Source organism: Cenococcum geophilum (assembly GCF_001692895.1).
Source record: "Cenococcum geophilum 1.58 unplaced genomic scaffold K441scaffold_7, whole genome shotgun sequence".
Classification (NCBI taxonomy): domain Eukaryota; kingdom Fungi; phylum Ascomycota; class Dothideomycetes; order Gloniales; family Gloniaceae; genus Cenococcum; species Cenococcum geophilum.
This window is the reverse complement of record NW_027137565.1, coordinates 424899-496987: the sequence shown is the minus strand read 5'-3', so window position 1 is coordinate 496987 and position 72089 is coordinate 424899. Positions and strand designations below refer to the sequence as shown.

Genomic DNA, 72089 nt, shown 5'->3' with positions numbered 1-72089 from the left:
TACAGCAGCAGGAGCTATAGGATTACTGTAAGTCCTACGTTAACCGGCATCGCGATTAAGCGCCAGATGCTAGATTATTTTTTCTTTTCTTTCTTTTTCTTTTCTACAAGGGGGCAAAGCCTAAGGGCAGGCTTTCTTAAAGGAGGGGGTGATATCACGGCACCGTTACAGACCCTAGTTAGGGGCTCGCTTAGAGACTTGGCGCCTATATATAAACGTGTCCTTTCCTTAACCTTCTCTGCTCCTTAGCTTAGTATCTTCGTAATATAGCATTCTACAAGCTTCGGTTCAGAGGCATTTGTACGAGCCGTAACAATTAGTAAGCGCGTATAGATTAGTAATTACTTAATACCTCCCCCTAAGCGATATACACGACAGCGACCACTTATTTAGACTCCTAGTACGACCTACTAGAAGGTCGGAAGTTAGGGATTACGGACTTATCTCTAACTCTATATACTTATTTAAGTCTTAGTACGGTTTACTAAAAGTTATAGACGCGAATATAGACCTATATGGAACCCCTATCCTTAACCCCCTTAAACCTTAAACCTCTTTAGACCTTTTGCAGAAACCTTTTACCCTCCTATAAACTATTACGGACCTATTAATTGATTTTACGGACCGTTATAAGACCTCCCCCACCCGTTATAAGCTGCTACTACCCGCTACGCACCATACTATACTATAATATGGCAGATATTAGCAAGCAAGTTAGTAAAGGTTAAAAGAAGTAGAGATAAGGAGTTAATATTACGTCTATAAACGATGTTAACAACTATATTAGTTTTAAAATCCTTAAATATAAATACTTTAAGCTTATAAATAACGACCTATAGGAGTAATACTAGGAAGACTTTGCGAACTTTATGGAAGCTATTCTTAAGGCCTGTAACCCTATTACTATTTGTAAACTATAAACCCTTTTATATAACTAAGGTGTATAGGTTAAAAGGAATAAATAAGTTACTGTTGTATAGTCCTTATATAATATAATACACGAAAAGGACTAAATAGAATAGACTAAAATAGACTAAAGAGGAAATCCTAGACTAGTTCTAAGAAACTAAGGAACTCTTTACTTCTTCTAAACTTAATATAATTGCTAGCCTTATACCTAACCTACTTAACTAAATTCGTCCTATAAACTTAAGCGGCTTTAGACTTAACCTTATTGGCTAAAATATACCCTACTCTTAAGTTATAGATTATAATACCCCTATAAACCAAAATATGGACTAAATTACCCCCGCTATTTAAGTCACAGACCTATAAGCTATATATCCGCAAGCTATAGATCTATAAGTTATAGATCTATAATCTACCTAAGTAAAGACCTATAGTAAGGAGCTAGCTAACCTAGCTAAGCTCTATACTAACAAATCTAAGTATAGCGGTGAAAATAATAATTTTAACTTTAAACTAACTATCTTTACGGACCTTTGCTAGAAGGCCGATATTTTTAAATAAGAGTTTAGCTAAGCCTACTCTACTATACTGCGCGGTATTACGGCACTGGCAGAACTTGGCAGAACTACGCACCGGCAAGTTGCCACAGATTGCCGTATATTGCGGTCACGTGACGCGAAGATCGTATATAGCTTCGAGCGGCGCTCCCCTTCTTCTCCTTTCCTTTCTTTAGCTTTAGATTCTCGTTTATAGACAATCCAATTATATAGGCTTGCACGTCCCTCATACCGTGCTCATGCCTCAATTAACTAAGTTACTAACATTATCTAAAGCTCACTCTACTCTTTCTTCCTAAGAAGGAACTTAAATATATCTATAAGAACACAGAATAGGACCCTAAGGACATTACTAGGACCACAAGGANAGGACCTAAAAGAAAAGAATAGAACCCTAAGGAAAGGACCTATAAGACACGCACAGACTAGAACCCCTAAAGAAATTACCCGGAATTACCTAACACCCCTACTACCATGCTATAAACCACAGCAGCAGGTAAAGCAGCTATAGGACCCTTAAATACTTTAGATAAAGAAACAATTAACGTTTTAACCCCCTAGGCGGAGCTTGCGGCTGCCAATACTAAAATTAAATAATTGCGAAAGCTGCTTAAAGCCAGAGATACCCCTATATCTAATAATAAGTCATTATTAAACAACTAAAGACTTACTATAGTCCTTTAGGCCCTATCCTAGCGCCTTAGTAGATCTACTAAGGCCTATATAGCACCGAAGCGGTCAGTAAAGGTCGCGGACCCCCTACTACTTATAAACAGAACCGACCCTATATTTAATAATTAGAAGCTCTAATTATAAGATAAGCTTAAAGTTAATATAGACCACTTCCCTAACGCCTAAGCCAGAATGGCCTATATTTTCGGCCGTACTGGCGGAAACGCCTAGACGCATTTACGCCTACAATACACTAAAGACTTAGCAGACCCCTTTATCTCTAAAGAAGAAATAATTAAATACTTATCTTCTATTTATAAGGACCCTTTTAAAGTATGAAACGCCTACCTTAGCTATAAAAGCCTAAATATAAAAACAACGGAGACCTTTTTAGCCTTCTAAACCTGCTTTTTACACCTAGCCGGACAGGCCTAGATCCCCTAGGAAGACCTACTACCAGACCTCTTTAATAAGCTTACCCTAGACCTATAGCGGGCCGTATTACTAGCTTATACTACGGTATAGACGTTAAAGGAACTTACGGACTATTGCCTAGCTATTAACTAAGGCCTCTATTAAATTAAGGCACGTGCTAATTGGCTAAAAACTAGAAACCTTACAAACTAGGCCATGAGTACTATAAGTACGGCCTATAGTGCCCCGGTATAATCGGCAACTCCTATAGCTAACCCGGCAGCTAGCCGCGCAGCTACCCCTACTATAAGCCTAGTGTACACCCGGCCTATATATAGCGACCCCTATATATAGGCCCTTAGCAATTAAGGAGCTTACTTTTTATACGGTTAAATAGGCCACCTTATAAGGAACTGCCTAATAAAGGCAAGGACAAACGAGGTCCTATTAATTTAGGAGGACAGTACGGAGCTAGAAAAAGAGGAACCTTAGAGGAAGACTCCTCTCTAGGGTTAAAAGGGATTAATATGTCATATATTAATCTGGGTCAGCTAGTTAGTAGAAAAAGCTGCACTATCCCTTATACTTTATTTCGCAATAGATATTAAGTTTTAACCTCTACTTTAGCTAACTTAGGAGTAAATGCCTTTACCTTAATTAATATAAAGTGCGCTGCAAAACTAGCTAACTTTTTAAATGTACCCCTTAAAGAACTACCTAAACTAATCCCTATTTGCGGTTATAACGGACGGATAGGGCCACCTATTATAACTATCTTGCGGATTTACCTCCGCGTTAACGGACAAAGGTAGTATAACATCCCCTTTCTTATTACGGACTTAGGAAGCCACGATATAATCTTAGGAAGAAAATAGCTAGCCTATTTAGGCTTATAGCTTAAAGTACAGAGTAGACGGCTTATCTGGCCCAAAACTCTACCCCCAACCCCTTCCTTTATAAAAGAAATCAGCATTATAATAGAAAACCTCATACGGCCCTAGATTAATACCATTTACTAGGCCGATGCTATGCGCAGAGACTAGGCCTTTAAGAAGGACGTATAGCTTAACCCGTAACAGATCTATATACTACGCCGCCCCCAAACTACCTATATTACGCCACCCACACTAAAGACCTAGGAAGTCGGTAATAACCTAGCTAAATTCCCTATAGAGAACCCTATAAAGCTATAAAGGAAAGCTAGGGATATCGGACGCTACACTAAACTAATAGATAGGAAGGATAACTTACGGAAAATGGAATGTAAGCTAAGGAAGACTATAAACCCTATACCGCAAACTACGGCCTAACGGACGCCAAAGAAACCTACAGACCTCCCACTAGTTAATATCTACTATATTAGCGCTATAGGATTCTACTAGAACCTAGTTTAGCCTAATATAATTACCTTTATAACTAGCCTATATAAAATTAACTGAATAATTAAGAAAAAGGAAAGTAAGCTTAGTGGATAGGAAAGCGGGCTTATGGATAAAGAACTAGTAGAGTAAAAACTGCCCAATCGACACCAGAAATTTAAGGACGTATTCTTTAAGGCAGCGTCTAACATGCTTCCACCCCACTAATTATATAACTATAAGATTAAGATCAAGCAAGACAAGGGAAGCACCCTTAGCTTTAGCCCTCTCTACCTATAGTCTATTGCCGAATTATAGGCCATAAAGCAGTACCTTATTAATAACTTAAATAAGGGCTTTATCAAGCCTAGCCAAGCCCCTTTTAACTTACCTATTCTCTTTATTAAAAAGCTAAATAGAGGACTACGCTTCTGTATTAACTACTATAAGCTAAATAATATAACCTACAAGAACCGCTACCCGCTGCCCTTACTTAATAAGACTCTTACCCAAATAAGTAAAGCTAAGGTTTTTATAAAGCTCGATATCCGCCAGGCCTTTTACCAAATTAGGATAGACCCCGGGTTTAAGGATCTTACTACATTCTAGACCTATTACAGGACGTATAAATATAAGGTACTTCCTTTTAGACTAACTAACGGACTAGCTATATACCAGCGGTATATAAATAATGTACTCTTTAACTACCTTAACGACTTCTATACGGCCTATCTAGATAATATTATAATCTATTCGGAGAATAAACTGGAATATAAGGAGCACGTTTATAAAGTCCTATAACGGCTCTGCGAAGCTGGCCTCTAGGCCAATATTAAGAAGTTGGAATTTAGTGTTAAGTGTACAAAGTACCTAGGTTTTATTATTAGCATGGACGGAATTAAGGCTAACCTAGAGAAAACGACCGTAATTAACTAGTGGACGCCCCCTTGGACTATAAAGGGGGTGCAATTATTTTTAGGTTTCTGTAACTTCTACTAATATTTTATTAAAAACTACAGTAGGATCACCCGGCCTTTTAACCGCCTTACTAGGAAAGACCAGCCCTTTTACTTTAACGCCATATATATACAGGCCTTTAATAAGCTTAAAAAACGGCTAGTGTTGGCCCCCCTACTTGCCTACTTTAACCTAGAACAGCCCTTAATGCTAGAAACTAATGCCTTAGACGGCGTAATAGCCGGTGTTTTTTCCTAGAAGCAACCGGACGGAGAATGGCACCCTATCGTATACTATTTAAAGACTATAATAGATGCTGAACTAAACTACCACATCTATAATAAAGAAATGCTGGCTATTATCTCTAGCTTTTAGCACTGGCGTATATAGCTAGAGGGAACCCCTAAACCTATTAAAGTAGTATTAGATCATAAGGCCCTAGAATACTTTATAATAACTAAGGCCCTTACGGCCCAGTAGGCACGCTAGGCAGACGTCCTATCTTAGTTTAACTTCTTAATTATATATAGACCAGGCGCTATAAACCGTGCGGATACTCTTACTAGGCGCGAATAAGACCTAGGTAACTATATAGCTGCGAAGATCTTATTATAGACCTAGACGCTACTATAACCAGAGCACCTTAACCCCCGGATATAGGCAAAACTAAGTATAGACCCCTTAGGCGCTAAGATGTATCCTATTAACCCTTTAGGACTTGACTTAATCGACAAATTGCTATAGATAAACTATATGGCCCCTTCTCTATAGGAGTACCGTAAAAAGGCAAAGAACGTTACTAGCCTATAGTCCCTCGAAAATGGATTACTTAAGTATTAGGAATAGCTAGTAGTGGTAAAGAAACAGAACTTATGGACTCGGCTTATTGCTAAAGCACATACCTAGGTCTCTACGGCCTACCCTAGAAAGAATAAGACCCGTAGGATTATTGGCGACCGCTACTACTGGCCTAGAATAGTTATAAATATTAACCGCTATATATGGAACTGCAATAACTACTATAGGTCTATAATCCCACAAGATAAGACCCTAGGACTATTAAAACCCCTCCTAATACCCAACCGCCCCTAGCAATATATCTCTATAGACTTTTATAAGCTACCTCCAGACCGTGACGGATATAATATAGTTATAATCCTAGTTAACCGCTTTAGCAAGCGCCCGTTCTTAATTCCCTATTACAAAAATATTAATGCTAAAGAGGCAGCCTAACTATATATTTACTACGTCTACCAAATTTACGGACTACTAGATACTATTATATCTAACCACGGGCCACAGTTTATATTAGCCTTTTGGAATAAGTTTACCCAAATCCTAGGCATTAAGCTAAAGCTTTCTACGGCATATCACCCCTAGATAGACGGTTAAATAGAGATTATAAATTAATACTTGGACCAGAGACTCCGGCCTTTCGTTAACTACTTCTAGGATAACTAGGCCGAACTGTTACCCTTAATAGACTACGCCCAAGCGACCCTACCCCATAACTTTACCAGATTTGCCCCTATTTAACTAGAAATAGGTTACCTACCCCACATAAGCTTTAACTGGGAAAGACTAAAAGGGCCCCAGACTATACGCGAAAAACTATCTTATAAGGAAGCCTAGCAGTACGCTAAGCGCTTAGAAGAAGCCTAGAAAGTAGCCCATATAAACCTAGAAAAGGCTTAGAAATTAATGGAATAGTAGGCAAATAAGTATAGGCGCGAGCCTAACTTTACTATAGGCGATATAGTCTAGGTTACAATAAAGAACTAGAAGACAGAACGGCCTAGCCATAAGCTGAACTATAAGGTGGTAGGACCGTATAAGATTCTTAATAAAGTAGGCAACTCGTACAAGGTTAAGCTCCTAAACTTAATTAAAGTCCACCCTATCTTCTTACCGGATAAGCTATAGAAAGCTATAAATAACCTACTACCCGAATAAAAGAATAAACCTCCCCTACTAATTTAAGTTAATAACAATAATAAATAGGAAATTAAAGAAATACTGGCCTGTAAACTTATAAAGGGAACGTTAAAGTATCGTATTAGTTAGAAAGGATATAACCCGGACCCTACTTAGTACCCTATATAGAACTTTATAGGTAGCCCCTATAAGCTTTAGGAGTTCTATAGCCGTTACCCTAATAAACCCGGACCGCTAAAGTACCTAGATAAGTAGATAGAATGCTAGCATAATAAAAATAATAAGCTACTAGAAGAACATAAGGACAAAAACACCCTAGAAATTTCTTAGTTATATAAGGTGTTAAGATATCTAGGAACTTCAACCGGCGGTTAAAGTTGTCTAATTGGTTAGATTCTCTTGCTAAGACTTTTAGCGGCAAAGCCTAAGGGCAGGCTTTTTTAGAGGGGGGGATAATGTTACGGCACTAGCAGAACTTGGCAGAACTACGCACCGGCAAGTTGCTACAGATTGCCGCATATTGCGGTCACGTAACGCGAAGATCGTATATAGCTTCAAGCGGCGCTCCCCTTCTTCTCCTTTCCTTTCTTTAGCTTTAGATTCTTGTTTATAGACAATCCAATTGTACAGGCTTGCACGTCCCTCATACTATGCTCATGCCTCGATTAACTAAGTCGCTAACACGCGGCCTAGTACTTAACTACTACTACACTAACCTTAAGAGCAACCCCCTTAGTGTCCCCTTTAATAAGCTATATAAAGCTACCTATAACTACTTTAAAGGACTAGAATATAGGCGTAATATCCTTACCTAATGGAATGCGACTAAGCTACGGACCGTAATTAATAAAAACACTAAAAAATCGACTATAGAGTGCCTGCAAATTCTTATTAAAGACCTCTGGCACCTATAGTACGGCCTTAACGCTAAGCTTTAAACAGACGACTTCCTATATAATAAACTTATTACGGCCTACTAGGAAGTAGAGCCCTATAAATACACCTACTATAAGCCTATAGATACCTTAGCTGGCCTTATTAATAATCTATACTCCTCTATTATAACCTATAAAGTCTTAAACCTACTAAGTAGCACTTAAGCCTTTATTATAGATATTTAATATCTATAAATAAACTTAGACGTCTACTTTACAGACCGCCGCTACTGCTAGTAGCACCTATACTAACCAAGTCCTACCTATAACCCCTGCAGCAACCCCTACATCAGGAAATTTTTTTTGGGGCTCGTTGTTGCGGTTTGCGGCAAATTGCCACAAACCGTACGGTTGCGGCAGGTGGATATGGTTAATAGCAATTTGCGTAAAACGCACGTTTTGCAACAAGTTTGCAGCACCCTAATAGTAATTTGCGCGTTTTATAACAAATTTACAGCACCTAATAGCAAATTACGGCAAAATGCTACCCTATAAATAAATAGTGCGCAAACTGTACGAATTGTACGAATTGTAAAAACTATACGAATTGTACGAATTGTACGAATTGTACGAATTGTACGAATTGTACGAATTATACGAATTGTACGAATTGTACGAATTGTACGAATTGTAAAAACTGTATAAATTGTAACTATATAAATTATAATTATATTATATAATAACCAAATTATCACATATTTCCATAGATTTCTGTAGTATACTTTTAAATATATTTATATTATAACTATATAAAATGTAGAGCTATCTACTTTAGGCGTTAAGGGGAAGCCTCTCGCGGAGGCTCTAAATTATCTGCCTACTTACCTGCCTGCCTACCTGCCTGCCTACCTGCCTGCCTGCCTGCCTGCCTGCCTGCCTGCCTGCCTGCCTGCCTACCTACCTGCCTACCTGCCTGCCTGCCTGCCTGCCTGCCTGCCTGCCTACCTACCTGTCTGTCTGTCTATACCTACCCGCCTATACCTACCTATCTGTGCCTACCTGTCTGTGCTACCTGTCTATGTCACCTTGATTTGATCGATCAATCGAATCGTTTATCGTATTCGCTGGCTGGTCGTCGAACGGTTGTCGTGTGGCTCTGGCGACGGTCGTGTGGCGATAACGACGGTCGTCTGGCTCTAACGTCGTCTAGCTCTGGCGACGGTTATCTGGCTCCGGCGACGGTCGTCTAGCTCTAACGACGGTCGTCTGGCTGACGGTTGTCTAGCTCTGGCGACGGTCATCTAGCTCCGGCGACGGCCGTCTAGCTCTGACGACGGTCGTCTAGCTCTGACGACGGGGTCGTCTAGCTCTAGCGGACGGTTATCTGGCTCCGGGCGACGGTCGTCTCCAGCTTCTGGGCGCGACGGTTTATATCTGGCTCCGGCGACAGTCGTCTGGCTCTGACGACGGTCGTCTGGCTCTGACGGTCGTCTAGCTCTGGCGACGGTCGTCTGGCTCCGGCAACGGTTTGTCTGCTGGCTGTCGTTCTGGTGTCTTCCTAGGTAGGGAGGATGTAAGGAAGGGTAAAAAATGAGGGTGGCTACCTAGGTGTATATAGGGGGGTATACTTGGCAGAGGCACGTGTAGAGGCTATCGGGAATATAGCGGGGACCCGATAGTAGTGTGTCGCGCGCCCACACACAAAGGCTTTGTGTAGAGCTTCGTGTAAAGCCTCCGTATGCAGAGCTTCGCGCAGAGCCTCGTGTAGAGCTTCGCGTAGAGCCTCGTGTAGAGCTTCGCGCAGAGGGCCTCGTGTAGAGCTTCGCGCAGAGCCTCGTGCAGAGCCTCTATATGTAGAGCTTTGTGTAGAGCTTCCGTAGAGCTTTATGCAGAGCTTCGTGTAGAGCTTTTATATAGAGCTTTGTGCAGAGCTTTTGTGTAGAGCTTCGTGCAGAGCCTCTGTACGTAAGAGCTTCGTGTAGAGCTTCGTGTAGAGCTTCGTGTAGAGCTTCGTGTAGAGCTTCGTGTAGAGCTTCGTGTAGAGCTTCGTGTAGAGCTTTGTGTAGAGCTTCGTGCAGAGCTTCGTATAGAGCTTCGTGTAGAGCCTCGTGCAGAGCCTCTGTACCCAGAGCTTTGTGTAGAGCCTCGTGTAGAGCCTCGTGTAAAGCTTCGTGTAAAGCTTCGTGCAGAGCTTCCGTGTAGAGCTTTGTGTAGAGCCTCTGTACGTAGAGCTTCGTGTAGAGCATCGTGCAAAGCTTCGTGTAGAGCATCGTGCAAAGCTTCGTGTAGAGCTTCGTGTAGAGGCTTCGTATAGAGCCTCGTGCAAAGCTTCGTGTAGAGCTTCGTGTAGAGCTTCGTGTAGAGCTTCGTGTAGAGCTTCGTGTAGAGCTTCGTGTAGAGCTTCGTTAGAGCTTCGTGCAGAGCTTCGTGCCACGAATTCGTGTAGAACTTTGTGTAGAGCCTCGTGGCAGAGCCTCTGTACGCACAGAGTTTTGTGAAGAGCCCTCGTGTAAAGCCTCGTGCAAAGCTTCGTGTAGAGCTTCGTGTAGAGCTTCCGTGTAGAGCTTCGTGCATGCAGAGCTTTGTATAGAGCCTCATGCAGAGCCTCTGCATTAGGAAATTTTTTTTTAGGCATATTGTTGCAAGCGAAAATTGGGGTCTGCAAAACCTGCGTAAGTCGCAATTTTGGTAATTTATAGCGATTTGCAGCAATTTGCTACAAACACATAGATAAGGCAGGCGCGTGCATAGGTAGCCTATGTATTTGTAGCAAATTGCTACAAATCGCCGCAAATTGCCAAATTTGCGACTTACGCAGGTTTTGCAGACCCCGATTTTCGTTTGCAACAACGTGCCCAAAAAAAAATTTCCTGATGTATATAAAAGTATACCCCTATAGATAAACAAGCCAGAAATACTTTATATGTAGTAAGGAAGGATATTAGTCTATAAGGTATACCTAGGAAAAACGTAATAGGTCTAAGAAGAGATTTAATAAATAGATTAGCTAGTTTATCTTAGAATATAAAAGAGAGAAAGAAGAGAAGCCCCCTAATAAGTTAATAGAAGCCCTTATAATTAACTTTAACCTAAATAACTAGGAATAGGAGACCCTAGAGATATTTCTAACTACTTTTAGACCTTTTACGGATAGCTAAGCCTTTAATATTACAATTATATTAGCCGACCGTTCCTTTATATACTTAGTTATACCCAAAAACTATTCCGTAAGTACCCCTATTATAGATATTATAGATTATAAGCAGGACCTATTTGTATATATTACTACAGAACGCTATACCCCTAAGGAATTTTATGGTGTTATAATTAACATAGGCGCCTCTAAGAAGTCTACTATAGGCTATGGACAATACCTTATATATAGGACCACCGCAAATAATAATACGGACATTAATATTATATAAACTGGGGCTATAAACGTCCAATTCGGCATTAGCTTAACTATATTAATTAAATTAGTTATAGTTAAGACCCTAATTAGCCTAGTTAACTTCTATATAGTAAAAGCAGACACCTCTTTTTTACTTTGCCTTGCGGATATAGATAGGTTATAGGTTTACTATAATAATATTACGGATACCTTAATCGGCCCCGCAACTGCCCTAGGAAGTAAGTATATTACCCTACTAATTATATAACGATTTAGACACCCGTTTCTTATATAGGGAGAGACTTTATAGACCTATATTTAGGAATCTTTTAACTATAACCCGTGCTACCTTACTAGTATAGAGATCCACTATCTATACTACCGTTTTGGCTACCTATTAGCCAAAAAGCTATATAGAGTCCTTAAACACTCTAGACACAACAATATTAATAAGAAGGCAGTTAATTACCTAACTAAATACTACTCCTTTTACCAGAAATACGGACGTTCCCTAGGCTAATTTAAGTTCACCCTTTATAAGGACCTTAACTTTAACCACTTAGTATATGTAGACATTATATATATTAACGGCAGCCTAGTATTATATATAATTAACGAGGTAACCCGCTACTAAGCCGCCTGTTGGTTACAAAATATATCTATAAAGTATACTTAGGATATTTTACGGACCTGCTGGATTAATACGTATATTAGACCTCCTAAGTATATTACCTACAACACTAATAGGAACTTTATTAGCAAGAAATTCTAGCAGTATGCTATAGCCATAGCTATATTAACAAAAGCTGTTCTAGTTAAGGCGTATTAGTCTATTAGGCTTATTAAGTAAGCTTACCTAGCTCTATAAAAAGCTTATTAGATTATTACGGACGAGTATAAGGATATCTAAAAGGAACTAGCTTTATAGATGGCCGTAAAAGCCGTTAATAACACCGCTAGCCCTAACGGACTAGTACCTACCCTCTTGGTTTATAGAGCCTACCTAAGGATAAGCAACCTAGGCCCCTCTACCCTATCTATTACGGAACGAGCAGCTACAATATAGAAGGCAATGGCCGAAATAGTCAAATTATAGGCCAAATAAACTATTAATAACGCCCTATACTACCGCAACGGACCTAATACAACCTTAGTATATAACCTCCTACTTAACTCTAAAGTCCTTATATAGTGTAAAAGTGGCAGCTAGAATGGACCCTATTACCTACTAGCCGTAGAAAATAAGACGTGCTGCGTATAGCTTCCTAGCGGGCTAACTAGCTTCAGAAGTACGTCCGTAAAACCCTACTTTCGATTAAAAAATACCTATAACGTTAAACTAGATAAACTGGAAGTACCCCCACCTACCTTAGAAGTCCCCTAGGAACTTACTAAACCCGCTAAACCTACTATAAAGCGTAGCCAAAGACGCCCCTAAAAGTATCCCGTAACTAAGAACCCTATAATAAAGAATTACCTAACCTCCATAGGTATATCCGTAAAATAATCTCTACCTACGGATATATCAGTCCTAGTATAGGAAACCCCTTTTACGGACTTATAGCGTAAAGAGATTAACGGACTACTTAAAAAGGGCGTCTTTATGGTTATAACAAAAAAAGATATTCCGCAAGGCGTCCGTATATTCAACTTACGCTTTATTAATAAGATTAAGCACCCTAGTACTAATAAAGCTTTTAAGAAATTAAGGCTTATTATATAAGCTTATAACAACTAGGGAAAGGACCTAATTCTTACGCAATCGCCTATAATTTAATAAGTTAGTTAATAGATTATACTTATACTTATGCCTAGACTATAGTAAACTAAACCCGTAGCCCTTTACTTACGGGACATCTCACAAGCCTACGTGCAGTTAAATACCTACCTAAGTAGGGACATCTTTATATAACCACCCTATAAGCTTAACCTATAACTAAAAACAATTTTATAGGTTATAAAACCTCTTTATAGGGTACTAGAAGCTAGAAACCATTAATTTAAGATATACTACTAGTACCACGTTAGTAAACTTAAAATAAAACAGTTAACCTATAACCCCTGCCTCCTATACAGCCCATTAAACAGCTTAGTATTATTAAACTCTAAATAGACAATACCCTATTCCTAGTAGACTAGACCTTTACGGACACTAAAGAAACTAAACTATAAAAGGCTAAGTTCTTAGTAAAGCCGCAAGAGTAGTCAACTAAGTAGAATCCGATTAAGTTTAATAGAGGCCTAATTATATAAAAGGGCAACCTAATTAAGCTAACTTAGAAACGCTAAGCTTAAAACCTAAAGCCCGTTATAGCAAAGCCTATAGACCTTACTAGCTCCTACGGAGAGACCTATAAGACTATAAATATAAAGAACTAATACGTTGCATAGCGTGCAAGAGGCGCCTATATTGCTATAGTCTATTAACCCAAATCTACCTACAATTTATCCTTTGCGGCCCAGGCAGTAAATCTATAAAAAGAAAATATTAAGTAGCTTAATAAGTGCATTTAGTAGCAAATTGACAATATAGTAAGGAAACTTACTTTTATACCACTAGACCTAAGTTCCCTTAGCTTACTAGCATTTATAAACGCCTCCTTTACTAATAATAGGGACCTATTATCGTAAATCGGCTTTGTAATCGTACTTATAGACTATAATTAGGACGTAAATATACTGCACTAGTCTTTAATTAAGTGTAAATAAGTAACCCGCAGTATACTAGCCTCTAAACTATATATACTAGCTTATAGCTTTAATATAGCAGCTGCAATTAAATTAACGGTCTAGAAGATTCTACAACTAGAGTAGTTACCCCTGGTTTTATACACCAATTTAAAGTCCCTCTATGACTACCTAGTTAAACTAGGTACAATATAAGAGAAGAGGCTTATAGTCAACCTAATGTGCTTATATTAGGCCTACAAACAATATAAAATTGCGGAGGTTAAATAAATTAGTGGCGGAAATAACCTAGCAGACGCTATAACTAAGGCAAAGCCGTATTAAGCCCTTAAAACCCTAATTAACACAAATAAGCTTAACCTAAAAGTTATAAAATAGGTAGAATGGGACTAACGGAGTACCTATAGTACGCCTATGGCCCGTTAAAAGGCCGTACGGCTTATTATACGGCCTATTCTACGGACTATAAGTTATTAGGTAGAAAACGGTAGAAAGCTATAATAGAACTTAGTGGACTTACGTAACCTGCCAAATTCTACTATATTCTGCCACAGAAGTTAAATCCACTAATTATAATTTTCCATGCCAGGCACGGAAAATCGCTATTAGCTCGCTTAGCACTAGCGTCTTAGCGGCCCTTAAGATCTAACTTATGGCTCGTCTACTGCCCGTTAAAAGGCTGTATGGTTTATTTTACGGACCATAAGTAGGACTTACGGCTAGCTTAGGGCACCGTTTGGAAGGCAGCCTAGAAGGCACCTTGGGAGGAGTTTCCTATATATTTTCTTATATATTTTATAGTTCTATTAAGGCAATTACGGAGGCTATATATAAGTGGTTTTATTTTCTAAGTACCGCTAGTGTATAATTATAGCACCTAGTATATAAACGCGTAAATACGCGTTCGTGCACTAACCACCTACGTGCTAACTAATTAGGGGGGAGGCGCGTTAGTATATAGACCACGTAGTCTACCTTAATAGAATTAACAGTCACCATCCAAACAAGCATACAATACTACACGTATTTCGTGCCCGTGGATACGACTTACTTGTGCTATTAAGTTAGTACGAACATTAATATAACAGATTCTTTAAGTATTTATATCCTTAGCTATTATTAGTATACTTTAACAACGTGCAGAATATATATATCACAATAATATATACTATGCGGTGTTGTAGGTAGATCTTGTCTTTCAATACGAAGAAGGGTGAGGAACTTAAGGTTCCTTACCACGCTAGTGCCGCGGCGACACGTGATGGCAACTTGCCTTATGTAACGGCAACTTGCCATACGTAACGGCAATTTGCCTCCTATTGCAATGCAATATATTCTAGCTACAGCTATATATATTACAGCCCTATATCTATAATATTAAGGGGGGAGATACGGCGTCGTAAAAGATAAGTTAGGGGCCATTCGGTTATACCTCTATATCCAATATGGAGGCTCCATATTTAACCAAAACGGAGCTTAAATCTAAATATAAGGTGGTCGTTCGGTAAATATAACGACTTTTAAATATGGAGCTCCTCCATATCGGTAAGTGCGTCAAATTTGCAAGCTATACTATATACGGTAGTTAAAATAAGGTTCTTGGCACCGTTTCAATATGTTGCCTTCGAGCCTCCGTTCCATATTCCATACCAATAGGGGGGTTTCGATAAACCGTTAAAAGGTATCTGTTAGAAGGTAATTCAACTTAAACCGAGCAATCAGTCAGCGATTTGCACGTACTAGTATTATATAGTTAGTAAGGTCTTTTAACAGAGTTAATTCTTAGTAAACTATAGAAGTTCTAATGAAAATATTTAACGGAACTTTAAGCCTATATAACACTTTATTTACTACATCAATTACCCTTATATTTACTACAGTTTATTATTACCGCTATACCTTCTAATCCTATCTATAAGGAAGGCCGAATAGCTAATTTAGTAGAGCAAATGCGACGTAAAGCTAGTGCTATTTATACCCCGCCTAACCGATATAACGGAACCTTATAGCAGGAACTACAATAGGTTCTGTTAATGGGCTAGGTGTATAGGAAATGCAAAGACAGTAGTTAACAACGTAATAATAACTAGTGGAGTAGTTGCCTAATAGATTAACTCTAATTATATTCTAAGAATTACTATAAGGAAGGAACTATCTAGGTAGGGACTAAGGGTCCTTAAATACACAACCATACTCCTATAAAATTCTCCTTATACGTAATATACGTGTTATATATATTATACGTATTATACACCGCGTATACTGCGTATACTACGTATAACATTATATAACTCGCTTACTACTCTTCGTTATATAGTTCTACGGGTTCTATCCTAGACTATGCCTATATTAACTAACTAGCTTTTTTTAACTCTTCTCTAAGTAGTTATAATATTGTACTTAAAGCGTTCGTAACACTATCTCCCTCCTCTCTATCTTCGTCCTTAAAGATACCTAATATCTCTAAGTTATTTACTAAAGGTGTAATATCCGTCTAATTAATTTAGTTAATATTGTTACTTATAATACCTAAAGCCTCTTTTTCTTTATAAGCGCAACGCCGTGCCCGCACTATTGCTGTAATATTATCGCTTAGTGAAATAATACTATCTTCATGTTCTTGTTATTTAAAAGAGGGGTTAGTTTATATTACGTTAGCAAATCCTTTATCTTAATAACCTTCTTCTTATTTAGAGTGCACTAAAATAAATATTTAATTGTCTTACGATGTTTATTCTACTTCTAACGCTAAATATACGCGTCTTATAACTCTTAATAGTTTCTAAGTTCCCTAAGTAATTTGTTATAGGGTCTTATATTTAATTTGCTGCTATAAAGCTTAATAGTAAACTGTCCGTCGCCCTAGCGGAACTTTATTATTTACGCGACGCTAAGAAGGAGGCCGCTAATACTTAATAACAGGCTCTTAATTCTCGTCTTGCTGCGTCTACTTGGTTAATTTATCTTAAGAAAGTTTATAAAAAGGTTTATTCTAAGGAGTGGAAACTTATAGAATAAGGTTTATAGGAACTTGGCGATAAAAGAACGGATTCTCTTCTAATAAAGAAGGAAACAACTCTGTATAATTTGGCAGTCGCTCTTCTTAGGTCCCCCTTAGGTAACTTATTCTTTAGCGATTCCCCTTTATTAATGTTACCTAACCTTTTCTTTTCTAATACTCCTATACCTTTCCTATAGCATTCTTTAGGTTTTCTAGTAGCTCCTAGGTAGTCTCGTTATAGCCTATCTACTTTACTTTATACTATGTTTTATCGTCTACGTCCTTATAACTAACGATCTTTAAAATTTGCTATTTATCTTCTTCCTATCCTTTATACGTGTCTGCCTCGTAGACTGGTAGCTTAATATTTCTATATGCTGGCTCTAGTATTATAATATACTGTATAGGGTAGATCTTTATCCTGGCTAGTAGATTTAACTTAAATATAACCAATGAAATTCTCTATATAATTTTAAAAGGTCCTAGTCTAATATAGTCCAACTTCTTACTTAGTTGTTAACTCTTGAAATTTTTATATAGTAGCCACACTTTATCTCCCTCCTTAAGATCTGGTCCCTTAGATCTTTTAGCATTATAGCACCTCTCCATTCTTTGCTGTACCACTTTAGCTATACTACTTGTCTTCTTTACTTAACGTGGCGATAATAATGTCCTTAGCTTATATCCGTAATTTGCTTTAAATAGTAATATACCCATTCCTTCCTATAGTGTTGCATTATATATAAACTATATAACTAGTAATAGTAATACCTAATTGTTCTATATATGATTAACATAATGCCTTAGATACTATTCTAGTATTTAATTTAATCTTTCCATTTAACCGTCTGTCTGTAGATAATATGCGGTAAAAGTTACTATTTAAACTCCTTACTCTGCTAAGAATACTTTCTAAAATACTTCTATAAATCTTGGATCTCTGTCTAATATAATCTTACTTAGTACTCTATATCTTATAAACACTTCTTTAATATAGATTTTAGCGACATCTTCTGCTAATATTTCTTCTAAATATGCTATAAAGTATCCCCACTTTATAAGCTTGTCTACTATTACTAAGATTACGTTATAATCTTATCCGGTAATAGGATCTCTTAACTTTAGTAACTTTATAATAAAATCCCATAATATGACCTCCTATGGTCTCTCTAGTATTTTAACTAGTTATAGCCCTCTATATAGCTTATGCCTTATTAGTTTATTTCTTTAGCAATTTAGATATTCTTTTATAACTTACCTAGTTAATCCCCAGATTCCATTAATAATATACTTCTCTTAAAGTCTTAACACTAAGCCTATAGCTCCGTTGTGTCCTTAAGTTAGTCCTTTATAAAATAACTTAATAAACTCTTTTATAATAGCCCTTAGCATATATATCGCTTCTTAATTTTCGTACTGCTCTAAGTCTAAATTCTCTGTTTGTGCGTCTAGGATCTTTTATATCTAATTACTCTCTAGTAATTTATAGATCTTCTCTTCTTATGTTACTATAATCTTTAGATAATTATATTTAATTAATCTATCTATATCCTTTCGCAGTAAAGCCCCTAATAGCTTTTTGTCGCTTTATAGTTTAGCCTTTTTACTTAAAGCATTTGCTTATACGTTCTCTAAACCCTTAATATACTAAATCTTAAAATGGTATTCTATAAGCATCTCAGCCCATCTAACCTATCTGTAATTAAGTTCTTTTGTTATTAGGAACCCCGTTAGGTTCTTATAATCTGTTTTAACTATAAATAGTTTCTCTATACCTTATAAGAATAATCTCTATTCCCTTAATGCTATAACTATACCTAATAACTCCTTATTATAGATGTTATAGTTTAGTTCTAGTAGTATTATCTTTCAACTATAATATGCCACTAGGTGCCATCTATCTTAATATTTTTTATAGAAAGTACGCTCCTAATGCATCTGTCTTAACTACTATCTCTAACTATGGCTAATAGATCTTAAGAACTGGCTCCTAGGTAAACAACTATTTAATCCTCTTAAATAGTTCTCTTTATTCCTCTCCCTATGCCTATAGTTCTTCTTTCTTTATTAATCTTATAAATGGCTTAATATTCTTTAACTATTAAGCTATAAACCTTCTATAGTAATTACAGAACCCTAGAAATAACCTTAGCTGTATTATATTTTCTAGTTCTTACCAATTTACTATGGCCTCGATCTTTTTTAAATCTATACTAAGTTAGCCTAGTTTAATAATAAATCTAATAAAATTAGTTTTCCTAGTAAAGAACTTATATTCTTAATTACTACTAGTATCTATTCCTCTTATAGTCTCTTTAAAACCTATTTAACGTATTCTCTATATTCTTCCTTACTTATTAAGTAGATAATAATATTATTAAGGTATACCATAACAAATTCATCCAAGTGTTCTCTTAATATATTATTAATACGCTTCTAAAACGTTGCTAGTGTATTTATAAGCCTAAATTATATAACTAGTGGTTTATATAGTCCTTTCTTTAACCTAAAGGCTGCCTTTTATTTGTTGCCTTTCTTAATCCTAATCTAATGATACGCCTATCTTAGATCTATCTTTGTAAAGATTTACGTATTACTAATCCTATCTTAGATTTTGCTAATTAAGGGTAAAGGATACCTATTGTCACAGTGCTGCAATAAAGTAGACTGAATAACTACGTTGTGGTATAAAGAGGGGAAGAAGGTGGAAAGGGGGTATTGTATATAAATAGTAGGGCCGGCCGCTAAGTCGCTAGTAGTAGGCCAGCCAATAGTAGGGAACAGTATAAGACAGTATAAAACAGTATGCGTCAGGTTAGTGCCATAACAGTACTCCTCTCCCCCAAATGGTTTGGTCCCTAAACCGAATAGATAACTTAAAAATAGGTAGTGTACGGGGTTGTCTATTTTCTACCGCAAAGATATTAGTTCCGCTTACCGCCCTTAACCGAGCTAATGGCGATTTTCTATACCAGGCATAGAAAATCCTAATTAGTTAGTTTAGTAAATAAGGTTAGCAGAACTCTATACCGCCACCTAAATCGGTCCGTATAGCATTTCTTAGCAAGAATTTGGCTAATTAGATAACTTTAACCGCTAGTTAAAGTTCTATAACATCTTAACCACCATAAATTTTAATACGGTGGTCGGCCGCGACCTTAGCGTGACTTTTCCTTATCTTATACCTAGTCTGAGGGTCTTAGCTTCTTAGGGTATTACTTATAAAAGCGCTATATAGCTTATTTATAACCCTTTAGGTTTTCCTCTAGCTGCTAGGTTATATCCTTATAATATTTCTATTTAATCTTATAAGTTAGGCCCTAGGGGTCTTTGTTGTGTACATTAAGGATTTTCTTAAACTCCTATTTATCTTCTATATTGCCGTTATTATTTCTCTCTATTACTCGTCCTTGTATATTACGGCGCTCTATAGTATTAATATTTGCTTAGCTAGGGATCTCTTTAGCAGCCTAGAGGCGGACCTTAGATATATAAAAGGATTTGTTTACTCGGATGTGGTCTAGGAGGTTTACTATAACTACCCCTTAGTATACTGCGAGTACGGGGTACAGGCCGTCCCATTTATTGTCCCATTTCTTCTTAGGTCTGTTTGTCTTTATATTTTTTAAGCTAACCATAACTATATTACCTTTATAGAATAACACGCTCTTATCCCTACGGGTATTAGCATTATCTTTATAGCGTTACTGTAAAATCCGGGCTAGGGCCTTAAGCTATATTAATATCCGCTTAAAGCAGTTAGCTATAAAGTCTACGCGGAAGAACTCCTTCTTTACTTATACTAATAGTGTCGGTAGGCGGGGGCCAGTAGGCTCAATTTTAAGGTAAGGGTTAAAGCCATAGTTTGCAAAAAATGGGGAGATGCCTATGCTCTTGTTAACTTGGTTATTTATAGCAAACTTAGTAAGCAGTAGGTAGTTAACCTAGTCGTCCTATATAAAGCTAATAAAAGCATAAAGGTATTTATTTACGGCGGCGTTAATAATTTTAGTTTAGCCGTCCGTTTCTAGGTGCTAGGCTAAGCTTAGTCGCAAGGTTGTCTTAAGGCGTTTACTTAGTTATTACTAGAAGTTGTTAATAAATTATATACCGTAATTAGAGATAATCGTGCTTAGTGCACCGTAGAGCTTATATACGTTGTTAATAAAGCTATTAACTAACTCCTCTGTTAAGAGTCCTATTACTAGAATAAGATATCGCATTTTAGTTAGGCGGTCTATAATAATAAGGATATGTTTATATGCCTTACCGTAGCGTTAGTATACTGGCAGCGTTATAATATAGTTAATTAAGATATTGGTCTATAGGCGGGTAGGTAATTCTAGTAGCTTTAGGAAATTAGGTAGGGCAGAATAGGGGGTCTTAGTATAAAAGCATAGGGCACAGTTTTTAATAAAGGTAGCCGTAAACTAGGAGATTCCTAGCTACTAGTATATTTAGTTTAAGAGGTTAAGAGTCTTAACCCGGCTAGGGTAACTAGTAGGGCCGCTGCTATAAGAGTAATAGGTAACTTTTAGGCGGAGGTCTAGGGCGTTAGGGACGAAGAGATGTTAGCGGAAGTAGATCTGTCTATTAATAATACTATATTCTAACTTATCGCAATAGAGTAATTTCCTAATTTTCTTTAGCTAACGGCGAGCTTTCCGATTACGTAAGGCTGCCACTATATCTCTTATAAGTTTGTTCTCCTAGTATCCTAGCTAAATTAACTTATCTAGTAACTTTTTAGCTATTTTGGGGTCTAGAGCGGCTATAAACTCTGCGTTATTAGAGTTACGGGACCTATATAGTAATTCTTCTAAGATTATAGGGTTAACTTTCTAGGGCAGTATAATAACTTAGGCTCGGTAGCGGAGGCGTTTATTATTAGCGTCCTTAGGCCTTATTCCTAGTAGCTAGCTTAGGGCGTTAGGGAGCGTGGCTTTGCTGCTAGGTTTATATATAATTATAAAGTTAAACTATAAAAGGAACTCTACCTACTAGACTTGGCACTAGTTTAGCTGCTTAGTAGTTATAAACGTCTATAGGTTTTTATAGTTAGTAATAATTTTAAACAGCTCCTTAGTCCCTTGCAGCTTAGGACGCTATTCCTCTAAAGCCTTAATAATAGCTAGGAGTTCTTTATTATAGATCTTATAGTTATATTTTAGCGCGGAGTGCTTTATAGAGAAGAATACGACTAGTCTTAATTTTCTGTTATTATTATATTAGGAAAGGACTCCGCTAAAAGCCTAATTTAATGCGTTTGTCTCTACCACTGTTTTCTTTATATAGTTATAGTATGCTAGTACTAGTGCTAAAGTAAAGGCTCCCTTAAGGGCCTTAAATGATTTAGCTTATTCTAGTCCCTATAGCCATCCGATATCCTTCTTTAGAAGTTTTATTATAGGTGTAGCGATAGTAGAGTAGCCTTAGATAAATCGTTAGTAGAAATTCGCGAAGCCGAGAAATTGTTGTAGTTCTTTAATTAATGTTAGGTCCTTCTATTCCTATAAGGCCTATATCTTCTTAGGGTCTATAGTTATACTATTAGTTAAAATAATTAAGCCGAGGTATTTTATTTTAGTAGAGTAGAACTTAAACTTATTAATATTAATCTAAAGTCCAGCATTGCCGAGTTTTTAGATAACTTTATTTATATACTTAGTATACTTAGCGCGTGTTTTAGAAAAGATAAGGACGTTATTAAGGTAGGTAGTATAGTAGTTATTAAGGGTATTATATAGAATATAGTTAATATAGTTTTGGAACGTAGCGGGTGCGTTATAGAGGCTAAATAGTGTAATTAGTATCTTATAGAGTCTAAACCGGGTAATAAATACTATAAGCCACTTATAGCCCTCCGCAATCTAGATCCGGTTAAATATAGCAATTATATTAAGTTTAGTAAAGTACTTAGCGCTATAAAGTACGTCAAGTGTCTCGTGGATTAGTGGCAGTAGGTATCAATTCTTAATAGTGACTATGTTTAGGCCTTGGTAGTTGTAATAAATTTATACACCGCCGCCAGGCTTAGCAGCGAGGAGGAGTGGTATAGTAGCTAGTGAGGTTAATTCGCGGATAAAACCCTTATCTAGCATCTTATTAATCCACTTCTTTACATACCTAAGTTTAGCAGGTAAGAGTGGTTTATTTTTATAGTATGGGGCCTAGTTTCCAGGGGTGATCTCAATTTTATGGTCCTATAGTTAGTAAGGGGGCAGCTTATCTACGTTCTTAGGGAGGAAGTGCTTAATATATTTACTAAACTCCTTTAGTAGGCGTTATAGAATNTCTTTACNGGTTAATCCTGGTTTNCCTTTTAGGAATTTTTTAANATTAGTNTNNACTATCTTCCAANATAAAAGCTTGGGTTTAGTTTTTAGATTTATCTTAAGAAAGTTATAGAAATAGGGGGGGAGCGCTTTACGGGCTTCCTTTATTATATAGTTGCCTTCCACTAGCCAGCGGAAAGACCTTTCTAATAAGTTTAGTACTTCTATTAGGCCTATAGGCAGCTTTTTAAGCAGCTGTCGGTGCTTATCTTGTTTAACTAGTTCTACTAGCTCCGCTATATAAATCCTTATTACCTTTACGTCTTTTTATTTATAGAACTAGGTAAAATTAATAGTATAGGTGCATTTAATATCGTCTAGGTTGGGGCGTATCTAGCTCTCCGGTGCTACGGCTAGGCTAGCATAGCTTAGTTAGCCTAGGGGGGCGAAAACGAGGCGGCGGCCCTATACAGTACGCGCGGGAGATAGGTGTAAGGTTAGGCATTATAGTGGCGCGGTTTCTATTATCTAGGTCTTAGTAGTTCTATAACCAGTCCTTACTATAACGCAAGCTGTAGTGTGTATATATAGCATATAGCTTAGTTTTAGGTGTTAGGCTAGGCGGCTGGGGTTTAAATAGTGCCTAGGTTAGGGTTGGTTTTTTAGTAGTAACGGCGCAAAGCGGACCTTCTTCCTTGGTCTCGGCAGGGCTGGCTAGCCCGTTATTTTAGTCTTAAGTGCTAGGTTAGTCCAGTCTTCTACTATCTCATTTCTTTATAGCTATACGGGCTCCCCTTTATTAGGAACGTCTTCTACTATTAGGGCTTTGTATATAGTCCTAGGCACTAGGCTTAGTAGTACTAAGTGTCTATATAGGGCGTCCCTGCTAATGTTGGCTATCCCCTATGGGAGGTAGTGCCTAGAGTAGTAGTCTAAGTTAAAGCGGATCTTAAGTTTCCTAAAGCTAGGACAGGGCTTATGCTTCTGAAGCTAGGGTATGCCTAGAATAATTAGGGTAGCGGGCGAGAGTTTAGTAATAAAAAAGAGTATAGCTTTAGTATAGAGGCCAATTAATATTTGGGCGGTGAAGTAGTCCGTAATAAGTGAAGTTTGGATACTATCTGCAAGGCGCAGTGGCCTAAGTGCTAGTAGCTTCTTGGTTATAACGTTATACTTTCTTATAATAGACTCTACGTTAGCAAATGCTATTATGGTACTACTAGAGTCTACTAGGCTTACTATATTAATATAAACTTAGGGGTATAGGTTACGTAATAAGGAGAGTTAGGTTTAAATAAGGATTAATTTCTTATTACTATTTACTAATTTAAGATTAAGTAGCAGTTTACTAATAGAAAGGACTAATTAATCTAGTAATAGGGACCTAATCTTCTCGTCTTTCTCCTTATATAGTTTAAACCCTTAGGCGCAACTTAGTCTAAAGGTTTGCCTTTTAATGACTGGGGTACGGGGCTATCTTAGTGGGGCAGTCTAGTGTCCGTCTAGCTGGCGGTGTTTATCTCTGTTTTAGTCGGGGTATAGGAAGATAATACCTCACTAATAACGTAGCCGTGTTCGTATTCGCTAGCGCGAAGTCACTAATGCTAGGCGTTATTAATGGGTTAGGCTCCTATATAGGGTATAGTTTGGAGTAACTAAGCCGTAGGGTTAAAGGGGGGGGGTCGTCTGCCGCGGCTATAATAGGCTCCGTGGTCGCCGTGTCTATAATAGACTCTACAGTCGCCGCGTCCGCGGTTATTTATTTATGTCGTTTAACGGGGTAGCATTAGGACTAGGTTTGCTATCTTAGCGGGGTTATAGGTATCCTTTTAGTGGCTAGGTAGGCTATAGGCAAGGCGTAATCTATTATTAACGCGGCGCTTATGCTCCGTGTCTAAGATTCTATTAAGGTCTATAGGTTCTCTAGTTACTACTAGGGTTAGGGTTAATATAGGGGTAGGGGCTTAGGCAGGTAGGTGGTGGTTAGCGTTCTTCTTAAGGTTGGCTTGGTGTATATAGTTCGCGAGGTTCTTAGCGAATATATCTATCTACTTGCTTTAACCTATATAGTTACTATTATTAATTTTATGGGCCAGTTTAAGTACCAGCTCTTCTATTTTCGGAGAGATAAACTTTTAGAGTAGGTCCACCTTCTATTCGTCTGTCTTCTTAGCGTAGACTATTAGCTTGTTAAGCTCTTCCTTTTAGGACTAGTAATTACGCTTACCTTAGGGGAAATAATTAAGCTTGTTCTTTGCGACCTAGGTTATGTTAAGGACCTTATAGTAGGCAGTAAGGTCTTTAAGCATATCTTCCTTAGTAGGCCATTTCCATGTAGATATATTGTTTAGGTTCTTATGTATAAGCTTTAGGCCCTGCTTAATAAACTTATAAGCCTTATCCTCTAGTATATCCGAGATATAAAGGATCTGGGACTGAACTATATTAAAGTAGTTCTAGTCCCAGTTAAAGACTCCCTTAATCTTAATGTGCTAGGTCTTAAAATTAGCTTGTTATTCTAGCGGGGTGCCTTTTCCGCTAAATATTGGCGGGTCTTTAGATCTCCGTTTTTTCTGCTAGGTTACTACTATTATTATAGGGGTTAATTATTTTAGAACGGTAATAGTCTCTGCCTAGGAGTTAATAGTTCCTATCTAAGAAGCGATAAGGGCACTAAGGTTTTTATTAGCTTTCTTGTTAGCGGTATTTATATTATATATATACTATAGTCCTACTTTAATATTGTTAAGGAACTTATTGGTATAGTTAATAAGGGTAAGGTAAGCTTTGCTAGGCTTAAAGGTCTTAGGGTATAGTAGGGAGCGGCGGATTGTCCACGCGATATTAGGGTATATCTCTGTAAATAGGTCTGCGAAAATATCGCGGGGGTTCTAGGTTTTGGCCATTTTGGCATTATTAGTGTTACCCATCTAGGCGCTAAGTAAAAACTAAGGATTATTCTAGGACTGTGCTAGGGACGTGTTGGTTTTAGCAAAGGCGTGTATAGGTCGCGATTGCTCTAGGGCGGAGGTTAATTAGCTAGGGTATAGGGAATTAGTGATTGCGATGGGGCGCAAATTAAAGATACCATAAACTGTCACAGTGCTGCAATAAAGTAGACTAAATAACTACGTTATAGTATAAAGAGGGGAAGAAGGTAGAAAGGGGGTATTGTATATAAATAGTAGGGCCGGCCGCTAAGTCGCTAGTGGTGGGCTAGCTAACAGTAGGGAACAGTACGAGACAGTATGAAACAGTATACGTCAGGTCAGTGCCGTGACACCTATCCTTTTAAATAATGCTGTTTAACTATCTATAGTTAATGCATAGCCTAAGTTTTCTATTCTTCTTTAGTATAAATAGTACTGGATATCCTACTAATAACTATAATAGTCTAATGTATCCCTTTTAAAGATTTTCCTAGATAAACTCCTTAAGTGCCTATAACTCTTTTTCTGTTAACTTATAAGTTAGGTAAAACCTTAAACTTATTTTTAGTTCTAACTCTATCTTATAGTCCTATACTATATAATCTAACAGCTTTTTACTTTCTGGTAACTATAGCTTCTTACTATACTTGTGGTATCTCTTTAGTATATAACTTAATCCCTAATTAGTCTCCTTATATATCGCTCTAACTTAGTACTATACTAACTTAGTTTATTATCGCATCTTATATTATTATATATCCCTAATATTAACTTAACCTATAATCCAATTAATCTTTAGATTATATTTCTATAACTAAGGCATTCCTAATACTGCCTTATTATTCCCTAATAGTAATATATTAAAAGACATCTCGACTTATCTCCCTTTAATGGTTATTTAAATTGGTCCTGTTTTAAGATTAATAATACTTCCTCCGTAGGCTATTAGATTTCCTAAAATTGTTACTAATAGATAAGGGTGCTCCTTTTGCCTATATAGTAGCCCCATCCTTTTAACTGCTATTAGTAAGATATAGTTTCTTATTGCTCTACTATCTACTAATGCTTTAAACTGTTAATTTTACTAATTAACTTTTAAATTTAGGTGTTGTTTTTAAATTCCTTTAAGGGTCTAAGGCTCTACTACTAGCTCCTTTTAGTTCTATAGGCCTCTACTTTTCCTAACTATTAGCTGCTTAATTCTATTGCGCTTAACTCACTCTTTAGCTAGTGCTTAGTTTGCTTTTTATCTTTAATATACTATAGATAGGTGTTCTCTAAATATTCCTACTATTGTCGTCTATCTAGGTATTCCTCCGTAAGGAATCTTCCTAGTTAAAGTATTAAGTCCCCTAACTCCTAAACTTTTATTAGATGCTAGCCGTGTATATACTTAACATTTCTATACTATTGCTTATCTAGCGCCTAATATATCCTTATAGGGTATTTCCAGTTTTTCTCTTTTGGATTCTTATGTATCTTATATATATTATCTACACATATAATCTATAATAGTGTATAGTATGCTATGTGCTTTAGGTTAACTCTTAACTCATCTTTATCCTTAAGTTTAAACCTCTATTATGTTAATCTAAATATTATAACTTTATTCGCAGGTACTAAGACGTATCTCTCGCTTTTCTAGTCCTCTAATCGTTCCTTTAAATCCTTTAATATTATAATTAAGGCTCCCTTAATATAATTTATTGCTTTTTCTATAATTAGGTAGTCTTAGATAACTCTTTTATCTAACTATATATAGAAATCTTCCTACTTATTATTGCGTTGTTATCTATACTACTTTTAGTACAGCTGCTAGAGTATATACGGCTTATCCATAAGGAAGTATCTTCTTATTGCTGTGTTATAACAGCCTTTTATATATCGTTCCTTAAACCTAGTTAGAATCCCTAAATCCTCTTTGTTTTCTAGTTCGGTAAGCCACTTAGCTTTTAGTATACCTACTCTTAGCCTATTAGTAATTCTTTATATAGGTGCTCTGTCCTTTATACAACCTAGTATGCTAGATCTTATATCTAGTTTCTTTTCTTGCTATATAAGGATTCTTGCTCTAAACTTATTTATAGTTTTTTTTGGTTTATATCTTGCAATTAGATCCTTAAAGTTCTCTTACTTTTTAATTACTATATTAACTTTTTAATCTTTAGGTTAAATACTGCGTTTGTCTAGTAAGTCTTCTAAGTTTATATATCTATCTCCTAATCTAACTGCTGTTTATATTATAGATTTTCTAATCTATAAAGAAGCTCCTTGCCTCTTACTTATAGGTGTTTTAATTCATACTCCGAATTCTTAACCCTTTAGATTATTTAACCCTAAGCTTACTTCTTTCTTAAGCTACGCTCCAGCCTTAGTTTAACTAGGCTTTATTAGTGTCCTTATCTTATCTTAAGAGTCCTAGATCTTACTTATCTTATCTTAAGAGTCTTATACCTTTAGGAAACTTCGTCCTAAGCTTATTTGTATATTACTAAACTAAGCTATTACTCTATCCTATTGGTTTTTGTCCGTTATAGGTCCTTAAGCATGCCTTATCTTATCTTAAAAATCTTAAGCCTTTAGCCTTTTACCTTTATTAAGTGGTAAGCTAGCACTAGCAGTCGTCTGCTTGCTTAATTGTCTTTAGATATTACTCCTTCTGTCTTATAAAGCAATAGATACTGTATCCAACGATATTATAATGCCCGTTACTGAACCTTACTCTATAGTAGTCTTAGTCTCTACCTCTATTGCGTTATTAAGATTTAGATACCCCTAGTTAGTTCCTTTACTATCCTTATTACTATTAATTAATAAGTACTCCAACTCTATTGTTATTGTTACTAATTATTATCCGTATATTACTATAATATCTTAATCTAGCTTATAGAGTTGATTTTATTTTTTTGTCTAACTCTCTAGTTCCTTTAAGTCCTCTTAACTCTAGCTCCTATAGCTAATAGCTTATACCGTACTTAGCGTCTTTATAAATTCAGCATGCGTTATTATAATAAAACACAAAACTTCTAATTAAACATTCTTTTATTCCTTATAGTATACTATTATCCCTCTATATGTATGTATTATATACTACTGGTCTAGTTCCCTTTACTATATAATAACTCTAACTACTTTTATAGTCTCTAGTAAAATAACCCTATTTTCCGCAATTTATATAAGCTCTATCTTTAAACTATTACTTTTATTATAGAGTCCGCTCAAACATCTTCTGCTACTAAGATCCTTAGTTTAGCCTATGCTCCCTAGTTCTATAATTACTTAATCCTTAACCTCTAGGTTTCTATAGTTTCTTACTCTATCTCTTATAGGTTTCTTTAGTACTACTTAGGTCTATTAGCTCTGCGCTATACTATATTTTCTAATTTAGCTTAGGTTGTTACGTGCTTTACGTCTTATATAATTATAAAACTCTATTCTAACCTCTCTTAGTCTGTTCCCTTTAGTAAATCCTATTATTAATCTTTATTACTTAATCTATTAGTTCCCTTAGGGTGTCCATATCTTCTATTAGGATAATTGCGTCCTAGACTTTAGCCTTAAGTCCCTATTTATACTGTGCTATAAGCGCCTTATTATTCCACTTAACTTATATTACTAATGTTTAAAACTGCGTTATATACTTAATTGCTAAGGTTCGCTATATAATGTCTTAGAGTTTTCTTTCCGCTATAGTCGTTGCCTCTAGGTCTCTAAATATTTATATAAGTCGTTTTACAAATCCATTCTAGCTTAAAAACATAAACTATACCTCTTAGTTCGTAGTTATTATTCCATTTACTTGTATTTCTATAAGGTAAAGCTTAAACTATTTAAGTGCCCTTTCTGTTAAGAATAGTCCTGCATACGCTACTTAATCCATAGGTATTGCCAGCTTTACTCCCTTCTATGCTACCTTAAAGTGTATTTATGTAAGGAATCCCTTAAGCTTTAATCTTTCTCCTAAGAATCTTTTAATTAATAGTAACTTAACCTTTGCTGCGCCTATCCCGTTAATCCTATTTTTAAGTATCGCATTATTTTCTATTAACCGGTTAACTATTTCTTATAATTGTCCTACCGTTATAGGTTATTGCGAGTCAGTATCCGCTATACTAGTGTTACCCCCTAACCTTAAAGTAGTTGCCGCCATTAATAGCGTCGTAGTGGCTGCTTTTGGTAGTATGTTGTTCGACTTCCTATATTTAATACTATAACCGTAGTAGTAATTATATAACGGAACCTTATAGTAGGAACTACAATAGGTTCTGTTAATAGGCTAGGTGTATAGGAAATGCAAAGATAGTAGTTAATAACGTAATAATAACTAGTGGAGTAGTTGCCTAATAGATTAACTCCAATTATATTCTAAGAATTACTATAAGGAAGAAACTATCTAGGTAGGGACCAAGGGTCCTTAAATACACAACTGTACTCCTATAAAATCCTCCTTATACATAATATACGTGTTATATATATTATACGTGTCGTATACCGCGTACACTACGTATACTGCGTATAACATTATATAACTCGCTTACCACTCTTTATTATATGGTTCCACGGGTTCTATCTTAGACCGTGCCTATATTAACCAACTAGCTTCTTCTAACTCTTCTCTAAGTAGTCGTAACATCGTACTTAAAGCGTTCGTAATAACCAAGCAAACTAACCCCTTAATATCGCTTAATAAACTTACGATAAAGTTAAGCAAGTAGAGCATCGCCTAAAAGCTTCTAAATAGCTATCTAAATAGCCATCTAAACAGCTGCACTGGACTAGATGGGGTCCTAATAAACCAAAGTTAAGTGGCAATAAGGATAACTACGGGTAGAGGAAGAAGACTTATATAAAATTATTTAAAAAAAAAAGGCGCTAGTTAAACTAGCAGCTAATATCTACTATATAGACTTAAATCGTCACAAAAAGGATAAATTCTAGAAGATTTTAGTACGTAAGCGACAATTAGCTAAAGGCCCTAATTATAATTAGAATATAGTAAAGAGTTTCTTTTATAGAGAGATAAGGGAGCAAAGAATAGAAGTAGCAGAAGACGATACCTCTAGTAAAGAAATCCGGTAAAGTGATTACTACTCTTATCTTAATATCTTTATTAAGCGCGATAATATTATATCTAACCCTTTTAAAAGACGTACCTAAACGCTTAAGTAGCTAGCTGCGAAGGAACAAACAAGGGCCAATCTTTATTAGCACTTAGGGGAGAAGTATTATATAGGTAAGGTTTTTAATGGCGATAAGAATAAAGATACTGCTAGTTAGTATATAGATACTAAGGGGGGTAAAAGAAGTACTAAGAAAGGCTCTACTTCTTCCGCTTAAAGCCAGAAGCACTAGCAAACTAGTTAAATAGTGGCTTATAGTATATAAGATCTAGCTACTACTAGTAAACGCTTAGCTAAAACTCTTGCGGCCGCCTTTAGGGAGTCTTATATAGTAGCTGCTTAACTACCTACAGAATCTATTACCCGCGACAAACTTAATAAAAAGCTTTACTAGCTAGATAATATAAATTAGCAGCGCTTAGAAGCCATAAAAAGAAGGTAGAAGAAGTAGCAGAACGAGCTTATACGTATACTTAGTTCACTACTTACTAGGGGCGCGGGAAAGGAAGGTAGTGGGCAGTAAGGTAGTGAGGAAGGTAGTAAGGAAGTTAACAACAAGGGTAAGGTTTAAATGTCACGATATATAACGTAGTTATTCTCTAGTATAGATAAAGAATAAGAGGAAAATTGTAAGGCAGTATTGCTAGGGCGTATGGTAGGGAGCAGGCAAGCCAAGCATAAGTCACATAGGGAGTCGATGGAAGAGGACGATATGGTAAAGAGTAGGCAATAGCCTCATACGGAGAGAGACGAACCGATGAGGAGGGAAGGGCTGCAAGCCCGAGGTGCTTATAAGGCGGTGCCAAGGGCTAGCCAAAGGCTAGCCTTGGCGACCCCTAAGAGCCCCTAGGCGATGCAGCCGAGTAAAGGCCAAAATAACCCTTACAAAAATCTTAGTATATATACTAGCAAAAGAGACCTTATTCGCCTCTTTATCTCTAGCCTATAATAGAGAATAGAAATAAGCTTAATTTAACCTTTACTAACTTTATCCTCTTTCTACCTTTTACTAACGTATGTGATGGGGTTATAAAGGTGACCCTAGTTATAACCGATTTGAAAATCAAAATTTACCAAAATGCTGATTTGGTGGTAAATAATTAGTAAAAGCTATTATAAATTATCGCATCATCCTTCCTGCGAATCCTTTGGTAAGCAGCTTCTTCTACTGCCCTCTTATCGGTCTCCTAAAGTTGTATAATTAAAGCTGTAGCTGTAGCTGTAGCGGCGGCTGCGGAGGACTCTTCCGCCCGCTTTTGGAGCGGTTAATTGTTTCCATGCCTTAATATACGCTAGGTAGACTCTAGGATACGTTACGTGGGCCGCAAAATACGCACCTGTGCTTGCGCGTACGCTAGTTTAAAACTTCCTAGGCTTTTGCACAAGCTTCGGCGCCTTTATAAAGATTTTTTTTCGCTAGGCCGTTAAAGCTGCTTATAGACGATCTTTTGTATCTAGAGCACTTGGCCAGCAAGGCATGGCTTTAAGTTCTGCGCAAGGAAGTAAGGAGAAAAGTTGATGTGTTGATGTTCAAAGCGGCAGTATATTTAGCTACCCTAAATAAGAAGGCGGTAATGTAAATCGGTCATAACTAGGGTCACCTTCATAACCCCATCACATACGTTACTCCTTATCCTTACTAAATAAATATATACCTAATAACGGTGGTAACAAACTAAACGTTCTAGATATTTAATTCTGCCCTTATAAATATATTTAACAGTTATAAAGAAATAAAAAAGCCGGTATATAGTAGCTAATAGGGTATAAACTAACCTCTAAGACTTAAAAATGGGTAAGCAGTTTAAAGAGCGATTTTACTCTACTAAAGCTATGTTTAACAATAATCCGCCTAATTAAAAGCCACTAATTAAGAGCTTGCTAACTTAGTATAATTATTCCTCCTTTAGGCTTTTTATACGGTCCTAATACTCCCTACTAAGACCTAAAAGCAGCATCCCTATATATAAAGCGCTCTTAGCCTTCTAGCAGATATCCTAGTAGATCTTATAGCTTCGCACTAAGGCTGACTTTAATAGCTAGCGTAGTATTACCGCCAGTAAAAGGAAGACTAGTAAAGACCGCGCTAAATAAACCGTTAGGTAGGATAATCGCGAGGTATCCTAGTAAGTATTATTTCTTATAGCTACTCTAAAATAGAGTTTATTCTTCCTTACCAGGACAGCAGATTTAAACCTCTATTCTGTTAATAAAGCTAAAGATAGAAGCCTTACTAAGTTAGCTTCTGATTACCTTAGTATACAAATTTATTTATTTAGGCAATATTAACTACCTATCCATCTTAATCCTTTTACCCTACCTCTTTATTATATTATCTAAAACGCCGTTCTAAACCCGCAATAGCCACGGCTGGCTTATTCTAAAGAATATTATAATATATCTAAACAATATAGGATGGGCAGAGCGCCAGAGGAAGACAAAGAGTAATTCTTTAGGTAAGCTTGTTAATGCGTTTAGCCAGCCAAAACGTAGATTAATAGCGAACTTAGTAGGTAGATTAATCTGCCGTGTAAGCTCTTTAACCTCTACTTTAGTAAAGCGGGTAAAGAACTTAAAATACTTATTATTTAGGCCTTCTTCCTCTTCTGGCGCCTATACGTTAATAAGCTTTTATATAGGACTAAGTCTCTTTAAGGGCTTCCATAGCCACACTAGTTGAGCTTTATTAGAGGCAGCTATAGCGGCAGCAAGCGCGTTAGCGTTATTCATCTGCAATAGCTAAGCTGCAGCAGCAAAGAACATGCGACGTTCGAGCCCATCCATAGCTCTACTAAGAAGGATATTAATATGGTGGTGAGGCGGCAGCAGTAGTAGTGGGTTCGGTAAAATTAACCGTTTAATTCGCTTTTTATCGAAACCCCTTTTGAACAAAGCGTTGATTAATTACGCTTGACGTAAGAGTAAGCGCTAGTACGCACTAAATTATAGTTCTATCTTCCAACAGATACCTTTCAACGGTTCATCGAAACCCCCCTAATATGGAGCTCTCGTATACGCGCCAAAGTAACGACTTTTGTGATATGGCGACTCCACACACCCCGATCGCGATACTGCTGTCGCATTTATAAGCCTTACCTAATGTTATTATTTTAACCTTTGTAATCGCAATGAGCTTATTTCTGGGGGGTGTCCGTACTCGGCATACTGATATATGGCGGGGAACAAAGTGGACGTCACAGTTGCTCTACGGCCACGAGCAACGACTCGTAAATCTGACTCGTATGAGGCCCGAGGTGTTTAAGAAGCTTCTCGATTGGGAGTCGCGATAGAGGTCTGGTGGCGGAGAGGGGCTCACTCGAATCGCTCACCGACGTCAATCACGGGTTGTGCGAAGCCAAATCTGGAGCCTCATATGGAGGCTTACCGAACGATCGACTCATTTACAGATTCAAATGAGCCAGTGCAGTAGCCGCCACCAATTACAAAACGGGTGACACTAAAAGGCGCACGGATTGAATAAATATGATATGGAGCCAATTTGCAACCGAACGTACCCTTAGATTTTAAACGGAATCTAGATTTTCGCGATTTTGGCTGATTTTGGTAGATTTTGGCTACAACGCGACCGACGACCTATATCCAACTTTTTATATAATATAGCTATGAAAAGGAACACCAAAATCGAGATCCGACCCATACTGTCCTATGGGGGTTCCTTTCCGTCTTATTCTTGTCCGCACGGTCAAGCTAAGAGTGAGGATCTCGTCTGTTACTGATGCAGCGGCGTTACGTCGTGGCTAGAGGGGTCTCTGAATACTTAACCCTTGACGCCGTCAGAACAGCAGAGTTTTCACGGGTCTTGGCGCAAGACCCAGTCAACAAGACGACTCCATAAAATCGGCCTTTGCACCCCCACGCGGTGGAGCCCGGGAACCTAGTATGCAACTATTGGCGTTCTATCTAGATCGTGCCAATAGACTACTAGAGCGAACGCAGAGACGTGCGTACGGCTGTGCGGCGCCGGCGCTGCGACGTAGTAGTAGTGCGAAAAGTCTTCTGCTGGGAGGGTGAGCCCCAGCGAAAGACCTATAAGTACGACTACTATGTCTCCACGTATACGTCTGGTACACCTGAAGTACGGCAACTAAACCGGCGTCCCCCCCTACCTCCTATACGAATACCTACACGACCAAACGAGCCGCATGCAGCGACCGACGAGCCGTAAGCAGCGACTGAACACCTTATACGCCCTAGGAGGTCTGTGATGAGCCTCTCATTCCCCACTCTACCCGACAGCCTGGACTTACCTACGCGGTATTCTGTCTCCCTCTACGTCTCGAAGCCCAGCTAGGTTGCAGGAGGTAGGTTGTAGGGGACCTAGGTTGGGGCCCTAGGACAAGACACCTAGTATATTCGTCCCGCTGTTCCTTTGGGGTGGAAATCATGCTGCAAGCAGGAGGACTATAGGCGTATGCACGCTAGGGTATTTAAATAGGGGCGGAAGGGCAGGATTACAAATTTTTTACGGCAATTATATCTAATAGGAAGCATGGTACGAAAGGCAGACAGGGCAAGATAGGCAATCAGGACACCCCCGTACGGGGGTCTCAGAGCAGCGACCTAAAAGGTATTTTTCCTCCCGTTGATGTAGTACGGGCGTGCTACCTAGAGGGGTACACCCTGTATTACCACTCACGTTCGCCTTGGAGGTTTTTTGTATCTATATCACGGTAGTAGTCTGCATGGACTCGCAAGAGGACCGCATCAGACGTAAAACAAGAATCAAATTAAAAGTAATATAGCTATGATATAGTTATTAGATATAAAGATAGAGATAATAAAGAGCTTCTACCTATAGTATTTTTAAGATAATTAGACATTAAAAAAGGGACGAGTGTATTTTATAGTGCTCGGCTACCACCAAAGCTGGGACAATAAGCTGTGGAAAATTTACTTGGATAAGGAGCAGTATGCCCGTCACAATAATCCACCGAAGGTCTGATTTATGAGACAACAATTTCCCCGCGTGAACAATAATGATGACAGACGAAGCCCAGTTGGGATGACGAGCTCAACGCCACTCTAGCTATCCCGAATCCCTCTGCTTCTTTTGGACTCCCTGGTCATATAACATACAATGGAGCTGCTAGATCTCTGCTACGACGTCTTGATCCGCATTCTTCAAGAATTGGAGCCGCAAGAATTGGCCCGCTGTTCGAGCTGTTGCCGAAGCTTCAACACTTTCATAAGGGGTAATCGGCGGCTGTTTAGAGTACTTTATCTGCAGAGATTCGTATGTTAAATGCATCCAGTACTCTGATGTCTCTGATGCTTGGTAGGACGACCCACGCCGGCATGCAGCGGATGCGGAGCCGCACTGGGAGAAGGAGCTCCCAATTCTTGTAAAATGCCAAAAAATCCTCCAATCTGATGATTTTGATGCCAAGGTAAGCCAACTCATAGAGCATTTGTCTTCCCAGTGGCTTACAGTCACGTTAGATACGGCATTTCGACTTCCTGACCAGCGCCGTGGAAAGTCTTCTCAAAACTTCATCGGACAGTTCCCGACCCTCTCTAAACATCTCCTTCCTCTCAGACCTATTCAAATTACAAAAGAATGTCGACGCGTTCCTCTGCCGATCCTCCCTCTTCTCTCGTGCAGGGACCGACCGGCAAACTCCAGCCAGCACAGAAGAGCAACGGCAACTAAGCGCAAAGCTCCACTGCCATTACGGCAACCCTGTCGATCCTGTCGGTCGACGGTCCTTCTCCACACATCCATACGCACGCTCATACGTCTACGACCTACGCAACTATACGGATAAGACAGAATGGGGCCCCTTCCGCATGGATGGGTCGCTGTTCGTTGATTGGGAAATGGTCGAAACCATCATGATCGTGCTGGCGTATAATATGCGGATCTTTAGCGAGCGCACTGGCGGCCGCTTCAAGCCTGTATGGGAGATACCGTTTGATGGTGTCGCGAATAACAGCTTCAGTGCAACATATCCGCTGGCTCTGCCGGAGGAACCAGACATACCACTGCAGGCAAGGGATCCGTTTAATATTTCTGGCACGTGGATGCGGGTGAGTGATGATATCTAGTGTTGTCAGTTTCAAACTCCTCTGCTAATTCAACCAGGTTGTCTGCTTCCTAGGTATCTGAGACTTTACCCTTTGAGGTCAATTCGCATTTAACGCTCTGCAGACTACAACGACCTCTACGCCTTTAACTTCGCCAATTCACCGGTCGCCAGCGACGAACCCAGGATCCCACTCTACACGGAAGAAGCAATCCGGCTCATCATCATGAAGCTTAAAGTGACCAAAATCGAGGCCCCGGGCCGCTTCGACAACCCCTCCTTACCAATCGTGCATTTCAGCGGCTCCTCGCGTTCGCTCGACGCGTTATGGGACCCTAACGCCAACTCTCGTATCAAGGGTCCGTTCCCCCCTCCCCCATTCATCCACCCGACCAAGCTATGCTAACTAATATTACACAGGCCGTGTCAGGCTGACGTCAGAAGGCGAAGTACGCTGGACTACCGTTTCAATATTCTACGGGTACGATGCTTCACCCCCCTTTACCCCTCCTGCCAACAACGCGAACCAAACCTTTCTTTGAACAGCAATCAGCTGACTCCGCTTATAGTGGTGAAGAACGGTGGCGCAGCGAAGGCGTGCAAGTCGGCGGGATCCGCTCCAAGCGCGGCGTCGTTGGGACGTGGTTTGACAAGGACTATGACGTACATGGCCCGGTCGGCCCAACCGCGTTCTGGAAGCTGAGCGACCGGACTAAGAAGGTCGGCTCTGTAGACTCGGATTCAGGGTCAGAGCTCGAAGTTGAGGCGGAATCGGATTCAGAGTCAGATTCATCATGATGTACACACGCGCACGAGCTATGACGAAATTTCCAGGCTAACTAGATAGGGGTGCAGGGGAGGATGCGATGCTGATATATAATATCTGCTATCAAAGTTTTCCATGACGGCGTTCTTTAGGAAAAGGGGAGTTCAGGTGTTTCTATATCTATATCTAGCCACCCGCAACCACAAATATAGTCCCGCGACCCTTCTCCCAACCCGAGCCCCCCGGTCGCCTCGCCCCCCTTTGACCGCTTCGCGCCGGTTTTGACAACCACATCGCCCCCGCCCACCCCTAACCGCCCACCTCCTCACGCCGGAATCAACCCAACCTGAGCCCCGTGAAAACTCTCAAACGTCAACCTCACCTCCTCCACAAACTCCCCCACTGGATCCCTACACTCCACCCCCTGAAACCCCCTCGCCAACCTCGCAAGCACATACTAAATCTCGCTCCTGGCAAGCTGCTGCGCCGGACAGTGGCGCGGCCCGCCGCTGAAGGGCACGAAGTCCCAGATGGGCCGCAGGGTGGCCCAGCGCTCGGGGCGGAAGCGGTCGGCGTAGGGGTGGAAGGTCGGTGCGGTGTAGCGCGTAGATGCTCATGCTAACAGTGTCGCCGGGGAGGAGGAGGAGCATGGTTATGCCGTAGGGTCCGCCGCCGGTGGGGACGGTGCGGCGGAGGCAGGTGCGGGAGTTGTTGGCGACGATGGGGTGGAGGCGGAGGCCTGGGGGCTTTCAGCCTGCATTTTGGAGGGTATTCCTGGCTTTGTTATCTGGTGGTGTTCAGGGCAAGGAGGTGGGGAGGAGGTGGGAGGAAGGAGGGAGGGGATGGAGGAGGTAGAGATGAAAGAGGTAGCGAAGCAGAGCACGAATCTTAAACAGCAAACTCACTCTCATTAACCGCCTATCTCAGATACGTCAGGCTCTTCAACTCTTCGAATATCACCGGCGCATCCCCGAGCCCCAGCACCTCCTCCCTCGGCCTCGCCCCACACCGCCGGATGCCGCGCCAGATCGAACACGATGCTCGTCAGCGCAATCGCCGGGCCGTCATGCGCCGCAAGGAACACATTCAGCAGCTCCTGCCGCACCGCATCGCGGTCCCCCGTCCACTTCGCCAGCTCGTGGGCCAACACATACCGTTCGCCGCCGACATCGCCGCCGAGCAGCTTCCCGCCGCCGCCGCTTTCCAGCTCCTCCTCCTGGCCGGACTCCTTCTCCACGCTTCCCGGCTCGGCGCCGCCCTGCTACTGCTGCTGCTTGGCGGCGGCCTCCTGCCGCTGAGCCCCCTCGAAGGCCCGTCGACGCGCTGCTGCGTCCAGGCGTTGACGTAGCGGCACGCGTCGCGGAATCTGCTGTCGTGGTGGAGGAAGCGCAGGCAGCCGAGGAAGAAGCGCACGCCGACGCCCGATTTGGCGAAGTTGAAGCATTCGAAGAATTTGATGTTTTCCGGGGGGTCGGAGTGGGGTGAGTTGATGGATTCGCCGAAGATGAACTCGGAGGATGAGTCGAGGATCTGGAGGGTGGGGGGGGGGGCTCTATAGCTGGGCTGGAGTTTGCTGGAATAATCGTGCTGCTGGGCTCCTGCTTTGGGAGGGTGGGATTGACTAGGGGAGAAGAAGAAGAAGAAGAAGAAGAAGAAGACGGGGAGGTGTTGCATCGAGTCTAAATAGCAGTAAGCAGACGCGCCAGCTTAGCAAACAAGGGCTTCAGACCCACCGTCTCCCCATTCGTCGGAATCCGCTCATCATCCTGCCCGCATGGACTTCGAAGTTCTGCAACGACTCGAGATTCCTCCGTGCAAAGGTCGGCTGTATGAGCCCGCGGCTCCGCTTCCAGCGCGACCCGTCCGAGCTAATGATGCCGTGGCCGAGCAGCGGCTCCGTTGACATGTACCGCGTGGCGCCGATGCCGAACGAGTCCATGTTGGTCGCGAACACGGCTTGGATGTTGCACACCGCGATCGTCGACACGACTCGGCTGCTGAAGGGACGGGATTGGAATGTGTTGCCGTAGCGGGCGTGGTTGGCCTGGTTGAACCGCATACGGCGGTGCTTGCGGGTTGTGCGGAAGAATTGCAAGATGAGGTCGATGCCGAAGATGGGGTCTTTTTGCGGGAGAGAGGGCGGTGGGAGGCAACCATACTTGTGGAAAGCGAGGTAGTGGTAGAAGCGGGATTGGAGGACTAGAAATGTTTTGTAGAGGGAGGGCAACGAAGAAAAGGGAGATTGCGGTAGTGAGAGGGCATGGTGATTGGAGGTTGCAGATTGGAGGTGACAGATTGGAGGTGACAGATTGGAAGCGAGTAGAAAGAAGTGGAAGAAAGTGAGAGGCTCGAATTGGCAGGGCACGAATGAAGCTGAAAAACTACACATAAACCCCCTCCAAAGGTGGTTGTCACAAAGGTTGCGGCACGGCATTAGTGAAGTTGCAAGGATGGGCAAGGTCGGTAATAGGACCTGGTCACTTCGCTTGCTCCACGGACTTTAACGATTTCATCCCTGTACGTACTGCAACCGTGGAATATTAGACCGGTCCCTCTGGAGTATTAGGATTGTCGAACCACCTACCGTACGTGGCTAGCGGAAGATCTAGTATACTATAAATTTTATGAACTCTTTTTTAATATAAAGCTCTTATACAGTTATAAATATGTAGATTTTATTAACCTTAATACGTCTACTAAGAGTAGAAAAAGAATATACTTAATATTACATGGGTAGGCCTAAGGTAGTTAGCCTTACTATAGGCACTAAAACTTTAGCTACACCTTATATAGCAAGTGTTTTAATGGTAGCGTATATCCACCAGTCCACCATCCACCTTCTTGGCGGGAGTTGCGCGAGCCTTATATAGGAGCCAGGCAGGGGTTAAATAAGCGCCATCCCGACCCGGATACGTGTATGTATATATATATATTCTATTATGGCCATGCACCATCTAGGGTATAGGCCGTTACAGAGCGCTAACTAAATACTTCCTGCTATTAATATGCTTGCTCTAGTTTAGAAGCCAACTATAAGAACTATATATCTATTACCTAACACTATGCTTAACTAAGGAAAAAATAAAGGAAAGTAATATGTTACTATTAAAGAAAGTTAAAGTTTAGAGGCGAGCCTAAGTAAGTAGTTTTTAATGCCTTGTGTCTATAGGGCTATTCTAGCATTATACGCTTCTTAATTAGCAACGTACTAGTAGAGGCACGTGTAGAGGAGGCTCGCGGTGTATTCGGTTAGATAATTAAAGGAGGAATTCTTAAGAGTCTTTACTTATTAATATCAGCTTTTATACTCTCTATATCTTATATACTTAGGTATAAATATCCAGTCTCCTTTATAAATTTAATTATAGCTTTAACTACGCTAATGTCTGGCTTCTAGCGCTTAATTAGGCCGTTAATATTCCTACCTCCTTCTTATCTGCGTAAGTAGCCTCCTAATATATATAATAGATCCCTAAATTAATCTCTATATTACTCTCTTAGTTTAATCCTTTACTACGCCCACCTCCTATAAGAGAAGAGGAAGTGCTATATTAACTTTATAAGCTTATAGTTACATAACGCCATCTCTAATGCATTAATTTTGTGGAGATATTCCTTTAGAAATAACTTACTGGTCCGTAGCTATATAAGGATAATAGCTTCTAAGCTAATTAGCTGCTAGTATAATCCTACAGCCTTTCTAAGGTAGAGTGCTGCGTTAATCTTCCTTATAAACTTACCTGTATTAGATCTTCCTAATAAAAGCAGTTCTGTTATTATTTTAGCTCTTTTTAAGGCTTGCGTCACAAGGTACTATAGGAGGCCGTCTTTCTATAGTGGCTCCTCGCTCTCTAGTCTTATTGCTGCTTTAATAAGCTTATTGGCCTTTTTATTTTTTATAAATCCTAAGTAGCCTAGAATCTAGTATAGCGTAATATTGTTTAGCTAAAGCTTTTTTAAAATCTTTGTGACTATTTCCTAGTAGGCTCTAGCCCTCTAGCTCTATACTAATAGTAACGCTAATTATAAGTTAGAGAATATTCTTATACTAGATATAGGTATTAGAAAACCTACTTAGTTAACAGCCGTGTATATAGGGTCCTATGGCCAGTTAGCTGCCTTGCTAATTGCTAAAAGCTCTATAAGGTAGGCGTCGGCCTAATTAGAGCTCACTACCGTTTTTAAAAGTGTTGCTTTAGATAGCGTAGCATATACACTAACTCCTGCCCTACTATTGCGCACCGATGTATTAATGTATATATTAACCTACCCTAGCTTATAGTCTTTAATAATAGCTTGAGTATAATCTTCGTCCTTATATATTACTATATTAGGCTTAGCTATTTACGGCGGGCATGTATATGGTTTAACCTTTAGCACCCTATTTACCTAGACATCCTTATATATCTTTACTGTCCTCTAAAGCGGCAATTGGTGCCGTCTATAGAGCCTCTGTCTTTAAATCATCTAATAAGGATATAATTTGCCTAGTTTATAGATTAATACCTAAAACGCAATAGCCTGGTTACGCAGCCTTTACTTAAGAGGGAGTAAGCCGGCTTCTACTTTTGCTATTAGTAGGGCAATAAAGCGGAACCCCCTAATAATAGCTTATGCCGTAATCCTCTGCGCCTACTAAAGGAGCTATATTAACTCTTATATTATAAGTAGGTACTATATTAGTAACACGTAGTCTATTACTAGTAGGACTAAGCTCTTAGCTAGCTGCTTAACGCTCTTAAACTATAGTCCCTTTAATCTGCGTAACGCTAGCGCTACCTTAGTGGCTTTACCTACCTTATCTATTAGGTACGCCTTAAACCGTAGCTCCTTATTAAGAATTACCCTAAGGATTTTAACTTCCTAAGTTAGGGGGATCCCTTTTCCTTTAAATTGGAGCGGCGTGGTAGTATCCCTACCTACTTCTTTATATCTAGTAAGGTAGATAAATAACGTTTTCTTCGCTTTAAATTGGGCTCTACTAGTCCTCTCCTATTTCTCAAGCATTGGTATAATCTTACCCTAGATAATCTGCGTATTTTCCTCCGCCGTAGGGCCTATAACCTATACTGAGTAGTCGTTAATAAAGGCTATAGAGCTGCTATTTCTAGGTGCGCTTTATATAAGATCCGCATTAAAGAATAGAAAGAGTATTAGGGCTAGTGCTAATCCCTATAGGAGACCCGCCTGCGGGAGCGCCTATACCTCTAATATATATCCGTTAACTAGGATATAGGCTTAATAGTTTATATAAAAGTCCTACACCTATTATATAATCGTCTAAGGTATCTATCGCTACTATAATCTCCTAATTTCCGGCTCTATAGCCATATTATTATACGCACCCTTAATATTAAATAATACTAAAGATAGCGTCTTCTTTCCTCTTTATGCTCTAAATACGTCCTTATAGAGATATAATAGCGTATATATTATTAACCTTTACTTTCTAGCTCTAAAGTGCGTCTTAGGTAGTAGGCTATATTCCTCTACTAGGTATGCTATCCTCTCCGCCACTAGCGATTTAAGTGCTTTTCCTAGTATTGGGAGAAAAGAGATCGGCCTATAGTTATTTGCTACTATATAGTCCCCCCGCTTTAGCTTCTATAGCGGTATAATCTTTACTACCTTTTATTCCTAGGGTACCTTTCCTATCTTAAGTAATTTGGTAAAGAGAGTGGTAATTTTACCACTTAGTATGGGCCACAGCTCTTGCCACACCCTGGCTAGTAGGCCGTCCCTTTTAGGAGCCTTATTTAGGCTAGCCCTAAACACAGCTACCTTGACCTCATGTTTGGTGATAGGCTCCTACGGCAATTAGTTGTAGCTAGTTATAGCTTCCTCCTCTTATTTACACGGCGGTAGGACCGGAAAGAATACCTAGAGTAGTTCTCTTGCAATATTATAGTTCTCTGTAATAACTTCTCCCTATCCTCCATCCTTCTTAATTAGTAGTATTCTAGCGAACGCGGATATAGCCTACAGATTGAGGTATTTCGACGCTTTTTATATATTATTACTATTACTAAGGAATTCGTCCTAATAGAGCTTCCTATATCGCTGAATAGTCCTATAGAAGAGCTTCTTTACTCTTACTATAATATTACGTAGCTTAGGGTCATCCCTTCCTTGCCTCCGCATCGCGCTATTTCTGTTTCTTTAGTATATATATAACTTCCTTAGCGTTATAAGGTCTTCGTTCCACCATCTTTTTATATACAGTGATAGTCTAGCCCATTAGCAGTGTGCTTTAAGGGCTTTATTAACCTACCTATTAAGGTAGTTAACCATTTTGTCTATATCTTCTATAGGGAATCCTATCTCTTTCTATTACTCTATATCTTCTTATATCTTATCCTAATTTGCATTTTTAATAAGTAGCCTCTCCTAGCTCTCCTGCGTATCTATATTAACCTAAAAGCTAGTATAGATAGCTCTATAGTCTAATCTGTACTTATACTTCTAAATAGCGCACTTTACTAGTTTACTCGCTAGGCCCAGGGTTGCAAGTATAAGGTTAATTATTAATATTCGCCCTATATTGCTTTTAAACGTAGGTATTCTTACTAAAAGTAGGCTTTAGAGTAACCGGTCCGCCATAAAGTTAATAATTGGCGCGCTTTCTTCCTGCGTTAATGTGGTACTAATATAACTTCCTCCCCATAGCGGATTATGCCAATTAAAGTCACCTGCAATTACTACCTTAGTGTGTAGGTCGCGTAATAGTTCACCTTAGATTAGCCTATTAATTATCTCCAGTTTACTAGAGAGCTCCTCTAGGTTCTCTTCCTTAGTTCTCCTTAAATATCTATCTAGAATATATACTAATATAATTATAAGTCTCCTTTAGCTAACGTGCGCTACTACCGCCGTAATATCTGCTAAATCTACCTACAGCTATATAGCTGCCAGCTCTCTAGATACCCAGATATATAACCTAACTAGGGAATACTACTACTGCCTGCCCATTAGGACGAACCTTATCCACTAGGGATTTAAGCCAGCTAGCACCACTTCCCCATCTAAGAGAAAGCAGTAAGGCTCCTGGCCTAAAATAAAGTAGAAGTCTGCTAGCGCTTTATTATTATATAGCGCATACTACGCCTCCCTATACTTCTTTATATTCGCCTAGAGGATCTAAAGTTCTCTATTTATAGCGCTATTATATAAGAATCCTATCTATCTCTTTTCTGTATACTAGGTATTTACGGTATAAGGCTTAGTAAGGACCCTAGCAGTTTACATAGTATAGATTTACCATCTTATACTAGAGATAGCCTTCCCGCCTATATATTTTGCATATATTAGGTCGCGTACAGTCTCTAGCCCTATATTTAAACCTTTTGTATTTATAGTATATTATAGGGGTATATCGCTCCTTAAATGGTAATATAATAATCGCGCCTCCCCTAAATAATACGTTGTTTAACGTAAGCAGCTTCTCTACATCCTCCTTTATTGCCACTTTAATAATCACTAACGCGTGCTAGCCGCGCGGCCTTAGTTATCCTAGCTATCTCATTATATATACCTTTACCCTATTCTCTACCCTAAAGCACTCTATAGCTAACTTACTTACTTTTCTACTATTAATATCTATCGCTAAAGGTACTTTAACCCAGTCCGCCTTAACCATATACCACTTAGGTCTAATAAGCCTCGCCCTAGGGATATGCGGTTTAAGCCATTAAGCAATTATCTACCTAAACACAGCTTCTTTATCTTTTTCCACTAAAAATCTAATAATGCTCGCGCTGTCGCTTATTCGCTATACGCGGAAGTCCTTAAGTATAGCTCCTATAAGCCCCTTAACATCCTTTATACCTTACGCAATGGTTTACTTTACTACTTTAGTAGTAGCTACCCTCTCTATTACCTCTAAACCTGCTCGGCTAACGTCTATTACTAGCTGCTAATTGGGTTCCTTGGGGTTCCTAGCGCTTATTATTTGTGGTAAGGTTATCTCTAACCCTGCCGTGCCTTTACTAGCCGCTACCGATGCCTATAATTGTGTTAGAGCTAAGGGAGTGTTTAGTTACGCTTATAAGGACCAAATAGCCTTTTAGAGTTTAGCGTTTTACTTTTTAAGGCTTTGCTATTTCAATTTAATATCTACAAAGTTATTTCTAATGCTCTTAATAATACTATTCTGGTTTATAATAATGTTGCTCTACTATACTATAGTTTCTTTAAGGCTTTCAATAAGTTGATAAAATTCATTATAATTAATACCTCCTCCTTTACGTTCGGGTAAGGTAGAGACTCTTACTATAGGGAATAGAGGCAGTATATGCTATGTAGCTTGTAGTCCGGTTTATAGTGCGGTTGTCTACTGTTCAAACTATACTAATATTTAGGCTCGTGTCCTCAGCGACTACTAGGCCTCTTACACCTTCGCGCTCGGTTTCTTTATACGTCTTAGTAGAGCTGCTAGCGGGTCCAGAGGCAGTGTTGCTGATACGCGTTCAGGGGTCAAAGCAGCCATCGGGGCTCCGGGGCTTCGTTCGGTGGGCCGCAGGGGCCGCCTTGTAGCGGGAACTAGCTAAACAAAAGACTAGGATTTAATTAAAAGAATGTCCGAGATAAATATCCTCCTCTTTCAAAAGTTCTATCCGGGGTCAGTAATACAAGGGGGTCCAACCCGGATACAAGGGTGTGGCCGGTACAGGTCGGCCGCCCTCCCTGCTAGGACGGTCGAGGTGTTAGAAACTCATAATACTTTGTCCAGGTGTATCTCGTTAGCTTCGTTAAAAGTCGTGGAGAAAAGTAGGGGGGCTGTGTTGTCGCATGTCGTACGAGTGAAGATGATCATGGCGAGCGAAAGACTGAGAAGATACTTTGAAAAATAAACTTTTTGTAATAAAAGGTTTTATTAATGGATGGAAGTCTGGCGAACGAGGAAGTGGCCATGTGTCAAGGTACAGCTCTCTCTCAGGCTCAAGGCCCGCCAAAGAAGACCCGACAAAAGCCACCCCGTCACTAGAGTCAGCTGAAGACCCGGTGCATTATCTAGCCGAGTATGAAATACTTGTTTGTAGGGAGCACGGTGGTGCGCTAAACTGGAGCAGCTATCTGGGAGACCACCATTTATGGCAGTCAAGGACGCCCGCAAACGAAAGTCCCGAAACAAAGGTACGGCTAGCTTAAGCATAGGAAGCCGAATGGTGTGCAACTTATAGGAAGCGGCTTAAGCCGCGCATTGGCAACGAGTATGAGAGGTTCACATGGGATGCGATATGAACGCATTCGTGACTGAAGCTTGCAAGCAACTGTTTATTGGATGGAACTTGGAGGCGCATATATCCCTTCCAACGGTACAATTCGTCCTATCAATTCTATTGGCTGGCTCTTATCGATAATGGTAGGACGAATTGTACCGTTGGAAGGGATACACTGCGGCAGTTCCATGTCTATTGAGCTCTCATCGATCTTTCCGAATTAAGATCACCCTACGACCTACGCTACGTCATATATTGTCCCTCCCACTTGTCATTCCCATTATCTTATATGCTTTACTATCTTCTTAATCGCTCCACACCATCGCGCTAAGAAACCACTTAGGCATATCCTAATTCCAACCAAGGGAATTCTCAGCCGGAACAGGAGTTGAGATCTGCCGTCGTCGTATAGCATGTCCGTTGCTTCCTCCACTGCCACGGGTATCACGGCTTCCAGGAGAAGATTGTCCAGGACGACCGCTAGGCATCCAAGCAGCACCACCAGCCATTGATTCATAGGTATAGTAACTGGCACTAGACACCAAGTTCGACCGTTGGTGCTTCTTGTTCCTATACCTGCGCGCAACGAGGAACATGGCAACACCGCATGCTATCGCACCTATGGTAGCTCCCGTAGCAATCCCTACACTAGTAAGCATAACTTTGCGGTTAATATTCATGTCCTTACATATCGTACCTCCAATGCCGTATTTATTGGGTTCTGTGCTTAATAGAACAAATAGTTGGGTTGGCTCAACTTTGCCAGCAAGCGTTAATCCGTTGACAGTACGGATCTGGTTGCCATCGCTGTTAGCTAGGAGATACGAGACGTCACTTGAAAGTTCCCAGGTGAAAGAGGACAGAACTGGAATAGGAGTTACGCCAGTGGGAGTAGAAATTGGTGCTATTGGTTCAGATGTAGGGTTAGTCAGTCCTACGCCGCTGCTTAGAACGGCGCCGTTGAGAGACGGAATAACTTGAGTGGGCTGAAGCACGGAAGACGGCTGGGAGACCAGAGAGGATACAAGTGACAGAATAGACATGCTCTCTAAGGTTGTAATAGGGGCTGGACCGGAAGCTATTGGTGAGTCTGTTAATCTAGATGCTGTCATATATCTAACGACGGTTCCGGGAGTAGGTTGAAATATAGGTGGTAATTCCAACGAGACCTGAGCATGATTAGGCTCGCTCTCTGATGTTAGAATAAATGTCGCGATTGTTTCAAGGAGGCCGCTGGTTAAGCTTAAAGATGGTATAATGCCGGCGCCAGATGGGGCTAGAATAGTAGCGGCAAGACCTCCAGCAGATCCAATAGAATTGGCGACAGAACTAGGAGCAACGGTGGGAAATTGAATACCTCCTGTAGAGCTTCCCCTAAGAGCCGAAGTTATCTGCAGAGCGATTTTACCTGTACCTTGGGAAGGAGATAAATCGATTATGCTTGTGAAGGGAGCAGGAGAGCTGGATGTCCCCAATACGTGGGTCTTGGGAAGAAAAATGGTGGAAAAAGTAGTGCGCCCTGGATTGAGGACGCCATTTTCGTGAGAAGACAGAGGCGAGAGACTTTTCGAGACTTGTGATGGCTTAACGTTGGTTTCTGCGATATCGCTTCCACGACTTGGTTGAATGGCAGCATTTATAGATAAACGAATAGCTGCGTTATCAAATTGGCCGATAGTAGGTTGGGTAAGCTTAACCGTCGTAACGGGTATTCTGGATTTTTGATTTGAACAACGCGGAGGCTCTGGCAAGCCTGCCTCGAGGGCCTCAGTGCAACCTTTGCTGGATTCGTTCTCCTATGCAAGTCAACATAGACTAATAGACATCCTAGTATCGCAATTATGTTGTCTACCTCACTGCAGTACGCTAGGAAGTCTTTCTCAGCCGTCCACTTCGCTAGTTTGGCCATGCAGCGCCCATCCGTCCAACTAGCGTATCCGAACCAGAGTGCTAGCGTGGGTAAGAATATAACACCTATTGCCTTAAGCCAGCGTAGTATAGTCTTTCTTAGGCGTAGCAGGATCCTTGAACGGGTCTTTTTGGGTCTCGATATCCTGCCTGCATGGCGGGGCTTACGTTTCGGTCGTGTGCTGGATCTAATCATACCTTCTGATTAGGTGGGGGAGCGAAGAGATCTAGGCTGCCTGCGGTTACTTCTTTAAAGTTGGGTGGGTTTAGGGGCTTAGAGGACGCGAATTTATACAAGGGGGCCTCATGAGCGGGCTGCTCGCCCTCCCTGCTAGCGCTGGCGTGGCTTTAGCCATATGTAGCGTATGAATAATCCACAGAAGCCACTAGAATACACCAGACTAGCTAGATAACATATAAAACAACGGCAGGGGGGCCTTATATCTTGTATTACAAAAATACTAAATCTTATACGCCGGCAGCGAGGCTACTATCCACTAAAAATCTAATACCCAATTCTTTGAGATCTAGGCACCCGTCTTTCTTACCGTGAGCGTAATATTGCTTATTTCCTCTCTTAATACGCTAGTTGGAATCACTAAAGGATTAGTGCCTCCCTTAGTATACCTTACAGAACTATATTAAATTCTCTCTAGAATCCATAGACCCCTTAAAAGCAGAGGGGAAGGAAGCCGAATATTAATACCCCAGCATAACAGCGTCTAATTGTATAAGCAAAGTAGGACCGTTGGCACCGACAGAAATCCTTTAAGGAGATTACATTTCTTAAGGGAATCTCTGCCTGTAAGCGATCTTTATATAAGGCCTTTAAAAAGGAGGGCTACTTCCGCCGCGTTGTAACAGAGAAGCCCCTTATTACGCCTAAATAACGAGAGGCCCGTCTTAAATAGGCCTATTCTTATCTAGAATGGACTCCTAAGATGTGGGCAGCAGTAATTTAAATAGATAAAGCGTCTATTTAAACCGGTGGAGGCCAGATTTTTATTACTAGAAGCGCCGAGGAGAAATATAATATTAATTGCTGTGTCCCTAAATTTAGGGGGTATTCAAGCTAGATAATCTACGGTAGTATTTCCCATAGGAATAAGGGACCTTTAGTTATTTTTAAAAAGGACTAGTTAATTAAGCTAGGATACAAGAAAAAGACGATAAATGGCAACGTCTACCGTACCTATATATACCCCAAAATTAAGACTTTTATATAGGAATTATGGCAGATACTATAATACCAGCCTATCCTTATAGAGGATAATGCCTTAATTTACTTAGTAAAAGTAACGCGCCTTGCTTAGGAACAGAACGGCATGCTAGTAATAGAATGGCCAGCAAATTCTCCTAATTTAAATCTAATTGAGAATATCTGGAGGCTGTTAAAGGGGAGGATATAACGCCGGTTCCCTAGAATAAATGACAAAGTATAGCAGTACGCTGAGGAGGAATGGGAGAAGCTCAAACCTAAAGAATTCGAAAAGTATACAGGCAATATAAGGGAGCGCTGCTTGGCTGTAATTGATGCAGATGGCGGCCCAACGAAATATTAGTAATTGGTTACTGAATAAGCACTGTTTTCATGTGGCGATGTGGCAATTGTAAGCACTAACGGAGGCGCTAGCAGGGAGGGCGAGCAGCCCGCTCATGAGGCCCCCTTGTAATCGTTCGGTTAGCGTTGTGGCTTAAGACGAAACAAGCCCTAATGCACTGCTCCCGACAAGGCATAGAGGAAAAAGAAAGAACTTAAAGGACATTTATGGTCGAACTCCACCATCCCATGCCTTAGAGAAGAGAGAGCTGTTATTCAAGGTCACAAAACATGGGCCTAGGATTTTAGAGGATCACCTGCAGGCAATTGCGGATTCCTTAAAATTTAGGAAATGATGGGTTAGAACTATATTTTAAACACCATCTTATTAAGTTTCTATCCCATGCGCCGTTGAGGCGTACGCCAAAAGAGGCCCGTGCGGGAACACCAAAACTTTTCACACGCTCCTCCAAGGACTCAATTCGGCTGTGCTCTATGCAATATACCCCTCTACAAAGAAGGACTTGCTGGCAGGAATACCTCAGCCTAATCAGGACACGATAGAGTCAGTTATATATCAAGTTTGAGCTTTATTATAATGATTTAGAGCCTTAATTTATTGATCAAATTCACGGCTCATTTCGCGAAGACACGATTCAATCTAGAGACTCTGATTGGTTCGCTTGTGCGTACGCCTTTCTCAACGGCGCATGGGATAGCCAAATCCTTGCATTTAGGATTAGGTATTCTCTTAAACTGCACCTGCACTGAACTGCTAGTCTCTTCCCTTCGCCGTATTCTTTGAGCGCCGCTTAGATTGCGATAGCATAGTAACCGTTATATACCAAAGTTTCCTGTAATATCTGATCTCCCGTTATAATATCTTTCTCTCCGATTTTGTTACGGCACTGGCAGAACTTGGCAGAACTTGGCAGAACTACGCACCGGCAAGTTGCCACAGATTGCCGCATATTGCGGTCACGTGACGCGAAGATCTTATAAAACATCGAACGGCGCTGCTCTTCTTCTCCTTTCCTTTCCCTAGCTTTAGATTCTCGTTTATAGACAATCCAATCGTACAGGCTTGCGCGTCCCTTTTGCCGTGCCCATGACCTGATTGACTGAGTCGCTAACAGATTTAAGGTTCTTGATAATCTTTACTTGCTCTTTCTTGTAAAACAGCTAAGCTGCATAAGCATGCTTACCGGTGATATCTAACGGTAATTAAACTAATTTAGCACTGGATGTCGCTACTGCAAGTAGGGAGGGCGGCCGACCCGCTCCGGCCACACCCTTGTAGGTGTTGTAGCAGGTGGTTCTCCGGAAAAACCGGTCTATTCCCGTGCGGTCGCTAGCGAAATCGGCTTCTTATGAAGGTTTCGCCCGAAATGGCTAGCGCTGCGGCCAAACCCTGGTAAGAAGGTCTGGGGTAGGGCATCCACGACAATCCACGCTGGAGCTTGGGCCACAAGCGGGCGTGTCTGTCCCTCGGGACGATCATAGAGCTGAGAAGCACCATAATAAAGGACGCGCTTTTGTTCTGTAAGTTACGAGCACCACGATCGTACTCAACTAGCAAAGATGTCTGAAATGCAAAGCTAATATTCTACTAGTACTTCCATATTAGATGAACGTTCTTCTCGGACGTCTACCGCTGTCTCATGAGCGACAGCCTTGCCGACGCCGCGATGGCGCATCCTCCTCGAACACACGAAGATTACCAAATCGGAGTCATATGCGCCTTGGCAACTGAGAAGGCCGCTATGGTAGCGATGCTGGACGAAACTTACCCTAAATTAAAGAAGGAAAACGGCGATGAGAACGAATACACACTAGGTAGAATTGGGGTTCACAATGTCGTTATTGCTTGCCTCCCAGCTGGCTTAATGGGAAATGGTCCTGCCGCTATTGTCGCAAACAATATGCGACGAAGCTTCCCAATCAAATTCGGCCTTATGGTCGGCGTTGGTGGTGGTGTTTGGAGCAAGAAAGATGATATTCGTCTTGGAGATGTCGTTGTCAGTCAACCCACAGGGGCTCATGGTGGGGTGGTGCAGTGGGATTTTGGAAAGACGGGAAAAGGCGGGAAATTTCAGCGGACTGGCTCCCTGGATAAACCACCACCGGTGTTACTGCACGCGTTGCAGGAGTTGAGGACGTTTGATCTTACAGACGGTGTTGATATTGTAGGGTCTCTTTCGTTCATGGTTCGGAACAAGCCGCGAATGGGCCGGACCTATCGATATCAAGGGGAAGATCATGACCAGCTGTTCGAGGCCACCTATGACCACGAAGGTGACGAGACGTGCGATGAGTGCGACCCTAAGTTGATTGTGCAGAGACCGGCCCGCGAAGACTCTACTCCCAGGATACACTACGGGAACATCGCATCTGGGAACGAGGTGATGAAGCATGGTACTACTCGAGATAAAATAGCTAAGGAAGAAGGCGTAGTTTGTTTCGAGATGGAGGCAGCTGGACTGATAGACAATTTTCGGTGTCTTATGATCAGAGGAATTTGTGACTATGCGGATTCGCACAAGAACAAAATATGGCAACCTTATGCTGCGGCCACAGCGGCAGCATTCGCTAGAGCGCTTCTTGGTTTTATCGATGAACAGGAAGTGATCAAGACGCCTCGTGAGTACATTCTTCTGCTAAATATCAATCTACATGTGGCATATCTTGTGTTTTCAAGATTGTATTCTCTAAAGAAAATAGTGTCATTGCCATCCTTTGTGAAGATGTGAGATATTCAGCACATGTCATGCATTTTGTGACGTAACTTCTGTGTATTATAACTAATTCTAAGTTAGTACCTCTAAAACCACTCAGGGTGCTACCTTTTGGTCGCAACAAAGATTTCGTTGGCCGCCAGTCTCAGTTAGATCGGCTGATCAATATTTTATATACTGAGGATACCCAGGAAGACTGTCAACGTGTAGCTCTAGTAGGCCTTGGTGGCGTTGGGAAGACCCAAATTGCCTTAGAGTGCGCCTTTAGGCTCCAAAAGATTCTTCCAGTGCTCTCCGTGTTTTGGGTCCGGGCTAGTGACACAACGAGTTTCGATAATGCGTTTCGCGAAATTGGGCAGCAACTCAAGATTCCCGGACTTGAGGACGATAAAGCAGACGTCAAAATATTAGTCAAGACTAAGTTGTCCCAAGAAAGCACAGGGAAATGGCTTATGATTATGGACAACGCGGATGACTTCGAAATATTCTATCACAATGACAACAAAGACAGCGGATCCGGTGCATTATCTGAGTATCTTCCTTTCAGTCCTCTGGGCGCGATTCTCTACACGACTCGGGATCGTGAGGCTGCTACAAGATACGCTGGCTCAAATGTGATTGATATAGACGAGATGGACGATGAAGAATCCAGGAAGCTCCTTGAACGAAGTCTTCAAAACAAACAACTCATCGAAGATAAGGACGGTACAATCAAACTACTGAAATTACTTGTCAATCTTCCACTTGCAATAATGCAAGTGGCCGCATACTTAAACGCCAAGAGTAGCACCATCGCTGAGTATCTCAGAATCTATGAAGAGAGCAGTGATAATGTTATCAAGTTGTTAGGCAAGGACTTCGAGGATATAAGGAGATATCCGGGTATGAAGAACCCAGTTGCTACGACCTGGCTTATTTCCTTCGAGCAAATCCGAATCCGAGATCCTTTAGCAGCGGACTATATGGCCTTTATTTCTTGTATCAAAGGGCAAGATATTCCCTTGGACCTGTTGCCTCTAGCTTCTAAATTCGATAAGACAGAGGCACTTGGCACCTTAAAAGCCTTTGGGTTTATTAAAGAACGCCTCAGCGGGATATCATATGATATGCATCGATTGGTTCATACGGCAATGCAAAATTGGTTAAAGCTTAAGGACGATTTAAGAAATTGGAACCAGAAGGCTTTACAGCAAATAAACGACATTTTTCCATGGCCGAAGCATGAAAACAGGGCTGTATGGATGAAATACCTTCCTCACACGGAGACTATTATTACTTCTATAGACCTTTTAGGTGGAGTAGAGCTACCGCCGATGTTGCTACTTAAATTAGCAGAATGCTATCGTATTGCAGGCAACTATTCAAAAGCCGAGCTGCTAGGCCGGCAGACGCTGCAGCTTAAGGAGAAGGTGCTCGGGAAGGAGCACCCAGACACGCTCGGGATCATAATGGGCGTTGCATCATCGCTCTGCCAGCAAGGGAAGTTCGTAGAGGCCGAGGTCCTACACCAACAGACGCTGCAGCTTAAGGAGAAGGTGCTCGGGAAAGAGCACCCAGACACGCTTGCGAGCATGATGGGCCTTGCATCATCACTCTAACCAGCAAGGGAAGGCTCGTGGAGGCGAGGGCATATACCAACAGACGCTACAGCTTAAGGAGAGGGTGCTCGGGAAAGAGCACCCAGACACGCTTGCGAGCATGATGGGCCTTGCATCCATCGCTCCGTTCGCAAGGGAGGCCCGCAGAGGCCGAGGCCCTACACCGGCAGACGCTGCAGCTTAAGGAGAAGGTGCTCGGGAAAGAGCACCCAGACACACTCGCGAGCATGATGGGCCTTACAATATCGCTTAACCATCAAGGGAAGTTCGTAGAGGCCGAGGCCCTAGGCCGGCAGGCGCTGCAGCTTAAGGGGAAGGTGCTCGGGAAAGAGCACCCAGACACGCTCGGGAGCATAAATAACCTTGCATCATCTCTCTACCAGCAAGGGAAGTTCGTAGAGGCTGAGGCCCTACACCGGCAGGCGCTGCAGCTCAGGGAGAAAGTACTCGGGGAAGAGCACCCAGACACCCTCGCGAGCATGATGAGCCTTGCATCACCACTCCACCAGCAAGGGAAGTTCGTAGAGGCCGAGGCCCTAGACCGGCAGGCGCTGCAGCTTAAGGAGAAGGTGCTCGGGAAGGAGCACCCAGACACGCTCGCAAGCATGATGGGCCTTGCATCATCGCTCCGTTCGCAAGGGAAGTTTATAGAGGCCGAGGCCCTAGACCGGCAGACGCTGCAGCTTAAGGAGAAGGTGCTCGGGGAAAAGCACCCAGACACGCTCACGAGCATAAATAACCTTGCATTATCTCTCTACCTGCAAGGGAAGTTTATAGAGGCCAAGGCCCTACACCGGCAGACGCTGCAGCTTAGGGAGAAAGTACTCGGGAAAGAGCACCTAGACACCCTCGCGAGTATAAATAACCTTGCATTATCGCTCCGTTTGCAAGGGAAGTTCGCAGAGGCCGAGGCCCTAGACCGACAGACGCTGCAGCTTAAGGAGAAGGTGCTCGGGAAAGAGCACCTAGACACGCTCGGGAGTATAAATAACCTTGCATCATCTCTCTACCAGCAAGGGAAGTTCGTAAAGGCCGAGGCCCTACACCGGCAGGCGCTGCAGCTTAGGGAGAAAGCACTTGGGAAAGAGCACCTAGATACCCTCGCGAGCGTAATAAGCCTTATATTACTACTCTACTAGTAATAGAAGTTTATAGAGGCTAAGGCCCTAAACCGGCAGGCGCTATAGCTTAGAGAGAAAGTACTTAGGAAAGAGTACCTAGATACCCTCGCGAGTATAAATAACCTTATATTATCTCTTTATTAGTAAGGGAAGTTTATAAAATCCGAGTCTCTATACTGGTAGACTTTATAGCTTAAAAAGAAGGTGCTTAGGAAAGAGTACCTAGATACGCTTAGGAGTATAAATAACTTTATATTATCTCTCTATTAGTAAGGGAAGTTTATAGAAGCTAAATCTCTACTAGCAGACTCTGCAGCTTAGGGAGAAGGTACTTAGAAAAGAGTACTTAAATACGCTTATAAGTATAAATAACCTTATAATATCTCTTTATTAGTAAAGGAAGTTTATAAAGGCTAAGGTTCTATACTAGTAGATACTATAGCTTAAGAAGAAGGACCTAATAGAGCTTAAATAACCTTACACCATTGCTTTACTAGTAAGGGAAGTTTATAGGGGCCTTAAGAGTATTAGCGGTTTTATATTTAGGGAGACTTTTTATTAAACGCAAAATAGGGTTATAAAAGAAGGACTTATATATAGATTAAACTATAAAGAAAAGAGACTATTTATATATAAAATGGTGGCGAAGGTTAACGTTAACAATAACAACTGTTGCGTCATTGCCACCTTAATTAACACTTTTATATATAATATATTATTTTCTTTATAAATCTATTTTATAGAGGGCTAAGGGGAATATACCTTTATAGAGTTTAAAACTGCTACCTAATTTCTAGTATTATTATAATAATTGTGCACTATTTACGTAATAAGTAGCGAGATATTTACCTTAGGAGTTACTCGGTTACAATATGGAGGTTTTAGATTTAGTTTATAATCTATTAATTTGGAGTAATTTTGTCTATATAGTTACCGCTTATAAAACGCTAGAATATTAGCAACTTTATTATATATAGCTTCTAAAATAGAGCTTTTGGCGTTATTTTAATATAGAGCTTAAAACTCTATAACGTATATAATAGGGTTATAAAGGTAACCTTAGTTATAACTAATTTAAAAATTAAAAATTGCTAAACTATTAATTTAGTAATAAATAATTAGTAAAAGTCATTATAAGTTATTACATTATTAGTAAAAAGTCTTAAAGCTATAAATATATATATAATAGAGTCTATATAAAGTTCAATTTTTAATATTTTAGTTAGAGCTATTAGTGGAAAGTAACTAGACTATAGAGGTCCCTAATAAAAGTTTTTATATCTTTCTAATTAGGAAGTTTTAGAAATAATAATACTTATTTTTACTTATTATATTTTTATATTATATCTTATTAAGTATAAATTAAAAATCTAATAAGAATTTTTTATTATATATATAGTATTAGGCTAGTGAATTAATCTTTAAAGTTTGCGTGCCTTAATATATACTAGGCAGACTTTAGTATACGCTATATAGGCTATAAAATATACACCTATGCTTACGTATACGTTAGTATAAAACTATTAGGGACCTTTATAACGTTATAGGCTTTTATATAAGGTTTGGCGCTTTTATAAAGACTTACTATTTATTAGGCTATTAAAGTATAATAGAACTAGCCTAGTTACAATAGGAACGTATTAGTGAAACACTTAACAGACGAATTCTAACACTTTGTCCAAATTCTGCCAAATTCTACTAGCTTAATTAACTTCTGCTAAGTTCTACCAGATCTATTAAATTTTACTAAAGTCTGTTAAAGACTGCGTGTATATATACGCACGCATTAACCACTAAGCCCCTAACTATTTAATTATATAATTCTCTTATTATTCCTTTCTCTTCTTTACGTAATATCTTGTTTTTAGCGAGAGCTATATACCCTTAGATTTAGATAAAATTTATATTATTCCTTTAAATCTTTCCTAAAGTCTCTTCGCGCCCTTATATTATATTATATTAAAATAATTACTATTAAAATAGTAAACGAACTTAAACCTACCGCGTTAACTATAAGCATTATAGCCCTAGTTAGGGAACAGTTAACTATAATATAACAGTCCTTTATGGATGCTTTGGCCTAACAGTAAGCGATATTAAAAGTTTAGCACTAGTAATTAATAGAAGTAATCTATAAAGAACTCCGTAACCTTAAAGCACTTATATTAAAGACCTTAATAGTAATACCTATAAATAAAATTAAAATAACTATATATAAACCCGGCCCATTAAATATAAACCCTAAACTAGTAATAGTAGCTTAACCTATACTTATAACGAACCTAATACCTACTATAAAATTTAAAAAGCTCCCTAACCCTCTAATATTTAATAGAAATTAAAATAACCTACGTCCCTTTATAACTAAGCTCCGTCTTAAACTTTTAATAAACTATAATTAATGTTCTACTAAAGCTAGCAAGATTAGCTATAAAATATCTTATTTAAATAAAGACGCTATATAAACTATAGACTTATTCTTCCGTAATAGCACCTTTATTAATTTTAAAATCTTTATCTCTCTACTATAATAAATATATAATAACGCCAGCTATAAATATATAGCTATTACTAAACTTAAAAACCTATAATAACGGAACCGAGACTTTACTAGCTTCTTTTTGGAAATTTTAGGCCTTATTAGTAAACTAGATTAGAATAAAGCCGCTAGAGTTACTGCTCTCTATTAAGCTATTTTAGATAAAATTAAAGTATAGTTAGTAGGTAGAGAACTACTAAAGGACTTACCTAAATTTGCTATAATATATTAACAAATTAATAAGGACCTTTAATATAACAAATAGACTTATTTCCTAAAGCTAACTATACCTTACATTTAAAACTTTATAAAACCGGTATATACCCTAAAGCGCGATCCGTCTTTAAAACTAAAAAGCCCTATATACGACCCTATAGACCTTAACACTACTTAATCCTATATACCCTTAGGAATTAATAAATAAAGAATACAAGCTGTAAATAGAGAATGCTTTAGATATAGAAAAAAGGGATATATTTAAAGAAATTACTAAACTTACCCTTTTAAAAAAGTCTAACGTAGTTTTTCTTAGTCTTTAAATTATACTTATTCTATAAATTATACTTAGTCGCTATAAAGTATTTTACTTTTAGTTAATTTAGAAAACAAATCGTCTTAAGGCTAAGTTATGCCTTAAGATAAAAAGTAGAAGAGTATAAGTATCTAGGCTCTTTTAGCGCTAATATATAATATAACTCCCTTAATATACTTAGCAAAATTTAAATACTTAGAAAATAGAAAAAAGTATAAATCCTTATAAATAGTAGAGCTATTAGTATAGGCTTTATTAATATAAACTATGTAAAAACTTAACGCTTAAATTTAAAGAAACTTAATAAGCCCTAAGGCCTATAAGGCTTTAATAGTAAGCCTTTAATATATAGTAAATTAACGTACTACGCTCTTATAAAGATATAAATAGGCAAATACCTTAAATATTGTTGGTCACATAGGGTGACTCACCAATAACGACTACTCGAGTAGGTTACAGTGATGTTGGTTAATAAAGCTTATTAATTAGAAAAGAGGAAGGGCGAGGAGCTTAAGGCTCCTCGCCACGCTAGTGCCGCGGCGACACGTAATGGTAACTTGCCATCACGTGACGGCAATTTGCCGTATATAACGGCAAATTACCTTATTCCCGACACTAGCAACTCTTCTTTTATAGTTGCCCTCTATATATAAATACTACTTAACTATTATAACAAATATAGATCCTCCTTACTTACTATTACTATTATAATATAAGTCTCGCTGTCCCAAAATTTACCTCTTAGCACGTGGTGCTTTCTTACTAAGGAGTTATAGGTAGACATCGTGTTAGGGCCGTTAGGGCCGCCAAGGCGCTAGCTATAAGCAAGCTAATAGCAATTTTCTATACCAGGTATAGAAAATCCTAATTGGCTAGTTAAAATCAGGGTTTATAAAGCGTTATACTCTTACTCCCTTTTAACCCAACCTTTAACTTATATACGTAAAGTATTTATGTTAATAAACACTTCTAAAGCCTTATTTGGGTTTGCCTTCGTCATTACATCTACTAGGTTATCTTAACCGTTAATCTATTAAATTTTAAAGAGTTCTCACCCTTCATAGGATTAATGAAGTGCTATAATATTAATTATAAGGCGCTTCTCCTTTATAGTACTAAGCTTAACTAAGCATTTATAAAGGGAGTATAAGTTAGTATATACGATTATAGGGATAACGGGAAGTTCAAGTCGATCTATAATTATCTTTAGGGTAGTTCTAATTGCAATTGCTATATTAACTCCGCCAACCATTTTATATATCTCTAATACTAGAACGCTTTAAGTAACGCGCTTACTCTTAGTTAAGCTCTAATAGATAAGATTGCCGTAGATTATAAAGTTATTCTCTCTAGTAGATTCATTTGCGATAATAATCTTATATCCTAGCTAGAAGCTAAAATCTTTATTATTTATAAATAATCTATTAACAAATATAAAGAGCTTAGCAGTAGGAAGATTAATAGGCACGTAGAGTAGTCCCTAGTTAAGATAGTTCATTTACTAGGAGAGACGCTTATTTAGGGCAAGGACGTTATCCTTAGTTAGTTCCTAGTATTAAGCGGCAACAGAGAGATTAAATAAAGCCTTAGGTTAACAAATAGAAGCGATATAAGCTCTATAAGCGCGTTACTCTATATATCCTTATTTTGGAGAATTAACGTTAATAATATTAATCTTCTTGCCTTAACCCTTCTGGCATAAAGCAATGGAATCCTTATTTAGGGAGAGGACACATCTATTAAAGAGTAATAGTGTTATTAAATTAAGCATTTCCTTTAGCTTTACTATAAGATTTGCCTTTACTAGCTCGTCTTCTTTAAGAGCTAAGAATTAGTTATCTCCTAAGATAATTATATTATTAATTTATATGCCAATAATTCTAAATAGAGTTTCCGTAGTTATAATAAGGAAGTATAGATTAAATATAAAAGTAGTCATCAAAAGCTTCTCTTTATAGTGCTTGCTATAGGTAGCCTACCAGTAAGTTCCTACCTCTGCAATTCCATATAATGGCTTAAGCATAACCATAATTATATCTTCGGAATATTAGTGGCGAATTTACTCTAAAAGGTATACTAATATTAAGCGCTAAAGGTACGTCTCTAATTAGGTATAGGCCTAAGTAATATCTCACAGATAGACCGCCATTTTATTCTTTATTAGGGAGAGAGCTAGTGCAACAATAACTCGCTAACTAGCTTATTAAATTATAGGAGATTATATAAGAATTACCTCCTTACTATTGTTATTATAGCCTTAAATAACAAGCCTTAATTTCTTAAATAGGGCGTTAGTAGCTTTGCCTTTAATCTCGTTAACTATTCTTAACTTAAAGATATAAACTTTATTAAACTTAGTAGGGTTATACTTCTTAAACTTAAAGACTCCTCTTGCGATAAGACCATCGATCTCTTGCTTATTAGATACTTAGAAAGGAGCTCCTAAAGTTATAATATAACCTTCCTTTTAGAGCTATTTTACAAGTTTAAAGTTAGCCTTCTCCTTAGCTGTTATAAAGGCCATTAATAGCTTAACTCTATTCTCGATGGCAGCAATAAATTACTCTTTAAAATTAATAAGATATTAGTAATTTCGTAATCCCTTCAGGCGACCTCTACCGCATTATAGTTGCGGCGTATCTACTACAATTATATTAGGATTGTGGTCGCCTTCTAGAGCACGTTAATCGTGGCTCTCCTTTAAGGCATCTTTTATGGTATCCTGCAAAGGCTTAGAACTATTATCTTTATAATAAGGCTTAATAACAGTTAAACGGAATTAAGTGGGTCTATAAGGCATCTAAATAGTATAAGTTTAACTATTAACTATAATAAGTTAATATAGGCCTAACCATCCTCCCTTTTTACGCTATACGCGTACCTTAGACTAAAGTGGCAGATCAAGCGTAGTTAAGGTATTTAGGCCATTTCTTATTCCTAGTGCATTATTAACCTGGCGTATAGCGTAGAGACGTTATACCTCTTTTATTGCCTTACAAATAGCCTTAGCTTATTATATAACAGAGGGAGATAGTAAAGAATTATTAGTTATTTAAGGGTAGGCGCTAAAGACTAGCAATGTAGGTATAAGTCTATCTGGGCCAGTGGAATCGTTAATAGCTTTAACAGCTATTTACAAGGTAAGTTCTTCGCTAGCATCCTCTAGTTCTAAAGAAATAATCTTATATACGCAGTATAATAGCGTATAGTATTATTTTACTTTTCTAACACTATTATATGCCTTAATAGGGACTTCCTTAACCTTAATTGCTATTACCTTTATCTATTATCGGAACTCCATAGATAAGAAGTTCTTTTCTATATTATAAACGATTTAATTAGGGGGTCCTAAGTAGACATTAATCTAGCATAATTATAGGGTATCCTATGCGTTTCTAGCTAATATATCCTTTAAGAAACGTGCGGCTTAGAAGGAGGTTAAGAAGTTAATAACTTAAAGTACTAGCTTGCCGCTAAGATATATAACGTCAATAATAATATAAAAGTTAAAGTCGTAGTTATCTTTAAGGGTAAACTTAAATCGGCTAGGGGACTTCTAGTTCATTTAGCAGTAGTGGCAGTACTTTATAAGATACTTAATTACCTTAACCTTAACTTTATAGCCTACTCACTAAAGAACCCTAAGCAATTAATAAACGGATAGGTAGTTAAAACAATAGTATAGTTAGCGTAACTCTAACTTAGTTAAATAGCTCTAAGCAACACTCCTTTCTAGTTATTAAAGGAGCAGCTAAAGGTAACCCCACTTATATATAATAGGCACCTAATTGTCTCCCTACACAAGCATATTCTTAAGGTTGTTAAGTTTAACGCCTAATTTATCTATATTCCTAATACAGAATAGAAACAGAGTGTTTACGGGAATAATATGGAAAGTAATATATCCTAAGGGGGTTTAGACCCTAATTATACTAAGAGAAATCGCGGTACCCTTGCTAAAACGTATTATATATTAGCCTGCCGTTAATTAGTTAATCTAGATAAAAGTATTAAGTTATTAAAGGGCTTAAACTTAAGGTTCTCCTACTATAGATACTCCTGCGGCTCCAGTATCTGGCATAATACTATAGAAGATATTCGCCAAGTATCTATTATTAAAGGAGAACGTAAAGCTCTCCTTTAGCTTATTAAAGATATTTAACTTTATAGTAAAATGGAGCATAGATTAGTTATTAAGAATAGTAACGGTTTGTATACCATCTACCTTACTATACTTAGTAAAGTATTAGTCAGGTAAGTAATCCTCAATTTCCATATCTATAAGGAGCTATTTAGCCTTATTAACCTTACCCTTAAGATCTTCTACGCCTTTATATTAAACCAGAAAGCTTTAGAAGTAAGCCGTAGTAGCCTTATAATTTCCAACATTTCTTATACTTTAGCGAAACTTATTATATGCCTCCTTTCGCTTATTAAGAGAATACCTAGTTAACCAGCAATTCGGTTTCTTACAAACATAGCATTTCTTCTAGCAATTACTTTAAAATGAACCTCTATAAGAACCTCCACCTTTACCTTATAGTTATTAATTATACCCTCTACCGTATTACCTACTACGGCCACTATATATTTAATCAGTCCAGTTATAGTTATATTAGTTAGGCGGGTTAATTAAAGTAAGTTAGAGTTAGGCGTTAAATTGCTATACTTTTTAAAAGCGTAAAGTAGTACTAATAGAAGATCTTAATTGGGCATATACTCCTTTATAAGTATTTACAGGATTAAAGAGAGTAAGGTTATATTCTTTAACGCCTTAGCATGCGCTAATAACTTAATTACGTAGGCTGAAATCCTCTTAATATAATTTAAATAAACCACGCTAAATCGTCTAAAGTTAATTAAAGAGCTTTTAAAGATAATTAAGCCGAGGGACACCTAGGTTTATAGCAATAATCCTTAAAAAGGTAGTCTCTCTCTATTCTAACATATACTACTACTTATTCTCTTCTATTTTAAAGTAGTATCTTAACATATATATCATGCGGTTAAAATTATATCCTTTTCCTACTAAACAATCATAATAAAAGGTACTAGCTCGGCCCTTAAGCATAACAGAATAAGCGTTATAGTATTAATTAGACTCTATTCCTACCTTCTAGCAATAGTTATAGAAGATACATAGTTTTAAATTAAAAACATTATATAATTCCCTACTAAACTTCTTCTCCTAATCCGAGTAGAGCTTCGTAAGCTCTATAAGCAATTTTAAACTACCTCCAATTTAAGATTAAGATAAAGGAGGTAGGAGTTGCATTACAGGCTATAGTAGGGACGTAGGTCTAGTTAGTAGAGTCTAAAGGTTATTAGATTGTAAAGCAAGGGGATCTTATACTTACTCGTATTAAAAGGCAGTAGTTAAAGTTATGGGTTAAATTAGTGGATTCTAGGGAACTAAAGATAGAGGTAGAGATAATAGATATAAAATAAAAGAACTTATACCTAAAGCAATAGAATTAGAACGCGTCTCTTATAGTATATTACCTAGATTCTATTATAAGTTAAGCTTCCTTATAGTGCGTAGTTAGTGCTTAATCTCTTATAGAGTCCATTTATACTCCTCTTTTACATTAAGAACCTACTCCTAAATATTATCTCTAATAACGCCCCTATCCTTAGGGACAAATACTTTATTCTCCCAAAGGAAGTTACAGAAGTCCTATACGATATCCTTATTCATAGGGGCCTATATTTCCTTTATCCATCTAATAAAGTCCTCCTTTATACATTCCCATAGCGTAGTATTATTATATTTACTATCTTTGTAATATGCTATACGGTATAATAAAAAACTATTTAAGTCTTATTTATTAGCGTTTACAAGGTCAATTATAGCTTTATTCTATATCTTTAGGTTAATATCTTCCTTATACTTTTTTAGGTAGGTTAACGCTATAATAGGTATAGAATTAATGGGGTGTCGTACGTTAAAGGTAGGTAGGATTTTCGGTTTTATAGGATCTCGTAGGTTTACTATCAAGAGGTAGGCAATTTAAGATATTATTTAACGCGTTTTGGATATTAACTTAGGACCTTAGGTTTAGTAACACTTCTAACCTAAAGTACTTAACCAAATCTTCGTAAACGCGGTTGTTCTACATAATAGATATAACTTAGTATCTCCTAGTACTTAGTAACACTTCTATTACTAGTTTTCCGCAAGTTTAAGGTAGCACGGTATTGCCGGAATCCATTCCATATAAGCGCATATAGCACCCCTATACAAGACTGTCTCTTCTATTTAAAACCTAGCTGCTCTATAGTTAACTATATATTTAACCACTAATTAGTGTTAGTTATATAGGGTAACTCACTAATAACAACTACTTAAGTAGGTTATAGTGATATTAGTTAATAAAGCTTATTAATTAGAAAAGAGGAAGGGCGAGGAGCTTAAGGCTCCTCGCCACGCTAGTGCCGCGGCGACACGTAATGGCAACTTGCCATCACGTGACGGCAATTTGCTGTACGTGACGGCAAATTGCCTCATTCCCGACAAATATATTTCCCTATTTATAATACCTTTAAAGTATTATAAGGTAATACTTAAATATAGATAGCTAGAATAACACAACCCTTTAATTAGCTAGGTTAAAGAAATACTAAAATTCCATATAACTTACTACTAAAGTTATTACTTAAAATACTACTTGCCCTATAAATATATATATAATTATTTAAATATAATATAATATAAATTACCCTTACTATAAACCCTAAACTAATATAATAAAGTTATAACTGCCGATTATAGTAAAGAATGTAAAGATAATATATTAAAACCCCTTAAAATTTATATAATATAAGCCGTACCCTTTTATTTATTAGTAAGAAAATAAAACTATAAGATCTTTACTATAACACTAAAAGATATTAAAAAGGCGTTAGAACTAAAGCAATATATAACCCCTAACCTCTTATACCTAAAGAATATCACAATCTAATTAATATATTTAAGAAATAATTTATAAACTAATTACCCCTATATTAAGATAAGTATAATTTTAAAATAGAACTTAAACCTAGTATAACGCTAAAGTTTAGCCTATTATATAGTATATCGCAAGAAGAACTACTTATAATGCGATAATACCTTAAAGAGCACTTAAAGAAAGGATTTATTTACCCTAGTTAATTACTATTCGCCTTATCTATACTATTTATTAAAAAAACCTAAAGGAGGCTTAAGGTTTTATATTAATTATTAAGCCCTAAATATAATTATAATTAAAAACTAATATCTAATTCCTCTACTTTAAGAAACGCTTAACCGCTTAATAAAAGTATAATACTTTATAAAGCTTAACGTAGTTGCTGCCTTTAATTAAATCCGTGTTTATAAAGGAGATAAAAAGTATATAGCTTTCTGTATATAATGGGGACCTTTTAAATACCTAGTAATACTATTTAGTATAAAGAACGGTCCTAGTATATTTTAGTAATACGTTAATAATACGCTTTACGAATTCCTTAATATATTTATTACCGCGTATATTAATAATATTTTAATTTATTTATCTTTACTTTTTAAGTATTAGAAGTACGTCTAAATAGTCCTTAAACGCCTATAAGACGCGGGCTTATAATATAATATTAAGAAATATAAGTTTTACGTATCTAAATGTTATGGGACGGGGGCAGTAGCTATAAAGCGTATATATTTAAGGAGTCTACAAAACATTACGCGATCAATTGTAAGGGTTAAGGGCGTAAGGAGGTAATATACCTACGCGTAGCTAATATAAGCTATACGTAAGGTGTACTTAAAAGTACAGGGCTCTCCTATAGAGGCCCCTATAGTGGGGTTCCGTAACACTACCCCCCCTCTTATAGAGGTGGAGCTCCGGTGACGCTGTGGTTACTATATATATATAAAAGGGACACTTAAGGTATAAAAAAGAAGAAAAAGGGGGGTATTGCTAAAGGCTTAAAACAACGTTATATAATAGGGCTTAGCATCTAAGAATCTAACTAATTAGATAACTTTAACCGCTAGTTAAAGTTCCTAGATATCTTAATAATATTCCAGTTACGTAATCGCACTTTACCGCAATCTAACGGCAATTTAACGGCAATTTACCCTTACGTGGTAATGTATAACGGTTTAACTCTATAAGGGCTCCTATAGAGGATTAGGTATAAAGTCTTTACTTAGGCCCAGTTTCTATAGGTTCGCGTAGTAAAAGTCGCTAATTAGATCCTTTGCATTTTTAAAGTCTTCCTATAGTTGCTATTCTAGCTAATCTATATTAAATCCTATGTATATAGCTCTATAGTAGAGCCGTCGTCCTCTACTTTTACTAAAGTATTTAGAGTTAATAATTTGTTTAACGGTCCACTCCTTATAGTTCTTATTTTTGTTCTTATCTTAGATTAGTACTAGTAGGGATTTAGGCTATATCTGCCCTAGTAAGGGGTTAGGCTAATAGAGGTATAATAGCTATAGGTAAAATACGGGCCATATCCTATAGGTAGCTAGGGTAGGTAGGAGTTCTAGCTTATATACAGCTCCCCTATTAATAACTTATTTAATTAAATAGGGGCCAAGGTTCTTATAATTAAGTAACTTTATAAGCCTTTACGTAGAGATATTACGTATATCTAGCTATACCCAGTCGCTAACACGTATCTCTGGTAGTGGCGTTCTATAATAGTTAGCGAAGTAGGCCTACTTTACTTAAGCCTAGGCCAGTTCTCCCTTATAGTAGTTAAGTAGATTTTTTATATAGTCTGTATACTAGTTAGTAAGTAGTATCTTAAGGCGTTTTCTATATAGCAGTTTCTTATTAATAGGTTCTAGTAGCTCTATACTAGATTAGGGGTAATAACCCTTGTTTATAAAGAACGGGGTAAGTCCTATAGTAGTTAAGACGTAATTATTTACTATAAATTTACCTAGTAGGAGGTAATCTACCTAGTTATCTTAACTATAGGCAACTACCTATCGTAGGTATGCTTTTATACTAGCATTAGCGTTTTCTAATTACCTAGCGGTTTTATAATAAAAGGATATAGATATTTTAACAGAGATGCTAAGGCGTTAGCAGATTTGTCTCTATATATTAGAGTTAAATTATATACCTTAGTCGGACATAATTAAGTTAGGTAATCTATATAGTTAGTAAACTTTATAAAGGAAGGCGTTAGTAACGTCGCTAACGGCTACGCCTTTAGTTAGGACGTAGTGGCGCTCTTTTATAAGTCGGTATATTATTATAAGAATATTCTTATAGGTACGGCCGTGTTATTTATAGGGTAGTAGGTTAATAACGAAATCTATAGCGATATCTGCCTATTATCGTATAGGTACTAATAGAGAGTATAGTAGTCCTTAGTACTTTATATTAAAGGCCTTAGCGCGCTTATAACCGTAGTAGGCGCCTATAAAGCGTTTAATTAAGTCTATTATTTTTAGCTAAAAGTAGTATTGGCTAAGAAGCTTATACGTTCCTTTTTTACCTAGGTAGCCGCTTAATCGGAGGTCGTAGGCTATTTAGATTAGTTACCGTTATAGATTTTCTAAGTTAGGGATAAATAGGCGGCCTTTATAATAGAGCCTATTCTCTTTTATTTTTAAGGCTGCTATATTAATTTGGCCTAAGCTTTAGAGATTAGTAGGTAGTATATAGGCGCTAGCGGTCTTTGCGGTAATAAGTTAATATAGTAATAAGTCGATAGAGGCGTTATATACTATAGTAATAAGCTTATTAATTTTGGGAGGTAACTCTAGTTCTATAGTATAAAGCTAGGGTATAGTTAGCTTTATTATAGGTAGTATACCTAAGGCCAAATTTTATACTTTTAGGATTGTTTATTATTAGAACTAATTATAGGGGTTATCTTTAGACTAAGGAAGGTCTTATAAGCGGCGTATTAGGCTATTAGGTTTAGTGCCTTATACTCCTAGTCTATATATAATTTTAAAGTTAAAACTAGAGAGGAACTCGTTCTAATATACTTAGTATTAGTTTAGCTACTTTATAGTTATAAAGTACTTAAGGTTACGATAGTCCGTAAGGACTTTAGTTAGCTAGTTAGGCTCTGCTAAAAAGAGTTCTAGTTAAAATTCTTTAAACGCTTATATAATTATAAGGAGTTCTTTATTATAGATCTTATAGTTATACTCTTATAGTATAAGCTTAGATAAGTAAAATATAACTAGGTAAAGGAAACCATCGTTACCTATTTAGAAGAGGATGCCTATGTTAATGTAGTCTAAGGAGTTAGTTTTAAGGTAGAGTTATTATCCTAGTATAAAGTAAGCTAGGACAGGTACTTTAGTAAAGGCATTTTTAAGGTCTTAGAACGCCTTCTTATATTTAGGCGTCTAGGTAAAGCGTAGGTACGTTTTTCTTCCTTTTATAGAAAGGCCCTTTATTTACATTATTGCTATAAATAGTGCTACTACGCCTAAGAAGTTGAATATAAATTTTTAATAGAAGTTAGTAAAACTAAGGAAGGCTTATACGTCCTTAATGCAGTTAGGGGCTTACTATTTAGTAATTATATATACCTTTTTAGGGTCTATACAGATACCCTTAGTAGTAATAATTAGTTTAAGGTATTTTAATTCTATAACTAAGAATTTATATTTCTTTAAATTAATATAAAGTTCTATATCCCTAAGGCACTATAGGACCTTTTAAACGTGTTTAGTATGCTTAAAGGGGTTATTGCTATAAATAAGTATGTTATCTAGGTACGCAAAGTAGAAGTCGTTAAGGTAGTCCTATAAGGCGTTATTAATATAGCTTTAAAAGGTGCCTGGGCCGTTATATACGCTAAAGGGTATAATAGTATATTTAAATTGGCCAAAGCGCGATATAAATACGGTTTTTTATTTATTACCTTCCCGTATTTAGAGATAGTTAAAGGGGGCGATAATATTAAGCTTAGTATAGATTTTGGCTTAACTAAGCCGCTTAAGGGTTTTACGTATAAGTAGTACTAGGTATTAGTTTTTAATTGTAATAGCATTAAGTCCTCTATAGTTAATATAGAATTAAATACCTCTTTTTAGCTTCTTAGTAAGAAGAATAGGGGCGGCTGTTAGTAATATACTGAGATAAATAAATCCTTTATTAAGGTACTTGTTAATATAATTTTTTATAACTAAAAGTTCGTCTTTTAATATTAGGTAGGGTCTTTTATAAAATAGCATTTTTCCTTATTTAATATTAATGGTATAGTTATTAGGTTAATATAGGGGGAGTATATTTACGCTCTTTTATAAGCATATATTAGTAAAGTTATAGTACCTCTTAGGGAGAAGCTTACGGAGTTCTTTATTAGTAAGTCCTTTTTTAAGCTTTATAAACTTCTTAAAGTCTAAAGGTAAAAGTCTATAGAGTTCCGTAGGGGCGTTATCTTCTAAAAGGTTAACTATATCTATCCTATTACTATAGAGGATATAGTCCTATTCTTTATTAAGCTTATATAGTTATAATTAGGAAGCTATAGTAATGGTTTAGCCTTTTTTATATACTATATAGTAGAAGGCCGGGGCACTTATATAGTAGTAGTTAGTCATAGGTAGAGTAATAAGGGGTTCCTTAGGTTAATATTTTAGGAAGTAAATAGAGGCGGCTAGGCTATGCCCTAGGCAAGTCTCTCTATAGTATTTAGAGTTAAAGGTTACTTTTTTCTTCTTTTAGTTAATGGCGGGGTTATATTATTTAAGCTAGTTTATTCTAAGGATAATAGGGTAGTTAGTAAGTAGTATAATATAGGCCTAGAGTTCTTCCTAGTGCCTATTTATATCTAGGTGGAGTTATACTATATAGGTAATCTTTTATATAGTATAATTACCGTTAGCGAGTTATAGGGCGCGGGCTTTAGTAAGAGGTAAGGTAGGTAGGTTATAAGTATATACAAATTAGGTATCTATAAATTTATTAATAGCTCTATAATTAATTATAGAACGGCTTTTATATTATTTTTTAGTAGTAGTTCCTATTATAGGTAAAACTATCTATTTCCGTCTATTTATTTTTATAGAGTTATCTATTAAGTAAGCTAATATATAGATCCCTTTATCGTTAGGGCGTCCTAACCTGTAACTTAGGGCTAGGACTTAGCGTTTTCCGTTTCCATATTTAACTCTACCGCTATTACTATATCTTCGTCTTATACGGTAGTAGTATATAATAATATATTTAATATTTAGGGTATTAGGTTAGGTATTAGGCGGCAGCTACTAAACCTAGCTATTAGGTAGTTTAGGTTATCGCAATAATAGCCTTCTTAACGGCATTTATAGTAGTGTCCTAGTTTCTAAAGTAGCTCGCGCTCTCTATTTAGGAGTTTTTATAGGAAGGTTAGTATAGAGAAATTAATATTAGTTCTAGTAGTACTTAAAGTAATAGGTGTCAGTGGCTTAGTATATATAGGTTTAGTAGGCCCAAGGGGCTTCTATAAAGAGATCTTTAGGTAAAAGTTAGTAGTAGTAATCTAATTTAGTTATTGTTTAATCTTCTATAGAGCTGCTACTATATTATAAATATTATTATAGTTATAGCTAGCGGCTGCGTAACTAAGGCGATAAGTAACTTTTTTAAGGAGGTCCTTTTAGTCTTTAATATCGTCTTAGGTAAGAGCTCTAGTATATTCCTAGAATTTAATATAGAATTTATTAAATAATTCGGTAGGGCTTATCTTTAGGACATGTAGTTTAGCTTAGTTAGTAGCCAGTAGGTTATAGTTACGGTATATTAGATTAAGATTATTAAGGACTTCTTAGTAGGACTGCCACTTCTAGGGGCTATTAGTCTCCTATTAGGTAAAGAGTCTATTAAACAGTATACCATTTATTCACCTAATAATGTAGCTGATCTTAGTGTCTTTTGTAGGAAAAAGGCAGGCGCTTTAAGTTAGTTTCTCGCAGATATATATCTTCTAGTAGCTATATTCTTTACAATTTCCCTAAAAAACTAGGGGATTAAGGTAGCGTATATTAGACCCTATAGTAGCAGTTTAGGTCTAATTATTA

The 72089-nt window shown here is 38.4% G+C and overlaps 6 protein-coding genes across 6 annotated transcripts; 3 read left to right on the top strand and 3 right to left on the bottom strand.

The window, feature by feature from the left end:
• The first annotated feature begins 36023 nt into the window (after positions 1–36023).
• On the top strand, positions 36024–38339 carry K441DRAFT_654252 (uncharacterized protein). The gene is made up of 7 exons (XM_067647664.1): positions 36024–36336; positions 36383–36490; positions 36543–37130; positions 37186–37201; positions 37252–37485; positions 37547–37607; positions 37696–38339. Exons 1-7 carry the CDS (start codon positions 36181–36183, stop codon positions 37922–37924), a joined length of 1392 nt encoding a protein of 463 aa, XP_067507737.1. The 5' UTR covers positions 36024–36180; the 3' UTR covers positions 37925–38339.
• A 1108-nt stretch (positions 38340–39447) lies between these two features.
• On the bottom strand, positions 39448–40495 carry K441DRAFT_654251 (uncharacterized protein). The gene has a single exon (XM_067647663.1). The coding sequence runs from the start codon at positions 40324–40326 to the stop codon at positions 39616–39618; it is 711 nt and encodes a 236-aa protein (XP_067507736.1). The 5' UTR covers positions 40327–40495; the 3' UTR covers positions 39448–39615.
• A 6965-nt stretch (positions 40496–47460) lies between these two features.
• K441DRAFT_674375 (uncharacterized protein) lies at positions 47461–49019 on the bottom strand (the record flags this gene model as incomplete). The annotated part of the gene is made up of 2 exons (XM_067650747.1): positions 47461–48906; positions 48963–49019. The coding sequence occupies 2 exons, from the start codon at positions 49017–49019 to the stop codon at positions 47461–47463; spliced, it is 1503 nt and encodes a 500-aa protein (XP_067507735.1).
• A 3102-nt stretch (positions 49020–52121) lies between these two features.
• Positions 52122–55005, top strand: K441DRAFT_316288 (purine and uridine phosphorylase). The gene is made up of 2 exons (XM_067641139.1): positions 52122–53198; positions 53375–55005. The coding sequence occupies exons 1-2, from the start codon at positions 52220–52222 to the stop codon at positions 54889–54891; spliced, it is 2496 nt and encodes an 831-aa protein (XP_067507734.1). The 5' UTR covers positions 52122–52219; the 3' UTR covers positions 54892–55005.
• Positions 55006–56067, top strand: K441DRAFT_316289 (Kif17 kinesin). The gene has a single exon (XM_067641140.1). The coding sequence runs from the start codon at positions 55119–55121 to the stop codon at positions 56028–56030; it is 912 nt and encodes a 303-aa protein (XP_067507733.1). The 5' UTR covers positions 55006–55118; the 3' UTR covers positions 56031–56067.
• Positions 56068–69593: 13526 nt separating this feature from the next.
• K441DRAFT_544545 (uncharacterized protein) lies at positions 69594–69830 on the bottom strand (the record flags this gene model as incomplete). Its single annotated transcript, XM_067642769.1, is given in 2 exon segments — positions 69594–69731; positions 69750–69830. Coding segments are annotated over 2 exon segments (219 nt in total), but the record flags the coding sequence as incomplete, so codon positions are not given.
• Positions 69831–72089: the final 2259 nt, after the last annotated feature.

What these genes read in the sequence shown, in the direction of transcription:
- K441DRAFT_654252 (XM_067647664.1), top strand. Translation starts at nt 36,181, where the DNA reads ATGGAGCTGCTAGATCTCTGCTACGACGTCTTGATCCGCATTCTTCAA. An exon ending in CTGATGATTTTGATGCCAAG is followed by an intron (nt 36,491 to 36,542) that starts GTAAGCCAACTC and finishes CAGTCACGTTAG; the next exon opens with ATACGGCATTTCGACTTCCT. An exon ending in ACCGTTTCAATATTCTACGG is followed by an intron (nt 37,608 to 37,695) that starts GTACGATGCTTC and finishes CTCCGCTTATAG; the next exon opens with TGGTGAAGAACGGTGGCGCA.
- K441DRAFT_654251 (XM_067647663.1), bottom strand. Translation starts at nt 40,326, where the DNA reads ATGCCGTGCCGCAACCTTTGTGACAACCACCTTTGGAGGGGGTTTATG.
- K441DRAFT_316288 (XM_067641139.1), top strand. Translation starts at nt 52,220, where the DNA reads ATGAGCGACAGCCTTGCCGACGCCGCGATGGCGCATCCTCCTCGAACA. An exon ending in GGAAGTGATCAAGACGCCTC is followed by an intron (nt 53,199 to 53,374) that starts GTGAGTACATTC and finishes ATTCTAAGTTAG; the next exon opens with TACCTCTAAAACCACTCAGG.
- K441DRAFT_316289 (XM_067641140.1), top strand. Translation starts at nt 55,119, where the DNA reads ATGATGGGCCTTACAATATCGCTTAACCATCAAGGGAAGTTCGTAGAG.